General features: G+C 39.0%; 3 protein-coding genes across 9 annotated transcripts in view; 1 reads left to right on the top strand and 2 right to left on the bottom strand.

The window, feature by feature from the left end:
- GPD1 (glycerol-3-phosphate dehydrogenase 1) overlaps positions 1-2,059 on the top strand; it is a 16,283-nt gene extending 14,224 nt beyond the window's left edge. Inside the window, exons 7-8 of the mRNA XM_070937818.1 lie at positions 462-568; positions 1,030-2,059. Of these exons, the coding sequence (XP_070793919.1) occupies positions 462-568; positions 1,030-1,126 (204 nt within the window). The 3' untranslated portion in view covers positions 1,127-2,059. The remainder of the gene's footprint in view (positions 1-461; positions 569-1,029) is intronic.
- Positions 2,060-17,356: 15,297 nt separating this feature from the next.
- On the bottom strand, positions 17,357-51,014 carry CERS5 (ceramide synthase 5). Of its 4 annotated transcripts, XM_070937814.1 has the most exons (11): positions 50,762-50,928; positions 41,046-41,151; positions 39,618-39,748; positions 38,819-38,876; positions 37,823-37,873; positions 30,672-30,764; positions 28,177-28,305; positions 27,015-27,121; positions 24,113-24,269; positions 21,416-21,509; positions 18,368-18,448 (listed from the first exon to the last, which is right to left on the bottom strand). In XM_070937814.1, exons 1-10 carry the CDS (start codon positions 50,926-50,928, stop codon positions 21,438-21,440), a joined length of 1,071 nt encoding a protein of 356 aa, XP_070793915.1. In that variant the 3' UTR covers positions 18,368-18,448; positions 21,416-21,437. The 4 variants fall into 4 exon arrangements, with proteins under 4 accessions (XP_070793918.1, XP_070793917.1, XP_070793916.1 ...); XM_070937817.1 differs by lacking the exon at positions 21,416-21,509 and having other exon boundaries at positions 17,357-18,448; positions 50,762-51,014; XM_070937816.1 differs by lacking the exons at positions 21,416-21,509; positions 41,046-41,151 and having other exon boundaries at positions 17,357-18,448; positions 39,614-39,748; positions 50,762-50,820.
- Positions 51,015-62,856: 11,842 nt separating this feature from the next.
- LIMA1 (LIM domain and actin binding 1) overlaps positions 62,857-72,089 on the bottom strand; it is a 44,724-nt gene continuing 35,491 nt past the window's right edge. For all 4 annotated transcript variants that reach the window (XM_070937812.1, XM_070937813.1, XM_070937810.1 and 1 more), the window contains 3 exons: positions 70,545-70,660; positions 66,454-66,587; positions 62,857-64,716 (listed from right to left, as the gene is read on the bottom strand). In XM_070937812.1, the coding sequence (XP_070793913.1) occupies positions 63,708-64,716; positions 66,454-66,587; positions 70,545-70,660 (1,259 nt within the window). In that variant the 3' untranslated portion in view covers positions 62,857-63,707. The remainder of the gene's footprint in view (positions 64,717-66,453; positions 66,588-70,544; positions 70,661-72,089) is intronic.

Below are 72,089 nucleotides of genomic sequence, written 5' to 3'. Positions count from 1 at the left end.
GGTTGACCACTCTAAGAAAAGTTATCCATTAATGTTTGTCTTATGTTTTACTACTGCTACAACTTTTCACAACCAATCCTGGAAATCATGGTCACCAAGGATGCCAAAACCTGTACTCTAGTGTTCTCTAGATCAGGGGTCTTCAAATTTGACAATTTTTAAGACCTGTGGACTTCAACTCCCAGGAATTCTGGGTGTTGAAGTACACAAGTCTTAAAGTTGCCAAATTTGGAGACCCCTGATCCAGATCATATATGCAAGCATAGTTTTTTTATTACGAAACCATAGGCTGCGGGATGCACCTAAGGAGAAACGAAGACATGTGGAATTTAGGTTTGTCCAAAGCAAAGTAAGCAACTTTAAATTTTTCACTTAGGGAGTCACCAAAGAAGGCTCAATAAAAGCTACTTGGAATATCCAGTCCATCACTCACAAGTGGGGCTTTATCTTGTATTTCACAGTCTATCGAACAACTGGAAAATGAGATGCTCCATGGACAGAAACTGCAGGGTCCTCAGACATCAGCAGAGCTGCATCACATTCTGAAGCACAGGAATCTGACAGACAAGTGAGTTCAGCAGCCTTCCTTCCCATTTCGCTTGGCATCAGTAACTGGGCTATGCTGACACCCTGCAAATTTGTGTGATGCTTGGTAAGAGTGGCTGGCCAGTTTGTAGAATGGTTAGCCAGTTAAACAATATGTGATTAGCAACTACCAGCTCTTTAGTCGATTAGTCAATCATTTAGGACATTAGCATTAAATTATAGATACCCAGACTATCTTGATTAATAAACAAAAGTTGTTACTTCTATATAGAAGGAAATGTCATCCTGGTTTATTTACTATAACTGTATTTACCTGAAAGAAAATCTAGTATTTTCTCCCCAAAGAATAACTCTGTAATGAAAAATAATTTTGTTCATTCTGTCTAGCCTTTCTTGTGGGATGGAACATTTAAGAAAGGTTCTCTTTTGGTCTCTTTTTAATCATTTTTCATCCGTTTGTTACCTGTATCTTTTCCCTTGCAGATTCCCACTCTTCACCGCTGTCTATGAGATCTGCTACAAAAACAAACCTGTTTCTGAGTTTATTACATGTCTTCAGGCCCACCCTGAACACTTGTGACTGCCTTTAACTTCTCTCCAGCAAGAAGCAGAAAGATCTCTCTCCCCACCAGACTGCCACCCTAACAAGGGAAAGGAACCAAGAACAATCATGGCAGTCTAAAGCAAAGCATGCTTGCGTGGCATCCAATGCTCACCAGCCATAGAACTCTGGATCAAAGGAGGAGATTCCTATCCTTTTCCAGGCCTGACTTTGGTATCTGCTGAATTGTCTAGGCTGACAATCCTGCCTGTCTCATTAGCTCTCAGTTCTTGTTAGAGTAAATCTCCTCCTTCCTCTCGTAATATCCACAGCAGCTTTGGCCCTTACCTTCTCTCTTAAAGAAACGTTTCCTTGCCCTGCCTCATCTCTGCTCCATTTCTCTGACCTGAGTTTAACTGGCTTCAAACTGGATTCTTGATAGTTTTACTTGGCTAAAAAGTCTGTTAAAACCATGGAATAAATTCTTATTTTGCGCCTCAAATCAGAAGTACTGTACCAGCCATATTTAACACTAAAAGCTAATTCCAGGGTCCTTTTTTTCAAGACAAGGTGTAAAATCTTGATATCCATCAGTATGGGAAAGCTCATCGTGAATGGGAATCTTGTTATTTTGAAGAATAAATCTTGAAATGAGAAATGTTTGATTCCTGGCCTCTGGACTATACACAGGCCAAGATTGAGGGGATGATACTAAACTCTCAACAGTATGGATTTTGAAAGTGAAAGAGGAAGAATCAACATAGAAGGAATATTTCAACACTAGAATTGTAGTTCATCTTTATACAGGAGCTTAAACTGTCTTTTACATGAGAAGTTAAGAAAGTGAAGGAGAGGCATTTGTAATACAGATACAAGATTCTGGCAAGTAAATTGATGCCCTCTCCAGTCATGTGTAATTACCCATAACATGTATTCTTGGAGGCTGAGATCACATTTGAGAATGTCCTATTAAATACAGTTAAGTCTTAAGAATTTACTGTACTTGCTATTCTTACTGCATTTGGTAGCACCCAGTATCAGGGATCTTCCGAATTACTGTAGTTAATCAAAACGGTAATGCTGTCCCTTCAGAGATTTCCAGACCCTTTCCTTCTTTCTGCACTTGCTATAAAATGGAGATTCTCATGATTGCAAGATCAGAACAAAAGAGAACACGAAGTCCCTGGATTACCATACTTCCTGTTCCATTAGCTTTGTGCCAGAAAAGTTCTCAGGGCAGAAGCTTTTAGGCTCCAGACTTGGCACCGAGAGAATAGAAGGTGGATTTCCTAATGGCAGAAGGCTTTCCCACCATTTTTGCTAGATGTCTTTCCCCTTTCTGAAGTGACCTTTTCGGTCCTGCCTGTCTCCCAATAGCAATTTAATCTGCTGATGGGGCAGAAGTCATGCCTTTTATTGGACACTCAAGACACTCTTTGACCTTTTTAATCAGTCAGTTAAAATAATTAAAGGGGAGGGAGGAGAATATTTGTGGCCTCACAATTTCCGCCAGAGTGGATTCATACGATCCATGGAACTTCATGAATTCATACAAGTCATACGATTCTAGGAACTGCTCTAGAATGACTGTAATTGAAAGCACAATTATTATATATTTTGTAAAAAATAAATTCCACACACACACCCCAGGGAAAATCAGGGAAAACCCTGTACGTGAGGGTATGAAATAATATAACATCATGCTATGAAAACTTAGTTTGGATTATCAAATAAAACAAACAAAATGTTTAAAGGTTAGGATATTTATGTAGTTACTTACCAAGGACATCTAAATTATATTAAAATAACCAAAATATCTCTCCAAGGCATGTCACAACTTTTGAGCACCCTTCATGTTTGGAAATTGAAAGTTGAAAAATTTGACAGGCCCTAAATTCTTATAACACTGCCAAAGAGCCATAACCATGCTAGAGGGACTTCTTCCAAGTTATCCTCAGTGTTATCTCAAAATTTATTCCTCCCACTCCCCCAAAGAAAAAGACAACAGATAGTTACAGTCAAGTAATTAGTTTGAGGAGGACCTCCTGTCAAATGAATAATTTCAGCCATGCTTTTTCAGCAAGATGGTCTACAGAGGACTATCTTAGGGCATTTTGAATTTCAGCCTGTTTTCTATCGTTCTTCTGGTTTAGCAAAAGGACAAGGCACACTTCTGCATAGGAAATTTTTGTAGGGAACCACTAAGGGACTCTCCACATCAAGAACAAACACACAGCCCTGGTGAATTATTTTTCCAAATGGCATTTAAAAGCAAGTCTTGGCAACATATTCATTATGCAGCTCAGAAAACGTACATGGGATTTTCACAGAACCATAAAAACAGTCCTCGCCCCAAGAGTTTTTTATCAAAATTTCAAAAACACTAAATGGAAAACGTGTGCTTCTACTGACACATTTAACAAAATAGACATTTAAAAAAAAAATACCAAATTTCTCTGCATGCCAACTGTTCTTGGGTCTTCAGGTATGTACTGAAGAATATTGCAGCCAATTAGCTTTTGAAATGTGATCAACCAAATGTCCTTTTTATATGAAACTTGAACAACTTGATTATTATTCAAAGGAAGTAACCTTAAACATATCTTAGGTGAAAATACCATTTCTACACTGGCTTCAGTGTAGACATCAACCAGATTAGTAAACTTTAGCTACAGTATATATCCAGAATTTGACCTTCCTGAACATTATAGAATACAATGTGTGATTTTTTTTTTCCAAATGGCAAAATCATTTAGTTAGGTATCTCAGGCTTTGGACAATTTAGAAATATGTGACTGGCTATTAATGTCTGTAATATTTCCAGCCGTGCTCACAAATGACTTATATGATTGATGTTTGTTATAATTGTCTTGAACAAGGCACCAGGGATATCATGCAAGTATTTAGGGCTGTCAGTTGGAAAGGGATCTTTCTACTAAAATTATCCATATGGAGCAGGGATTTAAGATATAAGTATATATTTCTGAACCACTCAATGATAAATTCCCAAATTCTTTTGGGACTTACTGCTTATGAAAGCTATAGATTTGCTTTTTAATCTGACAATTCTAACTGGTTTTCAATTGTACCAGTAGTTGGGGAGAAATTATCTTAATGCTGACCACAGCTGAGAAATAACACTTATTTAAGAGAAATGATGAACTGCCCAAATGGAGAAAGCTGTGCTCTGAAATACTCCTAAGTCTAGATGGCAATTCTCCTGCCCTTTGCTGTTGCTATAAAAAGTTCCCTTTGCCATTTGGAGTTATGTTCTGCCAGCACAGCAGTCTGTTAAGGGCTGTTCTCAGTCTTGAGGGAGTGTAGGGGGTGGAAACAGACAGTGTAAGCTAGACAATCCAGTATTTGTTGAACTTGGGAGGATAAAGGCACCAGAGTTAGATCCCTTCTTTCTCAGAGAAGCAGACAGTTCTCAGAATCTGCAAATGATAATTTAATCAAGCAAAAAACTGCATCACAAGGCTACATATTTTTAGAAGGTGTGGATCTGTTTAATGAAAGACAGTGTTGAGAAGACAAAATTACCCTCTTTCACTGTTTCCAAGGTGAAGAATATGTAAAACTGTCTTTTTTTAAAAAAAAGCAAGCATCTTGCTAGAACAGATCCAGAGAGGCATGCATAAACAAGCATAAATAGATCTTGTTCTGTCAACACATAATTAAAAATATCCTTACACTTCCATGACAGTGCCTTGGTGACAGAAGTGAGATAATTAATACAAGGCACATGAGCAAAACTACATGCTCCGAATTATGAATGTAGGCCTCAAGTTTTTGAGATGTAGTGTCTCTCAGTATGCATGTAATTTCAAGACTTCTTCCATGGTATCTAGAAAGAGATGGGGCGGTCCAGAGACGGGTTGTTGCAGCAAAGTAATGTTACCAATCTTCTTTCCAAACCACCATGTCCCTTTCATATATGTCACTGAGCTGAAAGGCTATGCCTCTCAGCTGCTAGAGAAATATTGAATGGCTCTGGAATGGCAAAAAAAAACAAACCCCAAGCTTTTAGGGTAGCTATAGATAGTCCTTGCTTAACAGTGATAACTGGGACTAAAAATTCCATTGCTAAGCAATGTGATTGTAAAGAGTGAGGTCACATGATGACATTGCTTAGCAACAGCAGTCCTGGCACTCCCCTTTGTGGTGCTTGAGCAAGCCCATCCTCACAACTTCCACAAGCAAAATCAATGGGGAAGCCAGTGGGAAACTGCAAGTCCTAGGTGGCTTGCAAGCAGGCTAAAGGGCAGATAGGTGGCTGCTGCCGGGTGAGGGAGCATGTAGAAAGGAAAGATTCAAAGATTCAATAAAGAAAAAGAGTGCCAGGAATAGGATATTGTAAAAGAAATTAAAATAATTATGTACAAATGATGATCATGTGACTGTGAGACACTGTAGATATCATAGATGCACACTGGTTGCCAAATATCCGTAACCTGTGACTGCAGTGACACTTAGACAACTGCAACTTGAAGGATCGGTCATAAATCTTTTTCAGAGCTGTCATAACTTTGAATAATCACTGAACGAGCGGTTGGCAAGCAAGGACTACCTGTATTGACTTTGCAAATAAAATGAATTTGACTAATACATTTTTGGAATAGGAACTAGCACTAAGTACATTTTATTAAACTATTTCAACTCTTCCTTTTTAGTGAATGCAAAAGCACAAGTAAGCCCTTGTGGATACAATGAGGCTGGCTACTACATAATGGGAAATGAGTTGCTAGATGCAACATACTCTATTACTGTTAATTGCTGTCAAAACATGGTAGCCCTATGGCAGGGCTGTCAAATTCCTGGCCCATGGGCCAGATGCGTCATGGGCTGTCCACGCCCATGCCGTTTGCGAAGGGGGGGAGGGAGTCCCAATATGTCATGTGATGCCGTCGTGATGATGTGAGTTTGACACCCCTGCCCTATGGATAATTATTTCTAGAATGACATCTATCACTTTGCTGGTCTTTCCTTTTTCCATTTTCTAAGCACAATATCTTTCTCTAATCTTTCTTTTTGCATAAGGTGACCAGACGTCCCGCTTTTGGCGGGACAGTCCCGCTTTTGAGCAATTTGTCCCGCGTCCCGCGGCGTTTCAAAAAAGTCCCGATTTTTCTTGAGCCCCAGCTGATGGCTAGAAGAAAAAAAAACTGTTTAAACTCTTGCCCGGGGCTTCAAAGGGCCGCCCTACAGGCAATCAGTGTAAAGCAGTTTTTTTTTTCCCCTAGCTAAGCTTCAGAAACGAAACCGAAACCAGGGTCTTTGGTGCAGCGTGACAAAATGAGGCAGAGAGAGATTTATTTTTATTTTTCCTCCCCAAAAAAGGTAGGTGAAAAACTGCAAACAATGGGAAATTTAGGAGGAGAGTTCAAGATTTTAAAACACAAAGGAAAAAAAGCTGTATTTAACTAGGGAATTGTAATAATTGAGATACTATTAATTGTATATTGTGTTGAAAGCAGAAATGGTTAAGTTGTGGTTCGGAGGAATATATGGGAGAAATTATTTGGTTTATTATTATTGGTAAATATAATTAATTGATTTGTAAGAAATTGGATTGCATGGAAATAATTGGAATATTCATGTTCATATTGATTAATATACAAAAAAGATAGTTTTATAACTAATTGATTTATATTAAAATGTTGAATTTGTATTAAACAACTGTATTACATAATTACATAATTAAACAATGTGAGGATGGATATAAAAATAGATGACAATGGGAAGGGGTATAATATAGAATAGAAGGGAAAAATTGAATTTGATTAAGATTAGAGATGAGGATGAAGGGTAATATTGGTTTTTTTTAAAAATAGATGAGGAATAAATATGGCAAAAAGGAAATATAGAAATTGTAAATTTAATTGAAATGACTAAACGCTGTTTAAATTTGTGAACCAGCCAAATATTCTGTTCAAAGAAAATACATTGTATGTTTGTATGTGTGTTTCTAATTATTGCTATTTATTCATATTTGTTCTCTTTTATTCTTTAAAGTTTAACAATTCATTCTTTATCTTAATATCTTTATATTTGCTTGGGGTTGGCTTTCTTCCCTTTCATCTTTTTTATTGTACAGCAATCTTTCTCCTCAAACCTACCACCTCTCTCTTTTCTTTCCTTCTTACTTTCTCTTCCCCCCACCCTCTTTTTCTCCTCCCTACTTCCTCTTTCTTTCTCCTTCTCCTCCTCTCTTCCTCCCTCTCTTACCCTCACTCCTACTCTAATTTCCATTCCTTCATCCCTCTCTATTGCTGTAATCCTTTAATGCATATGGACTACTCAGAGGGCTGAAAAAGTTATTTTTGACTGGTCCTCACACTTTTGACCAGTCCTCGAACTTATGACTGTCCTCACATTTTACATTTTTGCCCTATCTTGTCATCATGGTGAAGAGAAGCAGTTGTGAAATGAGTGACATGGTTGTTAAGAATGCTGCATGGGCATAAATGTGAGGATGGTCATAAGTGTGAGGACCAATCAAAAGTGCGAGGACCTGTCAGAAATGACTTTTTTCAGCTCTCTGGTTAGTCCTTTTGTGCATATGGACTACTCAGAGGGCTGAAAAAGTTATTTTTGACTGGTCCTCACACTTTTGACCAGTCCTCGAACTTACGACTGTCCTCACATTTTACATTTTTGCCCTATCTTGTCACCATGTTGAAGAGAAGCAGTTGTGAAATGAGTGACATGGTTGTTAAGAATGCTGCACGGGCATAAATGTGAGGATGGTCATAAGTGTGAGGACCAGTCAAAAGTGCGAGGACCTGTCAGAAATGACTTTTTTCAGCCCTCTGGTTAGTCTTTTTGTGCATATGGACTACTCAGAGGGCTGAAAAAGTTATTTTTGACTGGTCCTCACACTTTTGACCAGTCCTCGAACTTACGACTGTCCTCACATTTTACATTTTTGCCCTATCTTGTCACCTTGTTGAAGAGAAGCAGTTGTGAAATGAGTGACATGGTTGTTAAGAATGCTGCACGGGCATAAATGTGAGGATGGTCATAAGTGTGAGGACCAGTCAAAAGTGTGAGGACCTGTCAGAAATGACTTTTCATCCCTCTGAGTAGTCCCTATACACATAGCCATGGCCACCCGGTCACATGACCAGGTAGCCACGCCCACCCAGTCACATGGCCTCCAAGCCATGCCCACACAATAAGCCACGCCCACAATGGTGTCCTTCTTACCAATGTTAAAATCTGTTCACCTTACCCTATAGACATAGCCATGGCCACCCGGTCACATGACCAGCTAGCCACGCCCACCCAGTCACATGACCAGCTAGCCACGCCCACAAAATAAGCCACGCCCACAATGTCCCTCTTTACCAATGTTAAAATCTGGTCACCTTATTTTTGCATCATGTGTCCAAAACAGGAAAATTATAATACAGTTATATGTTTAAGCCTGATTTCCTCCAATAATGATTGATTTGTTCACCAGCAGACAATGGTACCCATTGCACCCTTCACCAGCAAGTAATTCTGAAGAACTGATTTTATTCCCGACTTATTTCTTCATTGTCCAATTTAAGACAGTGGCATGTTATCATGTCTAATTTTGCCCTTATCAAGACTTCCTCAGTATAGTATTAATTTCTAGAGATGTGACAGTATTAGACTGTTGTAACAAAAAACATGTTCTTGGAATATTCAGCTTTCACTTTAAAAGCTCTTGTAACTTTTCTTCTTTTATATTATTCCTAGCGCTTTATTGCCGTGAAAGTTGCACTGATGTAAGTAGCATCAAATTTTTCCCAATCCCATTAAAGATATGTTACAATATTAATATTTGACACATTTTAAAGTAGTGCATTTTCCATGTATGTTAACCATATCCCATCATAAACAAAAGGACTTAAGGCATGGCTTAAAGGATGTCCTTTTGCTCACTGGAGGATAGCAGTCATGTTTATGCTAGTTTCAAGTAAATTTTAAATAAATATGAAATATCTGAGTATTAAAATTTAATCTCAGCGTTCGCCTCGAATTTAACACTTTCAGTAGGTTTTCCTTTTTCGTTTTGGACTTCCTAACTTGTAGTCCTAAAAGGGTAACTTCCCTGTGTTCCCTCCGTTTCTAATCGGGTGAAAAACTGTAGCTCACTCCAGCGGTATTGCGGCGTTTAACTAGGACTCTTTATATTGGGGGAAAAGCGGACCGCGAGATACCAATAAGGGACAAATATTGGTTATAGGAACAAATCTATTATCAACCCGTGATCGGTCTGTATTTTGCGCCTCAAGCACAGTATCCCAACTTTAACACATTTTCCCCCTCACATGAAATCAGGAGATCCTGAGGAAAGGGAAACTCATTAAAACTACAAGCCCCAGTATGCACCGCAGCATCGGTATACGCTAATGACAAGCCTCGTGAAAAGATACCGGCACACATAGAGTTATACTACTGAGACTCAACCATGGAATACAATATATAATCGCCTTTAGATGCTTTGGATTATGGATCTGGATCCCTGAGAAAGCTGACTAGTAAAACGCTTTTCATGCTGCAAGCCATCCAGAGTGGCTTCGAAACGAGATGAGAGGCAAACGAATCTAATAAATAAGAAGTATAAATAATGCATCGAGTAGCATCGTATCTTGCCTCCTGGCTAAAATTTATTAATCTGGGTTTAAATAAACTGCTACTTCACTGTAATCTGTAACTGCTACTGTAATCATGGAGAAAATCTATGCGGTCGTCAGGAAAAAGGACTCCGATGGCACGTAATTAATGTTGTAAAGAACAATTATTACAGAAGTGTCTTGTAGAATTTGTGTACAATTAAGTGTTGTACTTTATGATTCTTGATGAACGTATCTTTTCTTTTATGTACACTGAGACCATATGCACCAAAGACAAATTCCTTGTGTGTCCAATCACACTTGGCCAATAAAGAATTCTATTCTATTCTATTCTATTCTATTCTATTCTATTCTATTCTATTCTATTCTATTCTATTCTATTATTTGGTGGAAGACTGATTTTCACGTTCTGGGCGTGGAACACGAGGTTGGGCCGAGGAAGTCAAAAGGCTGCTTTCGCTTGCGGCCTTTCACATTGTAGAGGCTTCAGCGTTTAATTCGAGAAAAGCATTGCATAACAGGCCGTTTAAAAAGATTTTTTTTTAAAGCATTTCCTCCTCAAGTAAAATCTAAGCCGACCACCTCAGTAATCCCCTCTCGGTTGCTTATCTTTGAGTTTGCACGAGAGCAGGAAATCCAACCCAGGTCCGTTTAGACTCTAAATTTTAGAGGAATCGTTCATGCTCCTGTTCCGGAGGAAGGCTGGAGGTAAAGGAGAGCGAACGAAAGGAAATTCTCCGATGTGTTCCGTTGCTTGACAAGGGAGATCGGAAATCTCCGCTTTTTCCTACGTCTATGCAAACACGGCGGTCCTCCTGATCGGAAAAGCCCTTTTGCCGAGTTAGCCGAGCGAAAGTTACTCCGCAGCCGCGTTGAACTCGGAAGTGCAAGAAGTCTGCGTTGCTTGCAAGCAAAGCCAAACAGCGGGAGGAAAGAGTCGCGGGTACGTTTATGACTGGGGGGTATAACGAAGGCTGTTAGTGAAAGCGTTGTACAAATATCGCTCAGAGCCCCCGGCGAGAAGGTTGTAGATGCTCGCGATCGCAGCCTGGCCGTCACGAGACGTGGGGAGACCCCCTGCCCCGGGTTCGTCCTCGTGACCGTGTGGGAGCCTGGGGTTGGAGGCAAGAGGCGCTTCTGATCCGTCTGTGTAACATCAGAAAGCTTCGTTAGGCTTTTTTTTTTTGGGGTGGGTAGGTGGGGGGGGGCTGCGCCTTTGAGTCAGTCTTGGTGACCAAAAGTCCCTCAAGATCATTATTTTTTGTGTGTGGGGGGGTCAAGATCTTGGAAGCGATTTGCTCATGTCTCCTACCTAGGGGTCCCAAAGATGCTTTTTTAAAATTATTTTCCAAGAGGCAACTGGACTTTCTGGGTTTTTTTTTTTTTTAAAGATGTTTCGCTTCCCATTCGAGAAGCTTCTCCAGTTCTGACTGGATAGTGGTGGGGAGTGGAAAGATTTATATTCCTCGCAGACAGCTGGTCATTTGCATTCGTTGAAGCCACCTGGAGGTTTATCTGTGTCCTCAGGGTCACCTGAGTGGTGCAAATGGGAGTGGAGCCTTCTTGGGATTGTTGAAAGGACTGTGTGGTAGACTGGAGATAGATGATCTGGGGTTGAGAGAGTGTGACTGGCCCAAGGTCACCCTGTTGGCCCAGATCTCCAGAGCACCTCCCCAGCTGCCGGCCTCCTCCCCCTTTTTCCCCCTTCTTTACTTGGGATGGCAGCACAGACACACATCCCCAAAATGCTCCATCTGAAGCTTTCAGCCTTGCAAATGCTGGCAGGGGCGTCTGTGCTGCCATCCCAAAGAAAGAACTGTGTGTGTGTGTGTGTGTGTGTGTGTGTGTGAGAGAGAGAGAGAGAGAGAGAGAGAGAGATCCAGATCCAGATCCAGATCCAGATCCAGATCCAGACCCAGTGGTGGGATTCAAATAATTTAACAACCGGTTCTCTGCCCTAATGATTTCTTCCAACAACCAGTTCACCAAACTGCTCAAAAAGTTAACAACCGGTTCTCCCGAAGTGGTGCAAACTGGCTGAATCCCACCACTGGAGGGATCTGATCCAACCTCGGACAGTTATCCAGGGCTGGCAGCAATGTTCTTTCTGTCTATGCCCCCCCACATCACACACACACAGGTCCCTCATCCTCCCCCCCCCACAACCCTCCCAAGGCAGCCACATCCCTTCACTAACCTGCTTTCCAGCTCCGTTCTCCACTGTCATGTGCAGGGCAAGAAAAGTAGTCTGTGGGACTACTGGGATGGTAAAAAAAACCCCTTCTAACATGGCAAAAAACATTTTTCCCATGAGAAGTTGGGAGGTCTGAACTACCGGTATTTTTTTTTTTTTTTTACCGTAGTCCAAGGGACTACTTTTCTTGTCCTGAGCGCACAGCGGACAACGGACCTGGAAAGCAGGTTAGTGAAGGGATATGGCTGCCCTGGGGGTGGAGTGAGGGTTTGGCATGGGTGGCCTGGCTGAAAGGCCTTCAGGTAAGCCGGTGAGGGGCCTTAGGGCAGCTCCACAGCCCCTTCCTTGCTTCGTCCTCTACCCCCCCCCCCCACCGCCTTCCTTTGTTCTTCGCAACGTGCAACCTCTCACAGTAATGAGGTTACTGTGAGAGGCTGCACATTGCTTCTGGGCAGGGGCTTGGTCCTCTTACCTGGTTCCCCTCCACCGTTTCCCTTTTTCTCTTTCTCTCTGTCTCTCTCACACACAGAGAGAGATATTTCATCTCTTGAACTGCTGCACACTTTTTGGGGAGAAACATGACGGAACTGGAAGTCAGGTAAGATGTGGGTCTCGCTTCTCCCCTGCCCCACCCCTCCCTGCCTGCCACCCCCAAATTGCGCTCCCAAATAATAAGACCTTCCCGAAAATAAGGCCAAGCACTTATTTCAGGGTTCAAAAAAATATAAGACAAGGTCTTATTTTCAGGGAAACATGGTAGATAGATAGATTTTATATGTGTGTCTATGTACACACACACACACACATTTAATAATTTTGGTTTTAGAGGAAGAACACTTGTTGGTTCTAGCCTTCAAGGTGCCTTTAAGGTGTTTTGGTTTCTAGCCTTCAAGGTGCCTTTAAGGTCTTATAATCCTCAAATAGGAACAAGAAGAGAATATGTGGTAAGGGGTCTGAAGATGATGGTCACTGAATTCTAATGTATTTCCTTAACCAAGTTGAAAGAGGATGACAGAAGAAGGGAAGTTTAAAAGTAATGTTAGAAAGTATTACAGGTAATCCTTGACCTACTGACCATAATTGAGGCCAGAATTTATGTTGCTAACTGATAAATTTCTTAAGTGAGTTTTGTCCCATTTTATGACCTTTCTTGCTGCATTTGTTAAGTAAATCACTGCAGTTGTTAAATTAGTAACATGGTTGTTAAGTCAATCTGGCTTCCCCATTGAGTTTGCTTGTCAGGTCGCAAAAGATGGTCACATGACCCTGGGGCACTGTAACTGTCGTAAATAGAAGCCAGTTGTCAAGCATCTAAATTTTAATCACATGACCATGGGGATGCTGCAATCGTCATAAGTGTGAAAAATGGTCATAAATCGCTTTTTCAGTGCTGTTGTAACTTTTAACGATCAATAAATGAACTGTTTTATGTTGGGGATTACCTGTACTGCACAGAAAGAGTAGTAGAAACTTGGAACCAACTTTCGGCAGAGGTAATGGGTCAATCATCAGTAACTGAGTTTATGCTTGAGATAAACATATGTCCACTATCCCTCAAAAATTAAAAAAATTAAAAAATAAATTAAAAAGAAAAAAACTCAAAAAAGGGTTTTTAATGGACCACTAGGTCTTTTCTGTCATCAGTTTTCTGTGTTCATATAAACACTTTGTGCTATCTAGTAAGATAAGCTTTGATTAGAACAAAGTAGTAATAGAACAAAGGACTATTGAGCTGGCATCAGAAATGAATTTGTAAGAAAAAGTAGGGGGGACTCTGGGGAGAGAATTTGAACGGAAGTGTCCTAACTAGAAAATTAAATGTCACACTGCTGAAGATGTACTGCTGGCATTAGTAAAGAGCAGTAGTGGCTGGTATACAGTATCTAAAATGGACTGGGCAGGGCTACATAGCTGAAGTTTTGTTTCTGGGATAGTGGAAAATAAGCGTAGTGGAAAAGGGCAAAATCCAGAGAAGCGTGCCAAGAACAAAGTGCTATATGGCACTTTTTTCAGTGTAGACCTCAGAGCTTGAAGATGATAGAAAATAGAACAATCAGAACAAGAGGAAGAATTTTATATCTCTCTACCAAAAACTAGCTTTTTAAAAGAATTTTGCTTGTCTACTAAGTAGGATGTGATTATAGTAATCAGAAAAGGCCATGTGTAAATATATATTAGTTCAGTATTACACCTTGGAAAACCAAAGGTAGTTAAAGCAATTTTAGGTTACAGTCTTGGTGTGTGTGTATGTTTGCAATGTTTTTCTATTTTCTAATTGTGTACAGAAAAAGGAGAGTGTATGATCTTGCATTGGCTAGCAGTAAATAATTCTTGCTAAGAAAAGAAAAAAATAGTTTGCTTACTTTAATGTCTTTTCTTAACTGCAAAATGTTGGTTTTTGCAGTGTCTTTCATCAAATCCCAGGAAAACCCTTAAAAGATTCTGAAGCCATGTTGTCTACAATACAGCAGTGAGATAGTTGAAGGATACTCACAGGCAAGATTGTATTGTAACAGTACTATTAAATTGCTAGTTACCGGCTTGTGTTTTTGGGCAAAATTTGAAGTGGTATTGATAAATTTAAAGCCCTAAACCACTTAGATCAATAATACTTTATGCCTCCTCTAACTCCTGCTCCTCGTCCTCCTTTAGGCTGCTATCACAATTTAAATTTATATGAAATATGTAAATTGAACTGAAATATTTTCCAAAACATTATCAAAACATTTTTTTTATTACTGCTATCATTTATTGCAGGCTTGGGCATTAAGTGGGATGCCTGCAGTTCAAAATTCTACAGGCAATTCTACATTGCCGATTTATTATCAGTAGTTTGGAGACTATTTTTAAAGGTCCAGCAAGTGGAGTTATAAAGGAGAGAAACCTGTATCTGGCTTATATATTAATGGCTCCTGGATTTATTCATAAGAACTCATCTTTCTTACTACAAAACCCAAGAACCATAGCACTCTATCAGAATAAAAGAAATCTGAGCTTATGGCTTCTATCTTGAGAGGACTCTGGTTGGTTGCTGGACCTTCCAGAAAATCAACAGTTGCTTCAACATTGTTAAATCACAGTGGGATGGCTTTAACTTTTTCTCCCTACCTACCAACCTGCTGAGAGGGATCTTTAAGTACTCTTTGTGTATCTATTAGGCCTCCTGACAACAGCAGCCAATATCACATGTGGCCTTAAAGGCAAAAACGTTAGCTATCTTTTCTTAACTGTCTTTGCATGAGGAGTCTTTTGTCCTAGCATCTCTGTAATCCAGTGGGAGGCTTGTCTATTGAGATTCTCAATCATCCAAGTCACATGGTTGGATCCGTTTCCCACAGAAAAGAAAACACTGGGAACCACAAAACCCTTCCTGTGCCTGACTATTTCTTGAGTGGCCACAAAACTAGCATATGTAGTTGAATTAAACATTGTTTTCTTCTGAAACTTTTCTTGGATTTATTCATGGTTGGCCTACCAGGGGTTGAAAAGCTCAGTAAATCATGTGCCAGTGGGTGTCGCACATTGGCTGTTGTGATGCATATTTTGAGTGACAGGGAGCCGCAGCAGACTCCAGAGCCACATGCAGCTCCAGAGCCGCAGGTTGCTGACCCCTGTCTTAGTTCAAGAACTGAAGAAGGTATTTCATATATAAACAGGAATTACCAATACAGGGCTATCAGTCTATCATTTAAACAGCAAAATGTCTCAAAGGGAAGATTTCATTGCTCTTCACACAAAAAAACCACCCCTGGAATTTCTTTATCTAGACAAGCCTACAAGCCCCAACTGCTGTTTTACCATTGTACAGCCCGTGTCATTTCAATGTATTCATGCACAAAATTTAAATTGTTGAGGTTCATATCTCTTGCTTTTAGCACGTTGTATGACTTATCTACAAAAGCTGTCCTGAACCAGTCATGTTCTGAATAAGATGCTGCATTCAATCTAAGAAAAGACAGATTTTAAATGTTTTTTCAGAATTTAGAAATAGAAAACTGATGACCAAAAGACTGAGTGTTCCATTGAGTGCCCTTTGAATTATTTTTTATTTTTTTTGTCAGATAATGGTCATGTGTTTTTACCAAGCATGTTTAAGCTCAATTATTGATGATTGACCCACATCTGCTGGAAGTTGGTTCCAAGCTTCCACTGCTATTTCTGTGAAGTAATGTTATGAACTTTTATGTACCTATGCGGCTATTAAGAAGAGATACAATTTTAAGTATCATTTTTTATCAACTAGCATGGAGAAGGTCCACTTACTAAAGATTATGATAGTAATAAGAGAACTGCCTTTTCTGATCAAGGAGGTGATTCTATTTTTTTAGCCACATTAACTTGGTTTGCTGTATTCAGCTAATGTCCAAAACATCCATGTACCACTAGTCTTTTAACAAGTTCTATACAACGTATATATTTAAACAGCTTGTGTTTGTCCCCCCAAGGTGTCCTAATTATGATTTAAGCTCTTCGCTTTTTTTACAGTAAAAATGATTTCTGCAAAGCAGTTGGCTGACCTTGGCTACAAGACATTTTCGAGCTCCATGCTGCTTCTTACTCTATATGGTGGCTTCCTCCTGAGTAATGGTGTATATCAGGCATATCGGAGAAATAAGCGACTAAAGGAGCAAGGGATAAATGCTGATGATACTAAGCAATGAACACTCAACACTTCATAGCATGTGTAATAAATGGAAGACTGGTGTGCTTTTTCAGAAATTTCTGGGATTTTCTGCCGTGAAGAATGGGAATTTCAACTTGTGTTGAAAAAGTGAAAATATCTGTATGATTGTACACTCATTTGATTCTTCGCTCTCAAGTTTCTCTCAATCCTACAATAGAAACTGAAGCAACTATTAAAAGATTTATTTACAGATAAATTACAATGTTATTTCTTTCTGGCCTTAAAAAAAACCCCTCTCAAATAGAATCAACTCATTAGACCAGAGTAAGGTTTTCATTCTTACCAACTTCCTGTCCCAATTTTAAAACAATGTCTGTATCTCACATCTCAAACAAGTTGTTTCTTCTGGCATAGGAAATAGTTTAAGTAGCTCTTGAGAGATGTGAATTTCTTGGATGATTTATTCCCTAACCGTTCTTTAGCTGATTATAGCTAAATCCTTCTATTCCATCAGTCCTTTAAATCTACATGCTACCTAGCATGCAAATGGTTTTGCTATCCATTTCCATTGCACCAGAATAAAAATAAAAAGTAATGAATAAAATTATATTTAAAGAGTCTGAGAACCAATATAGGATCATCATCCACAGCAGCAAAAGACCATGGAGTTAGATCAGCAATCATATCTACTGAGACACTAACATGAGCTATTTGTTTTGCAAAGTCAAAATGATAGTTCTTTTTCATCACTGAATCTTAACAACAGCAAGCAATGTTATGTTAAAGCTACAGTGAAAATTACCTTTCTCAATAAAACAAAATCCATAGATCCTATTCATCAAGGATTTTTTAATCACAGAGTAAACAATAATATAAAATGATGATAATTCAGGGGATTTCCAAAGCCCAAGTCCTATCAACACTTCCCCATCTTCCATCTCCTTTGAAGTACCATTGAATAAAAGGCAAGTGAGGGCAGGAAACCCATCCAGTCCCTGTGAGACAGCCACTGCATCCCAGGTGTATCACATAAGATTGAGGTTCATCCAGGATATCACTTTTCTTCTGAAAACATGGGTATGTTCACAACTTTATGGGACAATCAGCAACAAACACTGGTCATATCCCTATCTATAATCCTATCACTGAAAACTACTCATCTCGTTTTGTAATTTTTAAATGAACTCAAATCCAGAATTGGTACGAAAAGCAGGATTGTGTAGGAAATCACAATGAAGACTTTGGAGATGCTGCACCACTCAAAGAAAATAAGAAATGCCAGCTTCATCTTTCTTATCACTCAGTAAGATGACACGAGGAAAAAAAAAATATTTGCCATTGATATGCCATGCACTAATAAGCAAACCCTTCACTCTGTACCACAACCCCTAGGTTGTTTAGATGTAGCCCAGTAGGTCCTAAAAGAAATATGGACTGATAGATTGTTGTCCAAAAATCCTGGAATGCCATAAAGCAGATAGAACCTGTTGGTGATCAAGCTTAACAAAAACAAAAAACTGAAGCCTACTCTCTTTCCTCTTCTCTTACATATTTCAACAAACATTAAATACAAAATGGCTTATTTTCTTTAAACGTTAAAGTCGAAAAAGGTTTTGCACTAGTAAACCGCTTCTTCATCCTGTGCAAAACTGCCTGTGCTGTCCTGTTTCAGATTTGCTGGAGGATTTGGGAGTGGTGAGGCAGTTGATTAAAAATTTCTTGTAACTGGGCATTTCTAGATATTTGAATCAAATCTCTGGATTGTGGGGCAGCTGTCCCTTTTTTTACTCTTCTGCCCATTGGTCAGTAGTTACATGGCCATTGATCCGATTGCGATCATTGTTTGAAGTGTTAATAATTCCTTTTTTGTTGTTTGAAGTCACATCATCATCTTCAGAGCTGCTCTCCACATCACTGCGCTCATCTTTTGATACCTGATAAAAAGAAGCAGAAGTATATCATAAATAAGAACTTAAAAAAATAATTAAAACAAGCACAAATACAGTAGATGTTTGTTCTTTAAATGGTATGGTTTAGACATTTAATTATGGAACTAAAGAATTTAAGAAAAAAACCAGCACCAGGAAACTGGACGGCCTCAGAAATAAGCTTTCTTTGAGAGCAAGGTTTGCTCAAAAAACAATGATTTTTTTTTGAGGGTGGCAGAATCATAGATATACATTCTAGTTTTAGATCATTCTATTATAGTAAACAGAGCAGATAGCATTAATTATATATTAAATTCTGTACAGGAATACATTTTAATAACTTTTTTTTGGCCTTTTCTCTTTCAAGGACAAAATAGATAACAATCAAAAACTTAATATACTACTAATAAATGTACTACTAATAAAAATAGCCTTAAAATCTAAATAGATTTAATGTTCTTAAGAATATTTAAAGTATCTTTAAAATAGCTGATGATAGTAAGATTAAAGAAGTCGGATTGATCTGCCTAAAATATGGTGTTCCATAACCTGCCTGACAAAACATCTCAGATGACAGAGAGGATCCTCCGTAATTTATCTTGAAAAAAAGCAGTATCATAAGAGAAGATAGGTAATTCCCAACCATTACTCTGATTTGAACTCCTCTTTCACCGTAAGGTATTCAAGCAAAGTATTGAAAAAAATAGCCCATCTCCTTACCCTTTTATCTTTTCCCATTTTTATATTAAGCAAAAATCAATGAAATAATCATGGGGACCCCAGACAATGTTGCTACAAAATAATCAGATACAAAGCAAATGAGAAAAGATTGGCCTGAAACAGAGAACACATCTCAGCTTGCAATACAAAAGAAGCAAGTAGTTGTAGAATAATTAACAGTTGAAGAATTTGTTAAAGACAGCCTAGAACTACAGAAAAATATCTGATAGTATTTCTATATTTATTATATTTATATTATCAGAATACCCTGGAGTACAATTTTTTATTAGGTATACATGATCAGTTCATTCTGAACTGAATGCATTAAATAGGGAAAGGAAAAAGAACTGAACATATCCACCAAATTTAATTTAAAGCTGAACAGAAATATTCTGCAATAAATTCACAGCTGTCAAATTCACAAATCTGAAAATAATTTACATGATAGGATACATTTAGCAAGATCAGCTCCTGTCTGATCTTGGTGATGAAGTTGTCTTTCCTTCTAATTCTCACTATAATATCACTTTAATAATTAGTTTATCTCAAAGAAATTGCAAAAATGTGAATAACTGAGAGAGTTAAGATAAACTATAATGCAACAATATTTTGACATAATAAAGATAATCACAATAAAGAGATCAAAGGAGACATCTAAACTGAAATGGAAACATCCTGAATAGAATACATACATAGGAACATTATGCATGCCATTTATTTTCCTGAATATCATCTTCTATGAATGAATTTTGATAGTCCCTATTGAGAATGGTACCATACGATGTAAGAAAATATAATCTGATAACAAAATTATGTCAGTTGTATCAAACATTGGAGGAAACAGGCTTTACATTCCAAATTACTCAAACTGATCCAAATATAGCAATGTTTCCCAGTATAGTAATTCAGAAGTGATTCTATTGCACTGCTACAGTTACATCACTTTAGTAAACAAAAAGTTGACTGAAAATGTTTTATTAGAAACTACAGTAACAGCAAAAGTAATTATTGCCATAACTTTGAATTTTGTAATTACTAATGTATGAATGGATGAGGAAGGTTTTGACATTAGCAGAAATGGACCAGCTGACTGAGTGATACTGGAATGCCTATCAAAATCTTATTTTGACTGAAAGAGGGAAAGAATCAGAATTCCATAAAGCTCAAAGGTTTAGCAGTTTGGCTTGCCACAAGGTGGCAATATATTACTACTGAAAGAAAAGGAAAAGCATTAATTGAGATTAATAAGCAAGGCTGAACTGCTAAAATCCTAAAGAGCAACAATGATTTTATATTATCATTTGAACACTTGCCAAGGGCAGGTATACCTCTGATTTAGCAAGGCTAAGAAGGGTAGGATGTGTTCAGACTAGCCTCACCCCTGATTACTCTCAGCCAGGTGTATGCACTTTGAACAGCCTAAGCAATGCACATAAAAATCAGAATAAGGCCATACTAGTGGCAAGTTAATGATTGCTAAGGCCAATTGGAGAGAACTACTTTTTAGAGCTGTAAATATCCTGCTCTTGCCTGACATTTCTTGCACAAAAGAAAACAGAAAAAGGTTGTGATCTATTCTTAATTTATGAATATTGTTTTCCTGAAGCAGCTGTAAGAAAACTACTGGGAAATGTTTTAAAAAGCACTTATATTCTGGATTTCTGTGCCAATTCCAATTATACGTTGTCCCAATTTTAACTTTTAAATACCATGTTCTCTTGTCCTATGTGCTTAGGGCATCGTGACAGGTTCCCTCACCTCCGTATATCATCAGGAGGAGACTTGGAATTGTGGGCCCTATACAACACCTATTTGCTAAAATATCATCTTAATTTTCCCAAGATGAGCAAAAGTATTATTTTGAGAAGCAATGAGATGACCAGGATTTTATATTTTGCACATTGTAATTTTTCATCATAAAGCTTATGTGATCTAAAATAAAATATTTTAACATGTTATTGTGTCTGGCCTTCCTAATTTACTTTAAAAAGAAAAGATTTATTAAATAAAAATAACTTTAAGATGAATAGTGGTTACAGAGATGAATAATACTGAAGATTATAACTTCCTACTCTAAGCTTTGATTTTCCTGCAAGCAGCTTTCAGAATATAAAAGAGATGTGTGAAGCAGTTTCCACTTGACATTAGGCAGATCTGAGATTTAAATTTGGGATGATAGCATTTAAAGCCCAGGAAGGGGGGGGAGACAGCCCTCCCCCTTTCCCTTACAACTGTAGCGGAGATGGCACTTACATAAAAAAGAAGAGATACAGCTTCAGTCTGGTACAGAGAAAAGGAATGAGAGAGGATGGAGATTACAGGGAAGAGTCCATTCCTGACTAGGAACCTGATCAGGAGAAAAAACCAAAGAGAAGAGACCCCCCCAACTTGGAAATTATTTGTAGCCATTCAGCAGAAATACATACATACGCTTTTAAATTAGTAACTATGAAATAAAATTAGAGAAAGCAAAATAGGAAGATACAAACAGAAAATGAGGATAATTTGAATACACAGTACAGGAAAAATCACCCATACATAAAAAAAATGTTCTTTTGAAAAATAAATGAATAATACTGGAATAGAATTATATGTATTTGTAAAATATTGGTTTCTGAGACTCCAGTTCAATACTCTAATCATAAATCATTTAGATTCCTGTATTTAATGATGAATTCAATGATTGTAAATTGTACAATCCCTTTCCTATATTACAAAAAATCCCTCTCCTACATTGTATCAGATGCTTAAAGCTTTTTTTACGGCATGTATAGCTAAACCACCTCTCTACTGTATCAGGAGACTTGATGTACAAAACCCCATTGTCCCTGTTCTCACTTATTGATCTCAGGAGAAAAGAAGTAAAACTACATTGTCTCAAGGAGCTATCTCCAAAGCAAGCAATTTTACAGGTTAAAGATTTCAAGAATCTCATTTTTAACAGCAACATTGCAGACACAGATCTGAAATAGTCACTATACAAAGGGAAAAAGGGTTCAGTAGCAAAATATTTTGGTTTGTTTATCAGAAACTTTATTTCCCTCTTGTATTCAGACGTAAACAAAGTGTGATTTAGATATTCTCAAGGCACATATTCCTGAGAGATTATCTTGAAATGTGAAATGTAATTTTTGCATGTGGTTCTTACATAATGCTTCAATAAACTGCACTGTGATTATTACTGAGATAATATTTCTCTCTTCTTGTGAAAGCTTTTGAAAAATATTTTCTTTTCCTTGTACACTAGCAGTTATGGTCCTAACCATGTCTCATCAGCAAGTAGATGAAGTTTTCAAATTAACTCTAAATCTCTTCATTTTTTAATAATTAGAAGCATGAAAGAGAATAATTAATCTGGAATAATTCTTTTCATATAAGAGCAAAAACTTCGCAAAAGATAAACATGCATTGTGACTTTTCAATGAGAGTCCCCTCCCCTCCCCCGACAATATAAAATCTGAATTTAGGACATTTTTGCTATGTAATCACCATTTTTAAAAAATTAGATCATGGCAGTCATCTGGCATGATAGCAATAGCACTTAGACTTATATACTGCTTCACAATGCTTTACAGCCCTCTCTATGCTGTTTACAGAGTCAGCATATCGGCTCCAACAATCTGGGTCTCCATTTTACCGACCTCGGAAGGATGGAAGTTTGAGTCAACCTTGAGCTGGTCAGGATCAAACTCCTGGAGTGAGCAGTAAGTTAGCCTGCAGTACTGCATTCTAACCATTTCGCCACCACGGCTCTACATGATGTCCCATGTATGATTTCACAATATTTGACACCTTGGGAGCTTGTTTTTCATAATTATTATTTTAAAAGCTTGGTTTGAAAATATGTAAGAATCCAAAAGGGAAGGGGAAATTGATAAGCATTGTTTCCAAACAAAAGACATAGCTTCAGTTACTCACATAACCCAGCATGGGTTTGTAACTCTCTTTCTATCAGTGCAACTTGTTCGAGCAGGTACTCCAATTACATAAGCTTGCCTTACATTAATTCAACTTTACACAGACCTCTAAGCACAAGCACAAGCAGAAGTGGCATCTTTCCCTGTCCAAGGAGTGACCACTAGGATTGCATTTCAAAAAATGGAACTGAGAGAATGTAGCAAGGAGTTCAGGGATAGCTGAAGGAGTCTCATCCCCCTTCATGTGAAGCTGGCCATAGCCTGTATCTGGTGGGCTTGGCCCAGAATAGGAATAAAAATATCACCAGTTATTCTTTTACACAATGTTTGGAGGGCAGCTCATTCAATTCCAGATTATTTTTTAAAAATGAATTACTCAATACTTCCAGAGTGAAATAGTTTAATAAGCAAGTGCCTATAAATTGTATATGTTATTCATATTTCATAATAAATTAATCCATGAGGAATCCTTCCCCACTGTCATACCCTTGACACCACTTATTTCTACCTTTCCTGCCCCCATTTCCTTTCCCAGTACAATAAAGAACTGTGAAAAACCAGGTATTTTTAATAAACTCAGCTTGAGTCCTACATACATGACTAAATGGCATGAAAAACTGATCTGATTTGCAAAGTAGTCTAGATGACAAAATCTATCTGACCTTGATGATCTCAAAAAACAAATAAACATACAAGCCCTAAGCAGGGTTGAACCTTGTTTACACTTGGATGAAAGACTATTAGGAAATCTCAATGCTAAAGGCTAATATGGGAAGTTGGAAAAAAAATGGAAGAAAGCTGTGGCAGACCATTTCCATTGTGTTGTCAAGGAAACAATATTAATGAGCCGAAGTATTTATTAGAGTCAAGTTTGTCTGAAATAATCTTTGATGAGTATTACAGTACAGTATGTAACTAATGTATGCATTACAGTATAATTTAGGATGGAAACCTTCAATGAGGTGGCAACCCTCTTTCTTCAGAGTGATTGACTCAAAAGACATTGTGAAGTAATGAAATTAGTCATGCATACCTTTCCTCGTGCCATAGCTTTGTAGGCAATGCGAATGATGAAGTAGGACCAGATAATATGTAATACTTGTATTGTTAAGAGAAGGCTATTGAATAACCACCAGGATGGGTAGGGGCCAATTAGTTCCCAGCTTTCAAACATTGTAGTATTCAGTATCCTAGAAATCAAACAAGAAGAGGTTTGCATTCATTGTCTTATTCTGAACTTTAAAAAGACCCAAATTTTAGACCGGAAACTGGTTATCTAAATCAGCGGAAACTTCTCTCCCATTACACTCCCCCCACCCCGCCACAAAGAGTGAAAATGCCTCAAATCTCTTGAGTGCTGAAATAACAGCAGGTAACTGTGAAGAGATAGAAGTTTTCTCTCCGTTTTGTTTTTCACAGTAATCTGGTGAATTGCTTACCAATTCCTTAGATGAGAACAGGGAAAATGGTCTGTTTTATTTCGTTAAATGATTTTCAGGATTTGGAAGATATAAGTCTCACAGAATTAGAAAAGTTGCTTACGATAGGTGACTATACAAATTTTTCAAATAAATAAATAAATAAAAATGCATGATCAACCTATAATAGACTTTCCGCTGCCCAGATAGCTTCAAAAAGAGCCACATAGAAAGTTGAAAAAAAAAAGCTAATGAAAAGCTTACTTTTGTAGAGGGAGCTCATGAGACTTGGCAGCTCCTCTCCTGCCAGTCTTCATTAGCTACGTTGTTTTTTTTTTTTTGAGGACAGACCTCTTTGCCAGAAGAGGGAAACATTAGCTCATTCTTTGCAATCTAAGAAGTACAATATGGTATTGCAAAATACATAGCAAAGGAACAGCAGAGCTACTTCCCAGTGTAAACTAAGAGAAATGGACTCCATTAGGAAATCAGGGGATTAAAATAAGGTTCCTGGGAGGCCTAGTGCAGGCCCAGGCCCAGAGTTCAGCACTGCCCCAGTTCATACATTGCTGTTCTTATATAATATGGAGGGCATGTAGCACCATCCCAGAGTGGGCACCATTTCAGTGTGGCCACAATTCATTCCCTAAATGGCGCCTGTTTCTAAGACAGTGCCATGCGGCCTCTGTACTGTATCCAGAGGCAGATCAACTGCTTCCCAAAGATCTATGGAAAAAATAAGTGGACTGAGCCATGATGGGGGTGGATGGGGAAGAGAGCATGGGACCCAGCAGGGTAGGAAACAAGCCCAAGGCCTATGGCTACCCAGCGGTGCAGGATTTGGGGGTGGGTGGGGGGTGTAGATGGGGAATTGCTAGATCATGCCTGTAGTCAGTTGTAAAAGTGGGCAGATTGCCAGAATTTTGTTCATATGACCTTCGGGCAGATGTCATAGGTCCTTTCATTTAGCACCTTCATAATTTTGAATGGTCGCTAAATGAATGGTCATAAGTTGAGAATTACCTGTAAAACTATTACTAAGAACAAGGACAAAAGTACACATTCATCTTCTAAAATCTGATAACTGGCTAACATTCCAGCTATAATCAACAATAGAAAATCCATCAGATTAGTAACTGAAACATCTGTCTCGTGGGGTCAGCTAAGGACATGGATTCTATATCTATTGATGAGCTCATAATCATTAAGGATTTAATTATTTGTTAAATTCACAGAAGGCACTAATTCTCTTTTTACCAGAAAATGTACTGGAGCTACTACCAAGTTCCAAAACTTACTGGCCCATTTTCCTGACTCTTTTTACTCAGAATGATATCCCAGCAACATAAGCATCACTGAACTTTAGGATAACCATGAAACTACAAAACCAATGAGACTGGACAAGTGATAAAAGAGGAAAAGTCTCATCAGGCCTTTTGGAGTGACTCTACAGCCTGAGGTGATTCATAGCAAGCCTCATAAGGAAAAATGTGTCTTTTTACCTTTGGCTCACAAATTATAGGGATTCCTGTAAGAATTAATCAAGGCCAAGTGGGATTCTTGAAAACAATACAGTAAAAAATCAGGAAGAAATCAACAAACCATATTCAATTAATTCAGGAATTAGTAACCTTCACCGATCCCACATGACCCTGGGTAATAGTATAAAGCTATTATAATTTTCTGTAAATGATGAAAAGATAATATTAGTAATGTTTATGATATGTGGAATAAGGAATTGGAATATTTAGTTCCAAAATCAATGGGTGTCAGTTTTAAAAAATGTAAAATAGGACTTCTTGTGACTAAGACTTAAAATCAATTTCTCAAAAAACTTTCTGTTTATTGGACTCCTCAAATATGTTTTTTTAAAGTGAGTTTCTGTTTTGGCTCTGTAAGATATTTGACAACTTTTGACCCACATGATTTGGCCATGTTCTTCCATGACTCTCTTCTGATCCTAAATCAATATATGTTTGCCTGTATGTATGTACAATAAACCCCCGGGGAGGGGGGGGATATAGTAGTTATATATGTGATGCTGAATTATGCTCCAAAATTCAACGTTTGGATTTATCAAGCCTAGGGTTCAATAAAGAGAATTATCATATTTAGACGGAAAAAATTTTACACTGATGTTAAAGACTGAAGTTAAGAGATATATTCTTGATTAATGTTTGAAATGTTTTTATATTTGAAAACTGAGAAGACAACTTTCTATACAGCTTTGATTTAGTATTATTAATTTTATTAATATTTTATTAATATTTTATGGATTTTTATATATTTTCCCTTAAAATTTAGTTTATTTTCAGAATCATTAAGTATAATTTTAATTGAACCATTATTGACATATTTTTCTGTTTGTTACATTTCACAAATAAAAATGATATAGTTAAATTACCTGTATACTATTTCTACCTCTGAGAACACTGCACTATTAAGTCTCCACCAAACCACTTCCTGGATCTTTCCAATGTATATAATTTACAGCTGGGCGTCCCTCATCATACTTACCAAATAGGAAAAATCCCCAAGCGGGTAATAAGAAACACCACACCAAATAATACAAAGGTGGCATCACAGAGTCGCTGATACTTCGCATAGTTGAACAATTTTGCAAGCTTGGAAAAACAGAAAGCATTAAAACAACTCTAGCTGCCCATCTAACAAAATTATCATCTAGAAAAACAGATTCTACTGACTCGGTATCTTTTTTTTTAAAGAGAAAAAGTAACTGTGAATCTGATTTTCTTCAGAAAAAAATACAAAATAGCCCAATATTCTTTATTTTCAAAATACAAGTTCAGAATAGAAAACAACTATGGCAAAGATCAAGATCCCTCAAATAACACCCTCTCAAATTGAGAAGTTTCAGGCCTGGTGTTATCCAGCAATATCAGTCAGCATTAGTTACTAGTACAGGCAAGCCTTGTTTAGCAACTGTAATTGGGACTGGCAACTTGGTCATTAAGTGAAAGCATGACTGTGCTTATCATTTAACTCAGCTTTCTTTTGCTTTACAGACCTGCAAAGGCCATAAATGTGAGGACTGGTTGTCAAATTGCCTTTTCATCACTGCAAACAGCTGTTAAATGAAGCAGTGGCTAAATGAGGACTACCTGTAGTGACAGTATATATTCCAAACAAATGCTCCTTACGTATTAAAGTGTTTGCCGTTAATAGACCTTTGGATGAAGGGTCATCCAAGCATGTTTAGATGATTATCTATTTGCATCCCACCTTTATTCTTTTTAAAACAACCCAAAGCGATGAACATATCCAACACATCTTCCTCCTATTTTCCCCATAACAACCACCCTGGTGAGATGGGTTGGACTGAGAGAGAGTGACTAGCCCAAGGTCACCCAGCTGGCCTTCATGGCTAAAGTAGCACTTGAACTCATGATCTCCGGTTTTGTAGCCCTAGTGGTGTCTTAACTACTAGGCCATTCACAAATGATTTCTAAAGGGCGCTGGTTTTAAGAAACAGCTGTTGCCTTCAATGGACTACTTACAAATCACCATGCTATGTATACATAGTATAACACATTGTTTTAATCTCTTTTTTTTTTTTTTTTTTTGGTGAGGGGAAAAAAATCCCACAAAAATTAATGGTAAGGAAATCAATACTGTAGACTGAATTATAGTATTAAATAATAAAACCTAGAGTACTCACTTCTAATAATATATCCGCTGAATCATGGAGACATAGGACCAAAGTACCTATTCGCACCATGTGGTTTATGTAGGAGAAGATAATGAGTCCACTAGTAACAACATGATGGACAAACATCATGAAGAAATCCTGAATTTAGAGGAAACAAGATAGAAATAGCTATAACGATCAAGGAATTAATGTACTCTGACAAAAAGAAGCATTCAGAATAACCCAAGTTTGAAAAAGGTTTATGGCCTGCTAACTGCTGGATAGCACAAAAATATACTTTCAAGTTAAGACTAATTACCGAAAGCTGGTTTTCAAATCTTCATTTACTCCATTATGCTCTTAAGAAACTATACTGTTTCCTTCTCAGTGAGGTCTCAACCAGTGGTGAAATGTAAAATTTGTTACTATCGGTTTTGTGGGCGTGGCTTGGGGGGGTGTTAATGTGACTAGGTGGGCATGGCCAACTTTTTTTTTTTAACTTTTAAAAGCATTTTTTCTACAACCTTAAGAGGTTGCAGGAAAAAATGCTTTTAAAAGCCTCTGACGATCAGGCAACTCAGCTAGGATCGTCAGAGGCTTTTAAAAGCATTTTTTTCTACAACTTCTTTGGCCAAGACGATTATGGTGGGATTAACAGCAAAATAAAAATGATTATGCTGGGTTTAACAATAAAAACAAAGATGATTATGCTGGGATTAACAGTAAAAATAAAATGATTATGCTGGGTTTAACAGTAAAATTAAGATGATTATGCTGGGATTAACTGGGTATGACAGCAAAAACAAGGAGGATTATGCTGGGATTAATAATAAAAATGGAATGATTATGCTGGGTTCAACAGTTAAAATAAAGGTGATTGTGCTGGGATTAGCGGTAAAAATAAAATGATTATATTGGGATTTAATAATTAAAATTAGGATGATTATGTTGGAATAAACAGCAATGAAGATGAGTATATTGGGAGTAATAGTTAAAATATTGTTTAAATGCTTATAATAAGTGTAATGATCTATATTTTTAAAATACATTCATCTAAGCAAAAAGGAAAAAAGAAAAACGAAATGTTGTTTGATTAGGATTTAAAGATTTAAGATTTAAATGGGAAAACGGCATTGTCAAATAGACAGAATTTAGGGAAATAATTGAGTAAAATATTAAGTTGAAAATTAAGATTTGTTAGTAATTGTACCAATTTATGACCGGATCAATGCTTCGTTTTGAAAAGATGTATTTTATGTTTTTGTTTTAAAAAAATAAAAAAAAATTCAAAAAAATAATAATTGTTTAATTTTAATTATAAAATTGACCTCATAGGATTTTGCTCCATCCACCTGAAATAGACACAATGAATACATATATTCTTTAAGGTGCCTGAGGCAGGTTCTACAGAAAGGATAAATGACTGATCTGTGGGGGGGAGGGGATGAAGGTATGGGACCTCATAGAGTAGAAAGCAGCCCAAGGCCTGCAGAGACCCACTGGGATGGAGGGCTTCTTATTGCTTATTATATTATGATCCCTGCAGATTGACAAATGCAGTTAATATAACTTCATCACTAATCTTTTTTTTTTTTTAATTTGATTTATATGCCGCCCTTCTCCGGAGACTCAGGGCAGCTTACAATGCATTAAGCAATAGCCTTCATACTTTTGTATATTTATACAAAGTCAGCTTATTGCCCCCACAAACTGGGTCCTCATTTAACTTACCTTAGAAAGGATGGAAGGCTGAGTCAACCTTGAGCCAATTGATGTATATGCTCACACAAAAGCATATACAACGCATAAAATCTAAATGAAACTTAAGATTCAAGACTATCAATACTACCCAAATTATCTATGCATCTCACTGAAAACAAAAATAGTTTCTCTGCTGTAAGGAGTCAGAAAACAATCCTAATCCTAGAATATAATTATTTTCTCTTTATCAAGGCAGTTAGTTTGAAGAGGGTAGCATTTCATTTTATGGGAGAAACTCTCCGGTGGAAGAGCAGTTCTATTGTTCTTCCTTTAAGAGCCCACCAATCTTGCTTGTGGAATTTGTATGAATGTTGGATAGCCTTCCATAAGTTTGTCCTGAAATAAGCATTCAACATTAGAAATTCCTTCTGAAGAAGGAAAGCTGCTCACAACCCTTGCAATTTTAGTAATGCTAAAGAATGAGAAACGCCAATCCTACAACACTCATCTTAAATCAACCTCACTGATTTAAACTTATTGAATATTTCTTTTTTAAAAAATTAAAACATCTACGGTAGCAGACATTTTTCTGAAAAACAATTAAGCAATTTATTTAGTGCTACAGCCAAATACTCCAGATATAACTTTTAGAATTATTGCTTTAGCCAAATTGAGATATTTTAACCGTCTGAATTGTGGTGTAATCTGCTATAGCATTTAATCAAGGACAAACAGTTGTATTTCTATTATTATGGTCAGATTTTTTCAACCCAACTAACTAAAAGGGATTCCTATAGGTGCTTAGAAAAAAACTTGTTTCTTACCTTTCGCTTAATATCAGTAAACTGTGAATACATAAGAGACGAGTAATAAGCCAGTTCGATGACATAATAGTAATAAATGTCAGATGTTATGGGCTGAAAAACAGAAAAATAATCTTGTTTACATGGCTCATCCAACATAGATTGGTCCAGTAGTTAAGCCATTTTTTGCAAAAACAGACCTGTTTTTGGCCTCCCAAACCTCTCATGCGCTGTGTTTTTGCCCTCCCCAGCCCCCAGGAGCACTCTGTAGGCCTCCCAAAACCTCTGCAGGCCCCGTTTTTGTGAAAAATGGGACGCGAAGAGGGGCTGAGAGGCCTGCAGAGTGCTCCTGGGGGCTGGAGAAGGCAAAAATGCGACATGTAGGGGGTTTGGGAGGCCAAAAACGAGCTTGTTTTTGGCCTCCCAAACACCTAATGTGTCACGTTTTTGCCCTCCCCAGCCCCCAGGAGCACTCTGCAGGCCCCGTTTTTGCAAAAAATGGGACGTGAAGAGGGGTTGGGAGGCCTGCAGAGTACTCCTGGGGGCTGGGGAGGGCAAAAACTTTTTTCTCGTTTACCTCTTTGAAATCTTGGTGTGTCTTATACTCCAGTGCGCCTTATAGTCCAAAAAATATGATAATTCAGTATCACATTTACATCTTTAACTACTGCATTTTTCCAGCAGCATGTTAACACACTATGTGCGCAATTATTAGCCAAGCTGTATTTTGGAGGATTACCATAATTTTATTATTGAACAACTACAGTTCTCTCCGTCAATCCAAAATGTTAATAAACCTCAAACCTGAATATTTAAGAAAGTAAAAGTGATGTTATGGCTTTCTTAGGAGAATATCTATGTGTGCACTATTATTGGGCTACTATTAGTGTGCAGAATTATTATGCAACTAAATGAAAAATGAAAATTTTCCCCTATCACTCATTTATTTTCATCTGTTAAAGTGAGAATAATAAACAAACAACTCAAAATTTACAAATAAACACTTCTGACAGTTCAAAAAAATAATAATCAGTGACCAATATAGCCACCCTTCTTTTCAATAACAGTCATAAGCCTTCCATTCATGGAGTCTGTCAGTTTCTTGATCTGTTGATGATCAACTTTTTGTGTAGCAGCAACCACAGCCTTCCAGACACTGTTCAGAGAGGTGTACTGTTTTCCTTCACCTCCCGTTTAAGAAGGGCTCACAAATTCTCAATAGGGTTCAGGTCAGGTAAGGAAGGGGGGCATGTCATTATTCTTTCATCTTTAAGGCCTTTACCGGCTAGCCACGCATTGATGCATACAATGGAGCATTGTCCTGCATAAAAATCATGGTCTTCTTGAAAGATGCAGCCTTTTTCCTGTATCACTGCTTGAAGCAAGTGTCTTCTAAAAACTGGCAGGTTTGGGAGTTGATTTTGAGTCCATCTCCAACCCAAAAAGGTCCATCTTTCATAATACCAGCCCATACCAGTACCCCACTTCCACCTTGCTGGCATCTGAATCAAAGTAGAGCTCTGTGCCCATTACTGATCCATTTGGTCTGTCAAGAGTCAACCTCATCAAATCAGTCCATAAAACCTTTGAAAAATCTGTCTTCAGATATTTTTTGGCCCAGTCTTGCCGTTTCAACTTATGTGTCTTGTTCAGTGGTAGTTGGATTCCAGCCTTCCTTACCTTGGCCATGTCTCTGAGCACTGAACACCTTGTACTTCTGGGCACTTCAGGTAGGTTGCAGTTCTGAAATATGACAGCACTGGAGGATAATGGGTTCCTGGTTGCTTCACGTTTGATTCTTCTCAAATCTTTGGCAGTTAAGGTGCGTCTTTTTTTCTCAACACATTTCTTGCAACCCCGATGACTATTTGCAACAAAATGTTTGATAGTTCTGTGATCACGCCCAAATATCTTAGCAATTTCAAAAGTGTTGCATCTCTCTGAAAGACATTTTACAATTTTTGACTTTTCAGAGTCCGTTAAATCTCTTCTTTAGCCCATTTCGCCTGAGGAAAAAAAGCTGCCTAATGATTATACACACCTTGATATAGGATGTTGATCTCCTTAGGACACACTCTCCCTTATTACACAAATACACATCTCCTGATCTACTTATATCCACTAAAACGGCCTCCCACCCACCCATCCCAGAGGCCAGAAATGGCCCATTTGCCAACTTCCGGTGGGACCGGAAGGCCTGTTTTTTGCTGTCCCTAGCCTCCAGAGCCTCTCTTCGAGTCCAGAAGTTGGCAACCGGGCCGTTTCTGGCCTCCGGAAAGGTGGGGAAGGCCATTTTTGCCCTCCCCCCTCCTGGCACGCGATGGCAAAAAGGTTAGCCATCACTGCACTAAGCATTTAAGTTTATACAGCTTGGAAGTGGAAAATATGCATACAAAGATGATATGGTCAAAATACTCACTTGCCAAATAATTGTGCAAAAGGTGTATAACATAACATAAAACCAAAAAGAAGCTGTGGCTGGACAACAATGAATCGTGTTAAGTTAAAGAGGTCTCAAATTTCTTACAGTGACAATACAATCCTCCCCTCAAAATAATAATAATCTGCATTTGTTGCCACTTTTAAATTTTTTCTAAAATTAGAAGACAGAGCAATTAATTTCAACATGGTCTAGATTTAAAGATATATTTCAGGGTTGAATTAATCTTCTGTTGAGACGACATGGATCTCCTTCCCCTCCTTTCATTATAGATGGTCCTTGGCAACTCCATTACAAAGAAATGCAGTCATAAAGTGCCAAATTACAGCAGCATTTGCAGCAGTTGCAGTTATTAAGCAAATCACAGAAAGCTATTAAACTTTGCAATGTCAAAGTTAATTTGCGATTATTTGCGATTGCGTGCTGTCTTTCTCTTGACTTTGCTTGTCGAAAATCAGCAGTGAAGATTGCAAATGGCATACGTGTGTCCATAAGACACTGTTACCCATCACAATTGCCACCCTATTGCCAAGCTCTCCAATTGTGATCACATCATCGTGAAGATGCGGCAATGGCTGTTAGTCTCCTTGTTCAACAGGATCATATTGTCGGTCACTGAACAAATGGTTGTTAGCTGAGGACTACCATACATGGAGTTACTTTTTCTTCATTTATGCTCTGTTTAACCACCATAATGTATGTCACTTTTTCACTATAGAATCATTGATGTACCTTTATTTTTTGTGTTGTTACAGTTCATTAATTAAAAAATGAAGTAATTAAAAAGATATATTGAGCCAAGGATTTACTGTCATGATTAATATAATAAGCCATATGTATTTTAAAATCAAATATGTCCAAATTAATGTGTCCAAGTTATTGTATGTATTGTATGGTGTATTGTAATTACTTCATGACATCCTACTTAATGGAGTAGCAGCAACCACAGGTCTTACAAAGGAATATACAGTGGGGCAAAAAAGTATTTAGTCAGCCACCAATTATGCAAGCTCTCCCACTTAAAAAGATGAGAGAGGCCTGTAATTGTCATCATAGGTAGACCTCAACTATGAGAGACAAAATGAGAAAACAAATCCAGACAATCACATTGTCTGATTTGGAAAGAATTTATTTGCAAATTATGGTGGAAAATAAATATTTGGTCACCTACAAACAAGCAAGATTTCTGGCTCTCACAGACCTGTAACTTCTTCTTTAAGAGGCTCCTCTGTACTCCACTCATTACCTGTATTAATGGCACCTGTTTGAACTTGTTATCAGTATAAAAGACACCTGTCCACAACCTCAAACAGTCACACTCCAAACTCCACTATGGTGAAGACCAAAGAGCTGTCGAAGGACACCAGAAACAAAATTGTAGACCTGCACCAGGCTGGGAAGACTGAATCTGCAATAGGCAAGCAGCTTGGTGTGAAGAAATCAACTGTGGGAGCAATAATTAGAAAATTGAAGACATTACAAGACTACTGATAATCTCCCTCGATCTGGGGCTCCACGCAAGTTCTCACCCCGTGGGGTCAAAATGATCACAAGAACGGTGAGCAAAAATCCCAGAACCACACAGGGGGACCTAGTGAATGACCTGCAGAGAGCTGGGACCAAGGTAACAAAGGCTACCATCAGTAACACACTACGCCGCCAGGGACTCAGATCCTGCAATGCCAGACGTGTCTGCTTAAACCAGTACATGTCTGGGCCCGTCTGAAGTTTGCTAGAGAGTATTTGGATGATCCAGAAGAGGATTGGGAGAATGTCATATGGTCAGATGAAGCCAAAGTAGAACTGTTTGGTAGAAACACAACTCGTCGTGTTTGGAGGAGAGAGAATGCTGAGTTGCATCCAAAGAACACCATACCTACTGTGAAGCATGGGGATGGCAACATCATGCTTTGGGGCTGTTTCTCTGCAAAGGGACCAGGACGACTGATCTGTGTACAGGAAAGAATGAATGGGGCCATGTATCATCAGATTTTGAGTGCAAACCTCCTTCCATCAGCAAGGGCATTGAAGATGAAATGTGGCTGGGTCTTTCAGCATGACAATGATCCCAAACACACTGCCCGGGCAACGAAGGAGTGGCTTCGTAAGAAGCATTTCAAGGTCCTGGAGTAGCCTAGCCAGTCTCCAGATCTCAACCCCATAGAAAACCTTTGGAAGGAGTTGAAAGTCCGTGTTGCCCAGCGACAGCCCCAAAACATCACTGCTCTAGAGGAGATCTACATGGATGAATGGGCCAACATACCAGCAACAGTGTGTGCCAACCTTGTGAAGACTTACAGAAAACGTTTGACCTCTGTCATTGCCAACAAAGGATATATAACAAAGTATTGAGATGAACTTTTGATATTGACCAAATACTTATTTTCCACCATAATTTGCAAATAAATTCATTCCAAATCAGACAATGTGATTGTCTGGATTTGTTTTCTCATTTTGTCTCTCATAGTTGAGGTCTACCTATGATGACAATTACAGGCCTCTCTCATCTTTTTAAATGGGAGAACTTGCACAATTGGTGACTAAATACTTTTTTGCCCCACTGTAGGTGGTTTGTTAAACCTTTTCAATCATAAAGTTCAGTATCTCTACCAATGCTGCAGTTACACAGTGCTAGCTCAGAATTTTATTAGGAAAAAAAAATGTTGGAAATGACATTTATAGTCAGCACAAACTCCACAGCACCTAAACTAAATTATCCTATAACAGCATTTATGTATTAATTTAATTTATATGCCACCCATCTCATGATCAAGTGAGTACAGCAGTTTACAACATCATAAAAATATAAAAACATTAAATTAGCATTAATTAGCAGAGTCGTGCTGAGGATTTTGTGCAATTCCTGCATGATAAAGTTGCTCGGATTCAGGAAGGCTTGGACTCCGACTGGGTGAGTCCAGGGGGGTAGACGGGGGGAGGTCTTGAGAATATTATCTGGGAGGAGTTTGATCCTGTGGCTCCAGTGGATGTGGACAGGGTTCTGGGTAAGATTAGTGCTGCCACATGTTTATTGGACCCGTGTCCCTCCTGGTTGGTACTGGCCTCCCGGGAGGTTACACAAGGCTGGCTCCAGGGGATTATAAATGCTTCTCTGAATGAGGGTGCCTTTCCCGCCGCCTTGAAAGAGGTGGTGGTGAGGCCCCTCAGCAAGAAGCCATCCCTGGACCCGGCTGAATTAGCCAACTACCGTCCAGTCTCCAACCTTTGTTTTGTGGCGAAGATTGTTGAGAGTACGGTGGTATGACAGCTTCCCCAGTACCTGGATGAAGCATCTATCTGGACCCGTACCAGTCGGGCTTCAGGCGGGGGTACAGCACAGAAACGGCATTGGTCGCATTGGTGGATGATCTCTGGAGGGCTCAGGACAGGGGTTGTTCCTCTGTCCTGGTTCTATTAGATCTCTCACCATGGTATCATGCTGCAGCTGTTGAGAGGGTTAGGAATAGGGGGCACCGTGCTGCAGAGGTTCTCCTCCTTCCTCTCTGACCGCTCGCAGTTTGTGTTGGCAGGGGGGCAGAGGTCGACCTCGCGGCGCCTCGCTTGGGGAGTGCCGCAAGGGTCTGTCCTCTCACCCCTTCTGTTCAACATTTATGTGAAGCCGCTGGGCGAGATCATCCGTGGTTTTGGGCTGAGAGTTCATCAGTACGCTGATGATACTCAGCTATACGTCTCCACCCCAGACCACCCCAATGATGCCCTTGATGTGATGTCCCGCTGCGTGGAGGCCATGCGGGTCTGGATGGGGAGAAATAGGCTCAGACTCAACCCTGCCAAGACCGAGTGGCTGTGGCTCCCAGCGTCCCGATATAGTCAGCTGGTGCCATCGCTGACTATTGGGGGTGAATCTTTGCCCCCCACAGAGAGGGCTCGTAATCTGGGTGTCCTCCTAGACGCACGGCTGTCTTTAGAAGAGCATATGACGGCCATGGCCAGGGGGGCTTTTTATCAGGTTTGCCTGATTCGCCAGTTGCGGCCCTTTCTGGACCGGGACGCCTTGCGCACAGTCATTCACACCCTGGTCACCTCCTATGGGGCTCACCCACCTACATGGGGCTCCCCTTGAAGAGCACTGGTCCAGAATGTGCCCGCGCGGATGGTTAGGGGCGCGACTCGTTGTGCCCACATGACACCCCTCCTGCGCAAGCTGCACTGGTTCCCAGTGGTCTTCCGGGTACGATTCAAGGTGTTGGTCACCACCTTTAAAGCGCTCCATGGCTTAGGACCTGGGTACCTTCGAGACCGACTTCTGCCACCAGTAGCCTCCCACCGGCCAGTCCGCTCCCACAGAGAGGGGCTCCTCAGGGTGCGATCGGCCAAGGTATGTCGGCTGGCGACACCCAGGGGGAGGGCCTTCTCTGTGGGAGCTCCTGCCCTGTGGAATGTACTGTCCCCTGAATTGCGCAAGATCTCCGACTTCCGTGTATTTCGCTGTGCTCTCAAGACCCTGCTGTTCCGGCAGGCCGGGCTATCAATGTAAAGGATTTTAAATTGGGTGTTTTAAATTTTTGGGTTTTAATTTGGCCGAAATTATTTAATAATTTTAATTATTTTTTAAGTGATGTCTGTATATTTTTGTGTTTTTAATAGGCTGTACACCGCCCTGAGTCCTTCAGGAGAAGGGCGGTATAGAAATAAAATTATCATCATCACATCATCACCACCATCACCATCACCATCATCATTATTAAATATTATTAAAGAAAATGGATACCTGATAAGGATAGTTATACCAGCATTGTCGTGTATCCCAAAACCAGGGTGACTACAATAAAAAGAAAAATAGAGTAATACAGAGCGCACTTATCAGCAGGATTTTAACATCTAAATGGTTGCTTCAGAAAGATATTTTGGTTTCTTAGTTTAACTAATTAACTAAGTGTTTTCTTATACTTAAATATCAAGTTACTTATTTCCTTTAAATTATTCATACAGCCCTATCAACAAACATTAGATTTTAAAGGTATGACATCTCCCATAATCGGACAGCAATGACAGTTTCACCAAATTTTAATGTATTTATAGGATTTGTTGTTAGTTATGAAGTCGTGTCCGACCCATCGCAACCCCATGGACAACATTCCTCCAGGCCTTCCTGTCCTCTACCATCCTGAGTTCATTTAAGCTCACACCTACTGCCACCATCCAACCACCTCATTCTCTGTCATCTCCTTCTTCTTTTGCCCTCAATCTTTCCCAACATTAGACTCTTATCCAGTGAGTCCTTCCTTCTTAGGTGGCCAAAGTATTTGAATTTCATCTTCAGGATCTGGCCTTCTAAAGAACAGTCAGGGTTGAGCTCCTCTAGGACTGATCAGTTTGATCGCCTTGCAGTCCAAGGGATATGATAAATTATATCTAATCTCAGCATTTTCTTTAATCCACCAAAAAGCAATATGTAAGTATAATGCTTTAATAAATGAATTACATGCAGATACATTCATATAAGACACTGGGAAATTTATATCTTTGAGTGCTAAAGATCTGTAAGGAATAATATATTGCAAATCTCAAACAAGTCCTTCTGGTTCTATAATAAAAAATATAAATGCATTTCTATGACAAAGCATAACTGAAAGCTACTTTTCCAGTTCTATTAAGATAATTAAATAAAAACTGAGCATCCAAATAAAAACACCAAGCATCAACTCTTGCTATTAAATTATTATCATTTCATTTAGCATAATTTAAAGATGTCAAACATACTCACCGACCAAAGAAATCTGAGTCCATATATAAAAATAGATAAATAAAATGTAAGCCTCCACCTAGAATTAAAAAACAAGAATATATGGCATACAAATATTGATCTAGTAAGAGCCAAAAACACGTTATAAGAAAGTAAATCTATCTTCATGCTAAGAGAAAATGTTTGCCCAATCAAAATTTCAGATTCAAAATGTCTTCAATTTTTGAAAACTCTTATTATTTATCAAATAGATTTGGAGGTCAAATAAGAGTCTCACTCACCTATGGTATATATCTTGGGGAAGTAGTCATTGAGGAAGAGAGGCAGAAACCATAGAGGTAGCAGGCAGGAAGGCAAAATGCTCAGATACTATAGTGATACAAGCCATGCATTAAAAAAGTGAGAAAATAAATTTAAGTAGGACAGAAAAGAACAGAGACAAGAGTCTATAAAAAAGTCAAGTGAATGCTTAGGAAAATAACCCCAGACAGTAAAAGACAACTTGATAAAGACACAAATTCTGCAAAGAAATAGATAGATGCTTTTATAGCTATTCTACTGAATAACTCAGAAGAGATAGCATTAACTAAGATGTACACAGTTTGGATAATGTGAAAGAGATCCAGATATAGGATTGTGTCTTCAACAGTTCTTTCTGTTGAGTGGGTCTTTATCACTCTAAGTATCCCTATTGGTATAAATATTTTAAAGATACTATTTTTATATTATACATTACTAATTTTAAAGTCTGAAATTCTATTTGATATTTACTTTTAAAATAAAGAATTGAAAGTCTAAGATTTGAATTACACAAACCTACATGCTCTCACAGAACTTTGTAAGGATGCTTGGTTTATCCTGGTTCCTCCGGTGACGAAACCATCGCTGGATTTTTCGGACATCCCAATCTAGTTGTTTTGACAAACCTTCTAATTGTCTTGCATCTGGACACTAGGAGATGATCAAACAGATATAAAAAAAGCTTTTTTTTTGCTTCTTATCAAATTTCTAAAATAGGTTCTTCCCATTTCTGCCCAATTGTCCTTCAGTCTGCAACCTGCTGGATATTATCTGGAACTATATGTTTTGCTCAGAAAGGCAAACAGAGGAAATACTCAGTCTGAGAAACAAAGTCCTTGCACAATTGTACCAGAAAAAGTTCCAATTATGTTCAAGTACAGGCAGTCCTCAACTTATGACAATTGAGCCCAAAATTTCTGTTGCTAACCGAGACAGTTTAGTGAATTTTACTCCATTTAATAATCTTTCTTGCCACAATAAGTGAATCACTGCAATAGTTAAGTTAGTAACACAATTGTAAAGTGAATATATAGCTTTCTCATTGACTTTGTGTGTCAGAAGGTCACAAAAGGTGATTACATGACCCAGGACATGGCAACCTTCATAAATATGAGCCAGTTGCCAAGCACCCAAATTTTGATCACATGATCATGGGAATGCTGCAATGGTTGTAAGTATGAAAAATGGTAATAAGTCACTTTTTTCAGTGCTGTTGTAACTTTGAACAGGCACCAAACTAATGGTTGTAAGTTGAGGGCTACCTATATATTCAGTACTGCTGAAGTCTTTTCTCCACAATTACAGACACTTCTCCAAGGAAAACATTGTGATTACTCTATCTGCAATTTTCTCAGCAAAATTTGGATGTAAAGCTCAGGCAGAGGTATGGGGTTTTGTTTTTTGGCTGTCTGTGGAGGTGGGTTTCAAGTCCCTTGTTGCAGTAGGTAAAAATCTTATTTCTCTACTAAGCAAAAATGATATAGGGCAGCACCAGCTATGATATATAGCATAAACAGTATAAAGACTATAGATGCGCAAAAGAAGCACTGACTGTATTTGCAGGTTCCGCATAAGCAGAAAGAAGCCTACACAAAAAACTTCCTTTCCCCCTCAATCTAATGCAGCTAGAAATCCTTGGTTTAAGAATAATTAGTTATTAAATATTTATTGGTCTCTTACAACATACAGATACAATATGAGTCTGAGGTTGAGAGAGGGCAGGGAATAGACAGTAACAAAAACAAAAGAATGAATTAAAGGAATGAATTAAAAGATAAAAGTATTATTTAGACCAACTTAAATTAAATAATTAAAAGCTTACATACTTCTTCCATACTACAACAATTCAGCAATAAGAAAAGAATACCGAACCATTTTATACCATAGCATTGCCCCAAGGAACTAGTATGCAAAATAATAATGCAGAACAATTTGACTTCTCACTTACTTTAGTGATGGATGTAAACACTTTTTCTAAAATTGCATTGGGTTGAGCTCTGTGAGGTCCACTGTCTTGAATGTCAAAATGCACAGCACAGGGTTTGGCAAGAAACCTGGGGACCCAATTCCAGAGAAACAATCATACACAAAATACTACCAATATCATGAAAAGGTAATGTGAACATTTAAACATTCTCATTTACATGTTGGACATCGCAACAATAGTTAAGAGCTCACCCACATGAAATTTAAAATGTTAAAATTTCAGGACGTTTTATTTCTAAGGATTTTAAAACATGAAACCCAACTTTTCTAAAGTCTAAATTATTTGGTTAAAATGTTATGAACCACCACTTACACTTAATCATTAATAATCTTTTAATTCATCACACTGTCTACTTGAAGACTATAATTTTTTATTTTTTATTTTACTTCAAATTTATATACCGCCCGTCTCCCTAGGGACTCAGGGCAGTGTACAGCCAAATAAAAACACATAATAAATACATTAAGAACAGATTAAAAGGAAATATCTCAATTTGGCCCAAAATTTAAAAAGACAAACAAATTTAAAATCATTTAAAAAATTTGTTAGGCCAGCCCGGCTTGTTGGAAAAGGTAGGTTTTAAGGGCACGGTGGAAGGCACGGAGGTCTTGGATTCTCCTTATCTCTGGGGGCAGCTGATTCCAGAGGGTGGGAGCCCCCACAGAGAAGGCCCTCCCCCTGGGGGTCCCCAGCCTGCATTGCTTGGCTGATGGCACCCCGAGGAGGCCCTCTCTGTGGGAGCACATGGGTCGATGGGAGGTCGTCGGTGGCAGAAGGCGGTCTCAAAGATAACTAGGTCCTATGCCATGGAGCGCTTTAAAAGTGGTAACCAACACCTTGAAGCGCACCCGGAAGACCACTGGGAGCCAGTGCAGCTCGCGCAGGAGCGGTGTTATGCGGGAGCGCCATGCAGCTCCCATAATTACCCGCGCGGCCGCATTCTGGACCAGTTGGAGCCTCCGGGTGCTCCTCAAGGGGAGCCCCATGTAGAGAGCGTTGCAGTAGTCCAGGCGAGAGGTGACAAGGGCATGAGTGACTGTGCACACGGAATCCCGATCAAGAAAGGGGCGCAACTGGCGGATCAGGCGAACCTGACAAAAGGTCCCCTTGGCAACAGCCGTCAGATGTTCCTCCAAGGACAGCTGCGTATCCAGGACACCCAGATTGCGCATATACAATGTAACTATTTTAAAATTTCTGTCTATAACAAGAGTTTTAAAGACAATTTACTTCATCTTCATGGGCAACAGAGGGGAGAAATCCCATAAACAGCCTTTCCAAGAAATGTGCTCTATAATAATGCCATTGGTAGTGGGAAGATCCAAGTGAAGCAGTTCTATCCAAAACTATGTAGGACATTTAAACTACAAAATTGTGTCTGGAATATAAAGGAGACCCTATAATAGTCTGCAGAGCGCTCAAGTCTAGCTGTAATATTTAGCTACTGCAGTTTCCAAACACATTCCAGAGAGCCTTTCCCTAAGATATACCCAATGTCATCTTACTTTCTGCTTTTAGTTTCTGCTGCTTTAAGATGGGAACTGGTGTAATTCTTACTGCTGCTCTTATGTTTTTGATTGGCTTTAACCTAATTGTGGATGTTTTAGTTTTTGAACATGTAGGTTTCAAGCTAGTGAGAATCGTTTTGATTGCAGTTAACAGATGCGCTGTTCTTTCATATATGCCTATTCCTCTCTTTTTGTCCTATCTATTCTTCTTGAATAAAATATATTCTAAGTTCTTATAGTTCACTCATGAAATTCATCCCACCTGCTTTCAATAATACCTGCTAAAACATGTTTGTCTCTCTGCACTAAGACATATGCACATTGTAAGCCGCCCTGAGTCTCCGGAGAAGGGTGGCATATAAATCAAATTATAAAAAATAAATAAAAAAAAAATAGATCTTGTTTGTTTTCCATGCCGTCAATTTGTATAAGAACAAGGGAATCTTTGGATCATATAACTGGACTAGTCCTTCTTTTGTTTACAAGCTCTTTTTTCAATGCCTCCATATGTTGCCTATTCTTCCAAGTCCCAATTCTTGACACTAATGTTTTCCAGCATTTCCCGTTTCCCCACAGGGTTGTTTTAAAGGCCCCCCCCCTCCAAAAATAAGATTTACAGGGCACCTTCCAAAATATATTCTTTCTAGTTTTCTTGCTTGGAATTTCGCATTTCAGAAATGCATTTCATCAAAGAACCCAAACTATTTATACGGGCATCATCTCCACAGTCAGTTGTTTATTTCCAATTCTTCTTCCTGAATCCTATTATTTGGCAGGGTGGAATAAATAAGATACACCTTGTGCCTCTGTTTCCTTTATCTTCCTGCCCAATATATCAGTGCCTTAAAGTGTCTTCAAGGCTGTCATTTGTTTCCACATGGATCTACAGGAAGAAATATTTGTCAAGAGCCTTTGCAGAATCTTCAGAGAAGATTTCCTTAATCACTAAATGTTGTTCTTCATTCAGCAGTCTAAAAACATCAACGGTGAAGCCCTGGAATTTATTCAGTAACTGCAGAGTATAATAACCCTCCTAAGAGGATTGGACATTTATGTTACATTCTTCTGCTTCTTTGCCCCATTGCTTGGTTTTCTCCTTTCTTTTTGGAGGATTCTTGGTGTCGTTATCCCCTTCACAAGCCATGCCTATGACTGATTTATTAATTCTCCATCTTCCCTGATAAACTGAATGCAGTGGATAATAGGGTATTTAAGCAGTGTGTGAGTTAAAACAAGAATATGAATGGGCAATGAATGAAAATGGATTATATAAAAAGTGACGAAATATGAAGAAATATATTGATTAAATGGAGACAATGGACTGAATTCCAAACAAATATACGTGGGAAAGGAGAAGGGAGGGCCAAGAAAATTGTGGCTGGTTGCGGCTGATGAAATCCTCAAAAAAAGAGCAGTGAAAAGCTTAAAGAATAAAAGCCAATCTATGAAGGAGAACATCTTTTTAATAGCAATATTATTAAAAATTGCAATTGAAAAGATAAAATTACAAAATAAAAAAATAGAAAAATAATGAAACGTCTATTTTTAACTTTGATCAAATAAGCCAAATTTATATTCCTTTTTACTTTTTAAATTTTTGACCCTTAAAGCTTTCAAATAGTGTTCTAGAACTTTTTTTTCATGTTTTGTTCCTTCTCATAAAATTCTTCAATCCTTTAATAAGTTTCTTTTGTAATCCCAATATAGGAAAGTTATCCAAGTCACTTTTTTGGTTTGTTATTTTAATTATTAAGATATCAACTGGTTTCATTTGTCTATCCAATGTAGCATCCTTTTCCATATCATTCTTGTTACCTGTCATTTTTAAATCCGCTTTCAGATTAGTCTCAGTCTTGCCCAGTAAAAGTTGTTCCTCTTCTAAACATACTGTATTTTTCGGTGTATAAGGCACACCTTTTTACCCCCAAAAAGGGGATGAAAATCTGGGTGCGTCTTATACACCGAATGTAGCCCTGCCAACCCATCGGCCCCCACCCTTTGGCCATTTTTGAGCAGTTCCAGGCGGCGGGGATCTGGGTCGGGGCACAGCCTGAGGAACAAACCTCTTCGGGACGGTCTGGGGGGGGGGAAATCTGCCTGGCAGCTTCGGGGAACAAGGCAGGTGCCACGATTTGCGGCTGGTCACCCCTCTGGCCGCCCAGCGGGTAGCTCAGAGCAGACAATGTTCGCGATGACTTCACTCCCCAGCAATGTGAGGAGCCGCCGCTGCCGCTGCCTAAACCTTCTCCGCACCCAGGAGCCAAGCCGAGACGAACAGGAGCTCCTAAAGTAAAATGCCCCTCCTTTCCAGCCACCGCTGCCTGGATTCCCCAATCCAATTTTCAGAGCCGCGTTTCAGGCGGTGGGCGGCCAGTTCCCCTGCAATGTGCAGCGGGGGAACTGGGAACCATTTTGGATTTGGGGTGGGGATTGCAGTGCTGCCGCCTAAAAGTGCTTTTCTTCCCATTGCACATTCCTATTGCCACGTGGCTCTGCAATGTGAAAGAAAACAGACATTTTATGCCTCACAAGTTACAAAAAAGAACAAAACCTGTTGTCTAATATCTCCTAGTGGTCAGTAGTGATAATCACTGTATAGTATTAAAAGTTATACAACCCTAGATCTGAAGCTTCTAGTAGAAAGTCCAGACAAATTTAGCTCTTTAGCTCTTCTTTGAGAATGGAAACAAATAAGTTATATCACTCACCGCCTATAAATTAACATTTGTACACAGTGTATGTATAGTACCTAGCCTCATAAAGCCTTCTGCAATCAGTCAAGAGAAAATAGTAACTGTTCTTTTTCAGAATCCTTATCAAGACAGAGTAACTTTCACAAGCTGAGTTTAACAACATCAGTTATTGCTAACTACAATAACACATACAGCAGAAATATGTCACAGAGACCACTGCAGCAGGTTTGTTCATAAGGTTCTCTCTCTTTGACAATTATCTGGCAACTGGGAATTGCACTGAATATGTCATGATATTTAAAACATCTATTATTATGGGGTTCCGAGCAGTTTGCAGTACATTTCTGAGATTTATTCATTTATTCTATGTGCATACCTACAAATCAATAAAGTTTAAAATGCTGGTTCTGATATGTAAAGGCCTAAGAACATGTTCTACAAATGAGAGTCCACTCTGAGGAGCTGCTTCAAATGCATCTTATTCTGAGACGATATGTTATCAAAAAGACTAAATGAATATTCAGTGTAATTTCCAAGGCAGGGATTCTCTCAAGGGCATCTTTCCCTTTGTGTGAATGTGTGGGAGGTGAGGATAAAATAGAGAAAAACAGACACCATTCAGAGAGAGGAATCAGGACCTTTTTAATAATGTTCTGTCTTCAGAATTTTTTTCCTTGAAGAGGTTTTCATGGCATTTGCTTTCTTTTTTTTTTTTTTTGCACCTAGTATACATCTTGGCATGCCTTGCAGTTTGGGACTTTTAAAAATCTATTTCAGGTAATCCTCGATTTACGACCATAATCGAACCCCAAATTTCTGTTGCTAAGTGAGACATTTGCTAAGTGAGTTTTCCCCATTTTAGAACCCTTCTTGCCACAGTTATTAAATGAATCATTGCAGCTGTTAAGTTAGTAACACGGTTGTTAAGTGAATCTGGCTTTCCCAAATATTGACTGCTTGCCCGAAGGTTGCAATAGGTGATCACATGATCCTGGGACACTGCAACTGTCAAGCATCTGAATTTTGATCACGTGACCAAGGGATGCCACAATAGTCATAAGTGTAAAAAACAGTCATAAGTCACTTTTTCAACACTGTTGTAACTTTGAATGATCATTAAACAAACCATTGTAAGTCAAGGACTACCTGTAATTAGTGCATTAAATTAGCCTGTGTGTTTGTGTGTTTTGTTTTGATCTTTATTATTCGACAACAAACATTACAAATTCAAATGAGCAAAATGAAAAATATACAATGTGACAGGGACAATAGGCACTTTAGTGCACTTAGGCAGATCCTCTTAAGAATCTCTTTAAATTTTTAAATTAAATGCGAGGTCCACACAAGTTAAGAGAATTAAAACTGTGAAAGGCAGTAGCTGAGACAACTGAATCGGGTAAGATATTCCAGACTTTGACAACTCTGTTATAAAAATTTATTTTTTTACAATCAAAATTAAACTTTTAACATTATAGGCTAAACTGAAGGCTGATCAATAATTGAATATCCTAACTGAACTTTTTTTAAAAAAACCCATACTATAATAGCAATAAAATTCATGGCACCAATAGTGAATCATCTGTATTAACCGCGCAGAAATGGAGGTTTTCTAATTTCCTAAGGAAGTTAAGGTCAACATGCAGATTTAGTGTTTTGCTCCCAGTTGGGCAACGTGTTACCTCCCTGTTCTCCATAATAAGTTAAGAACAATTAACATTTTGTATTCTTCCTTAGTGTACAAGTTCTAATTTAATGAGGAATTTGATAGCATGTAATATATTTGCTATTTTTTCTTCTATTTAAACAAAATGGAAATAGAAAACTAATCTTAACACTTTCCACCAAACAGATTTTAATATAGACATAATATTCTATCTCAGTAGAGAACTGCCAATTAGCTCTAAATAAAATCAAGAAGCAGTTTGATGCTCTCTGTCTCTCGTCTCTCTCTCTCTCTCTCTTTGTCTCTGTCCCCCCCCCTCCATCTCACAGAGTTGTCAGGAAAATAGGAAGCAAGGAGGACATGAGACATGAAGATTAAAAAAATTGCACCTTTTGTAGCATTCCCCTACATTTATAATTATGTTTTTTTTTTAATTTGATTTATATGCCGCCCTTCTCCGGAGACTCAGGGCGGCTTACAATGTGCTCAGCAATAGCCTTCATCCTTTTGTATATTTATATAAAGTCAGCTTATTGCCCCCACAACTGGGTCCTCAATTTAACCTACCTTAGAAAGGATGGAAGGCTGAGTCAACCTTGAGCCTTGGCGAGATTCGAACCTGCAGTAATTGCAGGCAGCTGGTCTTAATAACCAGCTTAATAACAGGGTGCCTTAGACCACTGTACTACCAAGGCTCTTTTGTTTGTGCATTAAGGGATCTTCCTGAAGCTTTAGAAAATATTGCGGTGAAAATTTTTTCTTACATCAAAAATACTGAGTATGTGTCATAATAAAATAACAAATCTCCATTGTCCTAAGAGGGGGGAAATATCTTTTGTCACTCTGAGTTAATTTACCAGTAGATTGGTAAAACCTCAAAAAATGAAGTTTCATAACAGCAAAACATTTTCCCATCACAGAAAATGTAATTGCCTTTCTAAAAACTGTGAAACAAATTGCCAGTGCCACTACATGCATTACCTATCATATTATTCCCTTTCAATATAAGCAACACTACGTAAATGCAGAAAAGATATAATAAGAAATAGTGAGAAAAAAATTCAAATCATAAGCTAAAAACAATGAAAGAAAATACTAAATCTACTGTACACCAACACCATTCACTACATGTTTCCACACCCTTCTATTCCAACCAAAATGCTGAAGTTGCTTTCCCAAGATTTCAGTTTGATGACTGAAAACAATGGAAGGAAACAATACAGCTCAGCAAAGTTGTTAGGTATTAGTTGATTTAAGTATAGTATCTCCGTTTTACATTGTTACCTGATAAAAGCCTTTCCTAAAATGTACTGAAATCAGTTTCAGGATAAATATAAGTTCATATTTGAAAAATTCAGCTGGATACAAATAACTATAAAATTTTAGTAATAAATGTACTTTTCAAAAGAAAACTGGCTTCAAAATTTTCAGTACTCCTCACAGTGTGTGTATCAGAGAGGAATCTCTATAGCCCTTTGGCTGTTGCTAAACTACGACTCCCAGGACTCATTATTTGCCAGGATGTGGCTAGGATTGCTGGAAGTTGCCATTCATGCCATAGATCTTTCTTGTGAGTGGGAAAAAAATAACTGGAAACAGAAAACTACAAAATAGAATTCTAAGCTTTCTCTTGGCATGCCAATTTTCTATATATACATATTAAATGTTTGATATGAATAAAAATAAGACGTAAAATTTTCTACCTATAATTTGCTGTAAAAGCTGAAACAGCTGTATTATTAAAGTGTTATTACAATACAGGTAGTCCTTGACTTATGACCACAATTGAGCCCAACATTTCTGTTGCTAAGTGAAACATTTGTAAAATGAGTTTTGCCCCATTTTATGACCTTTCTTGCTGCGTTTGTTAAATGAATTACTGCAGTAGTAACTGCAGTAGTAACAGCCATGTTAGTAACATGGTTCTTAAGTGAATCTGGCTTCCCTATTGACTTTCCTTGTCAGAAAGACATGGGATACTGCAACCATCATAAAAACAAGTCAGGTGCCAAGTGTCTGAATTTTGATCACATGACCACGGGGATGCTGCAACAGTAGGTTGAAAAAAGGTCATGTTATTTTTTTCAGTGCCATTGCAACTTTGAAGGGTCACTAAACAAATTTTAAGTCAAGGACTGCCTGTATGTTTATTACTCTATTTCTAAAAGTACAGCTTGATTTACACTAATAAAAATAACATAAAACAGAAATACTTTACATGAGAAAAATGCATGTTCAGTCCCAAACCAGAAAATGAAGGGATTGCCAATCCAGTTTAAACTACAGTTAACAGTCCAATTTATAGCTGTTGTTTATTAACCATTATACCAGATCACTATTTGAACAATAAATGTTCTCATGTAAATCACAATTTCAAATAGTTATAAACACATTTTATTCCATGCGTATTTTGGGAACAGGGCATTTTCAACAAAAATTAATTCCTAAAATTAATTAATTCCTACATCAGAAAATGTAACACAAGAAAGAACATAAAAGTACGGCAGTGTCTCAGATCTCATAAACCAAACATTCAGACATAGAAGAAAAGAGAATGAGTCCAATTGTGAGCTCTGCATTGCTTCCTAGCAGCCACAAAGTGGGTCATCAAGGCCCATGACAGTCTTGGCCCAGATATGTATCATATCTTGAGACCAACATGCACTGCCTTCTCTTGAGGAATTAATTACAAGAACACTTAACCAAAAACAGCGCATCAACGCCCTCACAAAAATGTATCTATGGCCTGCACAGTTTTAATTAAACTTGGGCTTTAACAAATCATTTCATAAATTAGAGGGCTCTCTCTCTCTCCTCCCCACCATCTTTACATTCCTGTTTTCTGTATCTATCCTGTTTAATCCTTTCCTTTCCACCCTGATTTTTCAGCACATATCTAATCTTAAAACACTGAAAAACTCAATGAAGAAAGAAAAAAAAAGCGCACATCTTCTGGTCTGCAAAGTATCTAAAACTTTTTTTTTTTTAAAAAAAACCTGACTTCACCTTCATCAATAATGAATGTTGAGACAAACAGCAAGAAGTCTAGAGACAGATTCAGTTGCAAAGTTCGACTGGGTGGGGGGGCACTCGAGTTCAAATTCCCACCCCACCCCACCCCCCAATGAAGGTCTAAGGTCATCTCCAAGCCCTCTTTCTCTCAGCCCAACTTCACCTTTCAGGATAGGTGCAGTGTAAGATTTTTTTTTAAAAAAAAACCGCCAGCTAGATGCGAACCTTCCCCCTTTTGCTTTCCTTTTGGGGGGTATCGAAACTAAATAAACGAAGCCAGGTTCGTCTTTGCAGGGCGGGCTGAGCAACTCGGCCGACACTACCAGAAGGGAATCCGGCAGCACGTTTCCGACGATCGCGTGTTTACGACCATTCATCGAAATTTATTAGGGGAAGGTTGTCATTCGGAGGACTCGCCCGGATGCTTTGCCACCGCAGACCCAGGCACAGGCTGCGACCGTGGCCGACTCGAGCGAATCCACTGAACAAGCCAGGAGGAGGGACGAGTGCTCGCTCCGCAGTCCCGGGAAGGAAGGAAGGAAGGAAGGGAAAAAAAAAAAACCAGCCTCGCCCCGAACCTCTCCGACAAGTCAAGAGAAGGAAGTCAAGAGTCAGACACCGCTACCGCCCACCACCCACTTAACCGGAACCGTGAGGGGCGGTCTGTCAGGCGGAAGCTTGTCCCCCCCCCCCGACCCAAACCTTCAGCCCCGCGTGGGGCGGGGTCGGTCGGCCACGGCCACCCCAGCTCCTCATCCCACACCCGGCCTTGCGCCGGCCACCTCCCCCGCCTATCGTTACCTCTCGAAGAAGTGCCTTAAAACCAAAAGGCCGGCGGCTAGCGGGAGCGCCGCCACAAGGTGACCGGCGCGGTATCCCTCGGGGTTCTGTCGCTCCAAATCGGCCCAAGTCACGTTGACCGGAAGCCAGAAGCGCTCGTTCCACAGCCAGGCTGCCGCGACCGCCATTTTCCCACCCACCCCCCCAACACTCGGCGCCCGCCCGGGCTCTGGCTCTTTCCAGCAGCGGCCGCCGCCACCACCAGAATGTCTCGACTGCCGCCGCCGGCGCGAGGAAAAAAAAAAAAAGAGATCGCGAGCGAGGGGGTGGGGCCTGGGCAGTCCCCGCCCATCTAGCTTCCCCGAGAGAAGAGGTCAAAGCCGACGCCCCTTTCTTCACCCCTTCGGTACCGTTAGGAAGAGCAGGGCGCATGCGCCTCGTTGACGCTAAGACGGCGGGCGGGAGGAATTTTGAGGCTGAGATATGGGGGGGGAGTGGGGGGGAAGGGAAGCCGGGGTGAGGAGCTAAGGGATGGGGCTCCGCTGAGCATCTGAGGCGGCTGTGTGTGTGTGTGTGTGTGTGTGTGTGTGTGTGTGTTGGCGCGTAGCCCGCGGTGGGCGGTGGGGTTGGCCGACCTCGACTGAATTCCGAAGTTGCAACTCGGGGGGAAAAAAGAAAAAAAAAAAAACATCTCGCAGGAAGACAGCGGGGAAACTGTCCGTGGGAGTTGCATGACTTAGTTTCTGACTTTTACAGCTTTAGCTGTTCCACCCAATTTGATAAGCGGTTCCCTCACTTCTTCATTCATGAAAACTCTTGGAAAGGAGAATGACCGGGACTGAATTGCATGACACACACCGGTTTATCCTCTTCGATGCGAAGAAACGTCTATGGGCACGACTTGAGCCAACCGCGTGGCTGCTTCAGCGTGTCATCCGGTCCACGCTGAGATCCTTTAGGAGTTTAGGAGCAACATCCAAGAGCACCAAGGACCCCACAGTTCAACTCCCGGCTACAAATATTCTCTTCTATCGGAATCCACACTGCCCATAGATTGTAGAACAAAAAGCCTGATGAGTTACTTCTCTATGAATAGGCACACACCTTTTTTAAAATATTTAGTTTGTCCTTCCCTATCGAACAGAAATGTTCAGATGGGATACTCACATCTGCCTTTATTAAAAGTTCTACACTACTCCTCTCACTTTATTAAGAGTTGTGTGAGTCATCTCTTTTTCCTTTTTCTTACAATGTGTGGTTTAATTCAAATTTTAGGACAAATATTTGTAAGTTGGAAGTAAGTTTCTTCTGTTTTTTTTGTTTATAATGCCAGTCTTTTAAGACAGAAATGTTTCAGAAGTTTTGCAGATGCCTTTGGTATATCCAATTGAATAGTTTGTCTTTTTGTTTGCCACTAATACTTGAAATCCTTCAAAACCTTACCCAAACTCCTTTGTGTAGTTTATTTATTTATTTATTTGTTTCCATTTCTATACCGCCCTTCTCCAAATAGGACTCAGGGCGGTGAACAGCCAAAGTAAAAAACAGGACATACAAAATTTAAAAACAGTTTAAAATAATTAGATATTTTGGCCGTAAATTAAAACAACCCAATTTAAAATCAATTTAAAATTTAACTCAAGCCAGCCCAGCTAGTTGAAATAAATAGGTTTTCAGGGCCCGACGAAAAATCCGGAGGTCTGTTATTGTACGTATCTCTGGGGGGAGGTTGTTCCAGAGGGTGGGCGCCGCCACAGAGAAGGCTCTCCCCCTGGGGGTCACCAGCCGACATTGTCTGGCGGACGGCACCCTGAGGAGGCCCACTCTGTGTGAGCGTACTGGCCGGTGGGAGGCTATTGGTGGCAGAAGGCGGTCTCGTAGGTACCCCGGCCCTAAGCCATGGAGCGCTTTAAAGGTGGTCACCAACACCTTGAAGCACACCCGGAAGACCACCGGGAGCCAGTGCAGCTCGCGCAGGAGAGATGTCACATGGGAGCACCTCGTCGCCCCCATAATCCCCCGTGCGGCCGCGTTCTGGACCAGCTGGAGCCTCCGGGTGCACCCCAGTGGGAGCCCCATGTAGAGAGCGTTGCAGTAGTCCAGGCGGGAAGGGACGAGTGCCTGAGTGACTGTGCGTAGGGAGCCCTGATCTAGAAAGGGGCGCAACTGGCGTATCAGGCGAACCTGATAAAAAGCTCCCCTGGCCACGGCCATCATATGATCTTCTAAAGACAGCCGTGTGTCCAGGAGGACGCCCAAGTTACGAGCCGTCCCCGTGGGGGCGAGTGATTCGCCCCCAATAGCCAGTGATGGCGTCAGCTGGCTATATCGGGACGCCGGAAGCCACAGCCACTCGGTCTTGGAGGGGTTGAGTCAGAGCCTGTTTCTCCCCATCCAGGCCCGCACGGCCTCCAGGCACTGGGACATCACTTCAAGGGCATCGTTGGGGTGGCCTGGGGTGGAGATATACAGCTGGGTGTCATCAGCGTACTGATGGAACTCTACCCCGAAGCCACGGATGATCTCACCCAGCGGCTTTACATAAATGTTGAACAGAAGGGGCGAGAGGACCGACCCTTGTGGCACCCCACAAGCAAGGTGCCTTGGGGTCGACCGCTGCCCCCCTGTCAACACAGATTGCGACCGGTCAGAGAGGTAGGAGGAGAACCACCGCAGAACGGTGCCCCCCCCAAACCCCTGATTTCCTGTTATAATAGTTTTATAATTCCTTTAGGGAATAAGATATCCATCAGTGCCATTTGTAATGTCCCTATCCTTCTCATTAAGTTTAATATTCAAAATAATTTATCTATTACAACTTGGTGTTCCGTAACTTCATTACATGTGTTGTCCATCTTATCAAGAAATGTATCTAGTTAACCATGTTGGCAGTCCAATGTTCAAAAACTTATTACAGATTTCCATTTAATTCTTTATCTTCTAGCTCCCTCTGGTGTCAATCTGCCTCTGGTGTCAATTTTCCTTATTATAAAAATACTGCAAACAATCACCATGTGATTCCCATGGGGGGGGGGAAATTCTTCTAATTAATTCAAAGCTATAATTTCAAATCCATCTGGACTCTTCCAGATTCTGCTGTTAACTTTCCAAAATTCATATTCTAGGCACCCTTATGTTACATATCCAAAAATATATTTCCAAAACTTTTAAATTCAAATTTGCATCATCTTCCTCTTCAGACTCACCTGATGAATGCAACAAAACCTTGCCAGTCTGAAGGGTCTTAATTTTTCCAGTACAATAAAAAAAATAATAATACAAAAATTGATCAAGAAATGAAGAGTCAATCAAACTTAAATGTCAATAAAAGGCTGCTTTATCAGTGTGAACAATAGAATTCAAACTTCTAGCCTCTCAATTCAGAAGACAACTGCAAAACAGACAGATGCTGTGGTCTTACCCACAAGGAGCAGCTGTCCAGATTGTCACAATCATAGATAAACTCAGTGATCTCCTACCTCTGGAGAGATTATGCAGGCCTGGATTCAGCATCCAACTACAATTCTTGCAAATGCAGTCTCACACTAACATGATGCCAGGCGTGCACAAGAACTCTCCAAATTTGTTTTTGTCTTTCAGTAGCATGACCCTAACATATCAATGTTAGGAAAAAAGACTGGCAATTTCAAGATTTCCCCCTTGAACACAGTACAGACCAGATCTCATTCCCAGTCCTTGATTTAAACAAATATGTGCTTTACATACTTAACTACTGTAGTAATTTTTGTTTTTCTTTAAGTTGACACAAATCAATGGTGAATAAACTTCCTTGCATCCACCCTTCTTTTGGGGAAAGTCTGCTCATGTGGCCACACAAACCTTATTCAGTCCTTGAGGGATTCCTGGGGGAGACCTTGTAACACAGGTTCACAATCATCTCTCAAAAACATTCCATGTTATCAGTTAAGTTAATATATTTTGTTATCCAGGATAACAAGGAATCTGGGTAAGCATCGGACAAGATGTTGGTATCAGTACAGCAAAGAATGAAATATGTTAAGATCACTAGTGAGGAAATGCTAAGCTGAAAAATATGGTTTTCATCTTAGACCTCATCTTACTCAAGCTGCATTAAGTTTTGTTAGACTTCAGTTTGTGGTCTGCTGACTTTGCAGTAATCCATTTTTTAAAATGCCTTTATAAGGTTTTGCAGGATTTTGTTTGAGACTAGTAAATTTAAAGAACTTCTTAGTGTACTAGTAACAGAAAAACAAAGATGGTGTGTTCCAGCAGTCCTTACCAAGTTGAAATGAAATTGTGCTTAGGCAGGAAATTGTATGTATGCAGAATCACATGATTTGATTTGACATTTAAAAATAAAAATAGCTTTCCCTTTTGCAGCACCATCAGTGTAAATGTTAAAAGCTAATATAATTTAAGTCATACTCCAGTCTGTTAGTTTCTTCTGCTATCTTTAGCTGCTTTGTCTTGGCCAGGCTGCTGTACATTTATTATATCCATTATTTTACCACTTAGTACATACGTACAATTACTGAAATTATTAAGAATGAAAACATAGAAAACCATGTAAGAAATGTGAAGAGGGCAAAGAGGTGAAAGGCAGAAATTGAGAAAGAGAGAAATATAATTTAATACACCAGTTACAGGAAGTTGAATAATTTAGAAACAAAATACTGAGTCAGCCAAATCTAACATACTCATACATCTGCATTTCTCAGGGATGAGTTGATGACTTATAGAAAGTCAAACACTGCACCCTAGAGGTGTTACGAAAAAATGCAGGCATCAACTTTAAAGTCAATATGGAAAAAAAGTGGTTCAGCAATGCAAACAATTAAATATTCAGAAATAAAAGGCAGACTGTAAATACTGCACAAAGAAAATACTGTCTGAGATGGCAACACACAAGAACCAAAACAAATTATGCCCAATTCTAGAGGACAATTAATTTCAATAGTCACAACATCTTATGTTTTGTCACACTATCTTGACCCCCAAGAATAGGGGGAGGGGGAGAATAGGAATGGAGTACACAGCTATTTTGATCTGGGGGGGGGAAGCTTCCCTCTGAGCACCAGTCTTATTCTACTAAACTATTTTGCATTCAAAAGGTTACAAGGACTGTGGGTATTTCTGCAATTTTGCTACAGAATAAATCCTAAAGGCAAGATATCCTTGTAGTTCATAATTCTAGAGTATTGCAGAAACAAAAGTAGTTTTAGAGCTTTATACTTTCAAAATGTATATAGGGGATGCCCCAATAATTTTAGACACTTCACATATACCATTAATGTAGGGGTAAAATCCAGCAGGTTCTGACAGGTTCTGGAGAACCGGTAGCAGAAATTTTGAGCAGTTCGGAAAACTGGCAAATACCACCTCTGGCTGGCCCCAGAGTGGGGAGGGAATGGGGACTTTGCAGTATCCTTCCCCTGGAGTGGGGTGGGAATGGAGATTTTGCAGTATCCTTTCCCTGCCACGCCCACCAAGCCGCACCGCACCATACCCACCAAGCCACACCCACAGAACCGGTAGTAAAAAAATTTGGATTTCACCCCTGCATTAATGTATTTTATTGGGAACAAAAATGATGTCAACAAAATTAGATGAATATAGCTGCCATTTGCTCAGAAGTGTTGCCAAATCGAGAGTTATTCTCTGCAGCTCTGGCGGAACAAGGGAACAATTACTGCAATTTATTTGCCATGAGCAAAGAGACTTCATGGAAGAAACAATAAAAGAAGAGATTCCAGAGTAGATCAAACAAAGTCAGAACATTTATTTCATGGATAGAAAGGTCAAAAGATCACAAAAGGGCTGTCTCTAAAACCAGACAGGAGGAACTATAGGATTTAGCAACAGAATCAGGACAGAATGCCTATGATTGCTTAGTAGAGAAGGAGAATAGATATAGATCTGGTTTGGGCTATAGATATAGAACTGGTTTGGGCTATATAATTACTGGTTTTGTATGAAGAAATAAGATGGCGCATATTTAATTCAACCAAGGATGGGTAGACTACAGCAGGTGAGAAATTCTTGAAATGTAAGGTGGAATTAAAAGTTCAGGTAATGAAATGCATTCTCATTTCTTTCCTAGGTTAAAGTCCTTGCTCCCACCCCCACCCCCATGGAGACTTGCTTGCTAAGACTGCTTAGATTGCTAAAGTTTTGACACCACCTGTTTTAAGTCAACAGAAGTAATGTTACAAATGTATTAATGGGCACATTTAATACAAATGTATGAAGGTCTACATAGACAGACTTTCTCCAGGATGATCTCCACTTCTAAAATTCTTTAATTCACGGTATTAAATGAAAACAAAGATTTTATTGGTAAATAACAAAGGAAAAGCTAGATGTGTTTGCCTTGTAACCAATCTGCCTTGGTTAAAATTTATTCTTTATGTACTATGGATGGATGGGTAATAACTGAGCTATTGAGGAATCTAAAAATAAATGATAACTATTTGTTTAGAAGAAAGTCTGTTTCAAATAGATTTATGCTTAACACATGCACAAGGCAAAAAATTTTGAACCAAAAAACACAACTCATTTTATCATAAAAGCCTGGAAAAAAATAGTGAAGGATACATAGCTAATGAGAGCTACAGAAATAGCACTGGCCATTTATACAGTAGTACTCTAAATAGTTGACCCTAGGAAATAGATATAAAAGATAGATGCAGAAACAGAACTGAAGGAAGGGAAAATATAAATACTGCGTGAAAAGTACTAAAAGATAAAACTGGTAACAGAATAAATGGAAAGTTGACAAGATAAGAGGAACAGGATAAAAAGAATTATATAATGAAATGTCATAGATGTGTAAAGCAGTGTTTCTCAGCTTTGGCAAGTTTAAGATGTGTGGACTTCAACAGCAGTGCTGGCTGGGGAATTCTGGGAGTTAAATCCCACACATCTTAAACTTGCCAAGCTTGAAAAACACTGGTGTAAGGAATTATATCAACAGAAAAAGATAAAGAGGGTAGGGAAAGCATGCTGAACTGCTTCTAGATTTCTTTCCAACCTACTAGTAGCATAGGAGGAACATTTTCTTCTGTACACCAGTGACTGTTCTGACCCAGCCTTAGCAAAGCAAGAAACTGACTCCTTGTCATGAAAAATCCCTCTTTATTTACCACTTATGAATTAATTGCATTCACTCACCGAAAAGTCCAGGCAATAATCCTTTAAAGAATTAACTGCAGTAACAAACCTTATCAGTTCCTTGCTATAATTGCAAGGCCATAAGCTCCCAGCCAAAAGGCTGCAAATTAAGTTCTGACAAGCACTCTCTGTGGCACGAAACACAATGAGCAAAATCTTCAGAAATCTGAACTGTTGTCTCCTACGACAATCACTTCCCTTTCCTTCTATTTATTCCCCAGCCAGGGAGGGACCATTCAGCGTCCACTTGTGCTTTGCTTCCCGAGTCGACTCCTTGTCCTCCATTGTTCTCTCCTAACAGCTCTGCACATATGTGCATCTGGAACAGGCCCCAGCTGTTCCTCCTCACTCTTATCACCCTCCAAAGGCAACTGCCTCTCCGGTGGCTGGGAAATGTCTGACGGCCCTGGCTCTATCTCTGCGTCCGACACAGAGCATCCATCAGAGCCTTCCCCAGACTCCAGAATTGGCCCAGGTTCCTGCTGCCAGCTCTGCTGGTAGCTGGTGGGCCACAACAGTAACATGTTACATCTGTGCTTATGTGCTTCTACTGTACTTCATGTGGCATTTGTGTGTGTGCTCTAGAAAGTACGGGATGGACTGCATAAGGGCTACTCTGGGCCATCTGGTTGGGAGGGGAGAAGGAGGGAGCTTAGAATGGAGGTATTGGCAACATTCTCCCATAGGAATGTTTTGGGGAAATATTTTTCTCCAGAGTCCAGTTTCATCAAGCGTTATTTGAAAATTCATCTTTCTTTTGCTAGCTTCTCTCCCACGTAACCTTATCCCATTCTGTTCAATTTTCTGATTATTATTATTATATTGATAAGACATCATCTTAGCTCCCTTTACAAAAATTATTTTCAACACTCTGTTGAAAGTGGTGCAGATCCCGAACTGCTTTCAACAAACCAAATATTTCCCTCAGGGATGCCAGCTGCTTCTGCTGCTGGATATCACAGGTCCAGGGTAATCAAGGAGCCTAAAGGCAGCAGAATAGCAGAGTGGATAGCAGATTCAAGGGTGTTGTGGCTCTGTTACCTGAGCCTGTGTCATCGGCAGGAGAGGACTCTGAGAGTGAAGGAGAGGAGTTGGCAAGGCCTCCCTCTCCAGGACCCTCCTCTTTGGCAATGCCTTTGGTGTCCGCCGAAGGGCAAGAGATAGGGCCGGGGCCAAGCACGTCCACGCAACCATAGGTGGACAGTGATGAGAGTAATGAGTCTTGGCTGGATCCATGCCAGCGTCGCAGAGATAAGCGCGCGCAACAGAAGAAAAGGCGTGCCCGAGATTAGGCTGAGTCACTGGACCAGACCCCACAGGGTATAAAAGGGAGCGTGGTGGCCAGTCAAGCCTTGTGACGAACAAAGCTGAAAGCTTCCACGCCATTCTGCATTGCCGGACTTTTGCTATAGACTTTGCTGGATTATATTTGGACTTGATTTACTCTGTAATTATTGAGCATTTTACTTTGATGTACCAGAAGCGGAGAGAAGTTATCTCTTCCCTTCGTAAGTAATAAACTCTTGGCAGGCAGCCACTAGGTTGCTGCCAAGTTCCGTTATCATAAGGAAAATGATTTTGTCGGCTGGTTTGGTTTTTAACTCTTGGACGTCTGTTGGTGTGTGTGCATGTGGGACGGGGACAGAACAAAGGGGCTGGTGTGAGGCTGAAATTAACTGGGCCTCCAGCAGTGGAGGACAAATATTAAGTCAGGGAACGAAGAGATATAATGAGGAGATAAACGCCCACTTTCTAATTCTGACAAATATCTGACATTAATAAACCACACTTAGAACCATGGGAAGAACTATAACCCAGGGGAAAGGAATGAATAAGAAGATACCAGATATACAACTTTACCTTCTTAAAATGGCTGCTCTGAGCCTGGTAAAATCTTTTTCCCTCCCATAATCCCAGCTTCTAACGCAGGGATGTCAAACTCACGTCGTCACGGCAGCGTCATGTGACATATCGGGACTTTCCCCTTTGCTAAACTGGGCGGGGCCAGCACATCACACATCCAGCCTGTGGGCCGCGAGTTTGATACCCCTGCTCTAGCAGATACCATAGCTTGTTTTTGAAAAAGCTTTTGACCAAAGTTTTTTCCCGTACAAGGGACATCGTTTCTCATATTGTCTCCTGCAACTACCTCCAGGGTCTCTTCTCAGTACTGACACTTGGAAACATCAACTGTTAAAAATTGGGAATCACTACTATTACATGGTAGCTGTTTGTTATTTAAAAAAAGATACCTTGGATTATTGAAGAAAAGCACCTTTAGGGAAAATATAAGAATGTTGACTTGAAACTAGCATTGCTTTAAACTGTAATACAGTTACTTCTCAACTTATGGTCAAATTGAGCCCAAAAGTTTTGTTACTAAGCAAGACAGTTGTTGAGTTTTGCCCTATTTTATAATCTCCACAGTTAAGTGAATGTCTGCGAATAAGATGGTTATTAAGTGAATCAGTCTTCCCCATTGACTTTGCTTCTCAGATCACAAAAGGTGATCACATGCAGCAACCGTCAAATACATGCCAGTCGCCAAGAAACTGAATTCTGATCATGTGATCATAGGAATGCTGCAATGGTAATATGAAAAACAGTGATAAGTCACTTTTTTCAGTACCATTGTATCTTCGGTCATTAAATGAATGGTTATAAGTTGAGGACTACCTGTGGTCCTTGGAAAAGCTTAATTACTTAATGAGTTAGGAGCATATAATGCTCAAGACTGAATTGCTCATGAAAGGTCTAACTGAAATCTCTACTCAGACCATGAATTCTACAAGTGGTTTTAGGTGAGGTGCTTTGTGAGTACTTTGACATTATTATTACCATCTTCATTCCCAACTGCTTTGCAAAACTGGAGGAAGCCCAATTGCAATCATTCTCATTTTTATCTATTTTGCTAGCATACCCGTAGCATTTTCAGTTCTTGCTGATATATTTCTGTCTCTGAGCAACATCCATGACAGGTTTCTTAACTGCAAAGTTGTTGTCCTCTATTTACTCATTGGCAGATTCCCCAAGGTGTTCTGATTATGGCTGTGTGTTGTTACGATAGGAAAGCAGAAGTTACTGACAATGCTCCAAGACACTTAACTTCTACAAATAAAATAATGGCTCCAGCCCAGAATTTGGGAGTCCATTAGCACTCTTGTCAATTTGAAAAATGGACCAGCACTAAGCCGCTGCCATGTTAGAAAATGAAAGCCAGATTTTACTCTGGTTTCAAGTGAACTGTGCAGAGCCAGAAGCCATGTACTTTCAGAAAACTGTAGAGGTTTACAACCAATCTTTGCCTGGTGCAAAATTCTTATGCAGAGATGCTGAAAGTCTTGTGTCGAGATGGTGCCCTCCATTATGCTAATAAATGCATTACTGCCTGTCTGAAGGATTCTGGAGGTCAAATATCTGAAGCATTCTGAAAGAGACTTACAAATGCTAAATAGCTTTATCAGGGTATTTTTAGAGTGGTGTGACAAAGGTTTAAGAATTTATGTTGCATTCCCAAAGTAATTTGGCAGGACTAGGAAGAAATCCTGTATAAGAGGTTAGACTCTGACTTCTGACCCAGTAAGGTCTCTGTATCTACTGTACTGTACACAGTTGGAATGATTAAAAAAAGAAGCCAAATCACAGCTTGTTCGCTTAAGCCAAGGACTAGATACGGGTAAGCAAGTGTGTCCATGATGGTATTAATGGCATATTAAATGTCAGAGCTGAGCTATTTACTGGTATTATAGTTCCCAAACCTCTACTTACATTTATCTTCTAGTTATGTGTATCATCAAAAACCTTCAAGGAGTTCATAAAATGTGCTGTAATCAGCTAAACTTGCACACTTTTAACCAAGTGTATTCTGGGCTTTCAAGTATGCTTAAACTGATGTTTCATTGTTTTCTATTTGTCATGCATGATGGAAGCCAAACCCTTTACACTATTAAAAAGAAGAATTAAACTAGGTATCTACTAATATTCCCACAGGGGCTAGTTCAAGACCTATTTAGAATAAACCTTTAAGAAAATAGTTACCATACAAAACGCCAAATAGTGTCACCTCCTGGTGTAAAATAGGATTCTATAAAAAAGAGTCTGGATTAAAAGTTTTCCACAAAAAAAATGACAGAGCATTTATTTAAGTAAAAATGTTTCAAACTATATAATAATGGTAAGAAAAGCAAGATATTTCACAATTGTAAGATTATAGCTAGAATTTAAGTAAACAAATAATATAGATTAAAAATAAGGGTTTATACAATGCATCAGAGCCAGTTCCCAAAAGGTGCTTCAGAACATGGAAATGTGTAAACTAAGCATTGGTCTGCAACTTTTTAAAGTAGCCACATCTTTTCCCAGGATTGCTCATAAGTCCTCTGTGGTTGCCATCTGATCTGGAAAAAGACAAGGATGCTTTAAAAAGCTGCCCAAAGGTACTATGTTTTATGCTCCACAGACTTTCAAGTTCCATTTTGGAATTGAATCCAAAGCACTGCATAACACTATTAAAATTATTGCAACAAAGCATTTAACCAATTCAAAACACTATGTTTTATATAACACATGCAGCCAAGCTGAAAAGCTCTAAACGCATAAGGCTATCAGTCTCAAAAAAAAAAAAAAAGTTTACCACTATATAGATTCTTTTTCTTGCAACTTTTTTTTCACACTGAGTCAAATCTGGCAGTTTGGTTCATAGAGAACTCTGATTGCTTGCCAAAAGAGAGAATCAAGTTTTCAAGAGGAAAATGTTATTCGGGACAAGAAGTATAGAAGGTAAATATACTGCTCAAAAAAATAAAGGGAACACAAGCAGAAGACATCCGAGATCTGAATGAATGAAATAGCCTTATTAAATACTTTGTTCATTACATACAGTAGTTTTGTGTTCCCTTTAATTGTTTGAGCAGTGTATGAACTACTGTATGTAAAGACCAAAGTATTTAATAAGGCTATTTCATTCATTCAGATCTCGGATGTCTTCTGCTTGTGTTCCCTTTATTTTTTTGAGCAGTGTATAATATCTGAAAGACAGAAACTATGCCATCCTTAAGCTGATTCTTGGGAACAAAGATGCTCCTAAGACCAGCTTGGAGAAAGCCAATTGATTCAGAGGAACCTGGATGCCAATTTACAACTAGAGTTGTATGGACAAAATAAAATAAAATAAAAGACAAAATGGACAGATTCTCTCCTAATCCTGATCAAGCAAAGTCAGCTTTCCTCTTTTATAAAATTGCAGACTGCATATCATACTGTAGGTACTGAACAATACCTCTCTTGAAAACAGTGTTACCACCATTTTAAAAAAGTATTACTCTGTTTTTATATATACATTAAAGTGCAGTCTCTTTTAAAGTAGTCCCCATCTCTTGGAAACTGATCTGGAAGCTCTGCAGTAGTATTGTTAGTAGTGATAATGACATAATTAAGTATATCAAAGCCCTATCTTTTTCGCTTAACTGTGAAATGGCTGAAACTGTGGTAAGCAGAAGAGAATACAATGCCTTTTAAGTGACTAAGTTACAAAATGGAATGTGAAACACATTTTTGCTCAACTGAGGCAGCAGCTATCTCCACAATTTTAAGCATTTAAACTTTATCACAAAATTGGTAACATTCTTGCATGTTCCAAAATATATTCCTATAAAACAAATCTGAAGAGTTATGTGATTTTTCACACTAATTTGCAACACAAAGTCACTTTCGTAAAGACGCCTGCTTTAGGAAATAACAAAACATTAAACTCCAATTTAAGGCCCTGCACTTTTCAGTAAGTCCTCTATTTAAAGAAAAAAAAAGAGAATAAAATCTATTCTTCATCATTATCTTCATCATAGTATCTGTTCCTCTTGATCTGTTCTTCCACACTTAAACCATCTTGGTCTTCTCCTTCAAAAAGCCCTGCATCTTTGGATCTATAATTTGGACTAGTGGAGAATTCTTTTTCACTTGAGAGAATCAAGGATGAATATTCTGGAGAGATACAAATCATTGGTTCTTTCTCAAGAAATGCTGGTTGTCCTGCACCACCTTCTTCTTCTTCTTCCTCTTCCTCTTCCTCCTCCTCAGGCTCAGCATTATTCTGCCCATTCTTAAATAGGAACGCTCCATTTTGTGCTTCTTCCTTTTCCTGATCTAGTTCTCTATCCTTCTCGGCAGTATTTGGGGTACCGACATACTCAATTGTACTGTTTTCTTCCTTCGGTTTGTTCTTGACTGCCATTTCCTTCACAAGCTCGTCACTTTGCCGTGCTGTACTTGTTTCATGCTTGGGAGGAGATGAGTTTTCCATTCGATAGTTCCTCACAGATACTGTTCTAAATGAGGCAGCTACCGTAAATGGTCGACATCTTTCTTTTAATGATGATGTTCTGCGTAGCTTCTTAAGATCTTGGTCTACTTCTTCCTGAGGATCTGGTTTCTGAACCTCATCCTCTGGGGGCCACTTTGGTTTGAATACTTTAATGCCTTCTTCCAAGACACTCCCTTGACTGCCTTGTTCAGGAGGAGGTGGCCAGGAAATCTTCAACTTTTTTGTTTCTGTAGTTTTTTCCTCCTTCTCAGACATTCCAGCAGCTTTTGCTTCCATGCTGGCAGCTAAAACCCCAACTTTTGCAATTGGGGCATCTTCTACTCCTGGACTATGAGGGGCTTCCACGGCATTTCCAATACAGTCATCAGTCTCAGTTTTGCTTGTCCATAGTTCTTTGTGAGGCTTATGTCCAAAACCTTCATCATAATTACCTTTGGACTTGAACAGCTGGTTAAAGTGAGGCTTGCAGTAAACATGTCCTTGAAGAGAGGCATATGTTCCAAGTCTGTATAAGGAAGACACAATAAAAATGCCCATTAGTAACTCACACAATTAAAGAAGCTTACCATGCCTTTAAAAAAAAAGCCAGCTGTTTTATCACTGACTACATAAAATAACCTAAGCTAACATATGAGATTGGGCAGTTGCATGCATCTACTGTTAAATATTATACCAATCTAATTACACTAGTTGTTCTGTTTAGAATCACTTTCCTTATACAGCAACTTTAAAAGGGAAAAATTTCTCAGATACAAAAGATAGTCATAGTTTAAAAGAAATCATGGTTATTAAAAGCAACACCTGCTGTTGTCTTACAAAGGGCCATATATAAAGAGAAAACTGCAGAACCCAATCTGCAGATGGAAATTATCATAATGAACACTGTACAACCATTTCAGGACAAACCACTTATTATTTTTAAAGCTTAACAGGACATGTGGATTTTGACTAGAAAATTGTCATGGGATTGCGTAGCCAGTGTCCAAATGGAGTCAGAGACGCTGACATGAAACAGTTTTATATAAATAAATATATTTACAGTAAATAAGATAGGCAAACGGGAGCATCATTAGGTAAATCAACACAGCAGGAACATCATGAGATAAAACACAGACAGCACACATATCATATAGAGCAGGGGTCTCAAACTCAAGGCCCAGGGGCCAGATCTGACCCACGGGGTGCTTAGATCTGGCCCGCTGGGCTGCCCTGGAATCAGCAAAGGACTGGCCCGTGGTGCCTCTGCCAGCAAAAACAGAGCTGTGTGTGACCCTCCTGAGCTCAGTTTTTGCTGGCAGAGAGTTGCAGGAGGCCATTGCAGCTGAAAATGGAGCTTGCGAGGGCCATGGGTGGCATTCCCAAGCTCCATTTTCACTGGCAGAGGGTTGCAGGAGGCCATCGCAGCTGAAAACTGAACTCAGGAGCCTATTTTTGCTGGCAGAGGATGCTGGCCACCATAGGTGCTCCCAACACAAGGGACGTCAAGCTGACCGTGCCCACCCTGGCAATGCCCACCACGGCCCCCCAAGGTCAAACACAACCCTGATGTGGCCCTCAATGAAATTGAGTTTGACACCCCTGATATAGAGGAAAAAGGCGGGAAACAAGGAATCTCCCCCTTTACTCTTACAGCAACCAATTACAACTCTGATTCCCTCATGCAGTGGTCAACTCTCTTTAACCAATTAGCTGTGTGTTCTTACTCATTGTCCAATCCTTCCCTGCTCCAGCTATTACATTTTAAATATCTTAACAAGTGGATCTGAAATATAGGTAGACCTTGCTTAATGATGGTAATTGAGACCAGAATTTCCATTGTTAAGGAATACGGTTGCAACATCATGAGACTATGTTGCTTAGCAATGGTAATCCCAGCAAATCCCCATTAGTCATGATAGTTATCTGATCTTATTTTTGGAAAAAAAAATCCAGATTAATAGCCTTCTCTATCTCTAATGCTGTTACTTTTTTTAAAATTTAGATCATATGGATTTTAATTTTCTTTTTGCTACCTCAGTTAGAAACTCCACAGTAAGCTTTATTATCTATGACTACTTCATTGTGAGCATGTATAACTGCCCCCAAATTATTATAGCTCTTGAACTTCTTGTGACCATCCAAAGACTATACTCAGTTCACATTTTGGTATAGCTCTACTATACTAAAATCATTTATCTACCTTAAAGCACATTAGAACATTAAATGTATATAGTAAACTACTTTTATTTTGTTTGAGGCTTACGTGAGTTTGCTACTGCAGTAAGAACAGCGGAAACAGCTAATGTGATAGACTTGCTGGTTGGCAAAGAGACGCTCCATTGGATATACAGTCTTCTTGCAAGCAATACATATTTCCTTTGCTGGCACCTGAAATTTCTGTTGAAAGAAAAGTGGATGAATGGTGTAAATATGAACAATTTTTTGATATTTTTCATTCAAGAGTCCTGAAGTTAGCCTCTACAGAACCTTCCTCTAAAGTTAATACAGATTAAATTATGTAATTTAAAAAGAACATTCTCTCCTATGTGTACCTAGTCCTAGATCTCATCACATTAGAAGGGTTAGCATTTTTGAAAACGTTTGCAAAATCCCAAAATAATTTAGCAGACTATCTTTTGTTGATATTTCTAACGGGCTCCAGAATTTATCAAACAACCAGATGGAATGGACAAAATTCTAAACTTCTGTCAATTTAATGTTACAATTGTATCATCTTCTTCAGCATCTCTAGAGGGACAACAGATTCAAAAGAGAGGTAATTGAAGAGGGAGACCAAGAGCAAAAGCAGCAAAGGCACTCAAGAGTCTAAAACACGGGTGTCAAACTCGTTGTGTCACGTTGCCGTCGTGTAATGTTTCACGTTTTTTCCCTTTGTGGAGTTGGGGTGGATGTGGCCTGCGTGTGACACATCTGGCCCGTGGACTGCCAGTTTGACACCCCTGGTCTAAAACAATGAAGACAGAGTTAAAGGCTCTAACCAAATACTTAAAATGTTAGTAGTGATTAGTTTCACTACAAAAAACAGTATCATCCTGAGCATTATCAAGGCTGCTCTCTGAGAGGGAGGGAGAGGAATGGAAGAAAGGGAAAAGGAGAGGAAGGGAGGGTAGGGGACAGGAGTAGGAGAGAAGATGAGAAGGGGGAAAAGAAGAGAGGAGTGGGGGAAAGGAAAGGGAAGTAGGATGAGGTAGGAGAGGAGGAAGGAGAAACTAGGAGAGGAGAGGAGGGAGGGAGGGAAGAGAAAGAGGAGAAAAAGAAGGTGGTTTGTTGCGAAATGAGGGAAGAAAGGGTAGAAGAGCAACTCCGAATGTAATTAAAATGCCTTATTAAAATGCTTTCTTTAAGGAAAACATGTATATGTATGATTAATTATGTATAAGAAAATTTACATTTTATATTGTGTGTATAAGAAATAAAACTGAAAAACTTTTCAAAAAAAAAAAGAAAAAGGCTACTCTCGGTTTAAAATGCCACTCACGTTTCTTTTTTTTTTTTTAAAGGTGGCAAATTAATGTCCAGAACAGCTCTGCTAAAGCATGCTAGAACTAGTCAGTCAGCACCACTCAGAGCTGGCTTATGGTTGACGCATGTAGGATTGTTCCTCTTCTCTCTTTTCCAGTGCTCAAGCCTGGGGGCTCTGCCTTCACCCAAGTAGAAAATGCATGAGAAAGCATACACAAAGTTGAAGAAGTGCAAGAAGTTAGGGAAGCTCAAGGGTATCTACAGGCTATGGTCAAAAAGTCACGATGATAGCCATAACACAGGTAGTCTCCGACTTACAACCACAATTGGGATCAAAACTTTCATTACTAAGCAAGGCGGTTGTTAAGTAAGTCATGCAATTTTATGGCATTTTTTTGGTCACGAGTATTAAGTAAATCACTGTGATGGTTACATGAATCATGCAATTGTTAAGCAAACCAGCTTCTCCCATTTACTCTGTCAGAAGATGGCTGGGAAGCTTGCAAATGATGACCACATGACCCTAGGATACTGCAACTGTTGTAAATGTTGGTTGCCAAGTGCTAGAATTTTGACTGTGACCACCAAAAAGGGTAACAGTCATAAGTGCAAAAATGGGTTGTAAGTGACTTTTTCAGCACCACAGTAACTTCGAACTGTCGTTAAATGAATAGTCGTAAGTTGATGACTACCTGTAGTGCGATCAAAGCTCTGCTTCCTTTTTATGACTGATTGTAACTTCAGTGAATTTACCTGAGCAATTAGGTGAACTTTTTATCACATGCTCTGCTGCCTTCAAAATCAACTGTCAAACAATTGATTCTTATAGTAAGCTATCTAACTGAAATAATTTCATAATTTCTGGAATTAGTGCTTCAACAGGCAGAAATGATGAATGTATTCTAATGTATGAAAACTCTTCCTGTACCTTATAATTGCTATAAGAATGTGTCATTTAAATAAAAGTGAAAACAGACTGGGCGGCACAAATTAAACAAAGAGATAGGACACAGCTGGGCGGAAAGAGATGTGCTGCTAGATAGACCATTCAAGCAACGTTGATAATTAATAATATTGTACCTAAAGCCTATCAAGATTTCAGTAGGTTTAAATGCCCGATGTTGCTTTATATATGGATTAGCTACCCACAGCTTTTGGAAATGGGTAGCAAACAAAGCATAAGGCTGGTTTTGTGTTCTATAGAAAAACTTTTCTGGAAAGAAAGAAATGTTGCACACAATGAAACGTTTTTATTATAATGATTAGGGAAGCTATAGTGTCATGGAATTCCCCTAATAGTGCAGACTACAGATCCTTCTAAAGAATCCAGGAAATAAATCTGAATATTAAAACTCCACCTTTTCCAGCTTGCTCTGGGAACAGGCACACTTTGCAATAAATGACATCAGTTGCAGCAATGTGTATTCCCCTTTCCAACTTACATGGGAGAAACTTTTGGGGGTGTGCAGAAGTATATTCCTTTTCAAGCATGTTATGAAGAGCAACTACAGTAGAACCATGAAGTCCAGTTAATAAAAAGAGGAGAGGACGCAGGAAAGCTGAGAGATGAGCTCACGTTAAAAAGGAAGCAGAAGACAGGAATAGAGATTAGAAACCAGGAGCAGGAAACAGAAGCTGAAAAAGACAAATGACTATTTATAAACGTATATGGACTTGCTGGAAAGTATACTAAGTAGTTCCTCCAGTGAAAAATATTTTATTATAAAGCTATTAAAGTAGGCTCAGGCGCTAAGAAATTCCTTTATGAACAGGCAAAAAATTTCAAAACAAACGGTAACAGCATATATACGACAGTATAACATATTTCATACAGAACTGTTCAGGAAAAATTACATGGACATATTAATGAAATCATCAGCAATACTGCACAGTTTCCTATTTCAGTCAAAAAGCTGACATACCCCTTCCCCCAAATTAGTGGTAAACAGAAATCAAGTGTCAAATGTTCTGGTTTCCATAAACATTTCTATGACTCAAAAACCATACCATGTACCTTCTTTCTATCCCTTTAACAGATGCAGTTGAAAATAGAATTTAGTCTATTGTAATTAAAAGGTAGAGGGAAATATAGATTGACATTGTCTTCATTATTTCACAAATATCACCAATAGTCACAGAAAACCTTACGATATGTCAGCGACTGGACTTCCTCATGGCTAAAGAAAGTTTGAAGCACTTTGTATTTTTAGAAAACATATATTCATGCAGGTGTGTTAAATACAGAAACATAACAAGCTTAGGGACTCCAAAGCAGAATTATACCGATAAGCCAGTCCTAAAATGAGTTTCTAAATAACTAGACCTTTTTAGGCCTATGTATGTTTTCTTTTTTCATTTATGTATACATGTATGTACATGTAGTCATGTCATTGTTCATTTGTATATCAACATATTTGTGTTGCTTATTTTTGAATGCATTCTGTATGTTGAATATAAAATTAAATCATGTTATACAGAAACCATTGTACCAAAGATACAATTTTTCAAAATAGCTTTTGTTGAGATGTCGTGAGAGTCAATGTAAAATCACAGTTCAGGTGCTGGAGTAGTGTTAAGAGACATCCACTTGGTCACTTTTTCTCAACTCACTCTGTCTCCCAGAATTGTTAGAGGAAAAACTGGGTTAATGGAAAAAGGCAAGACATAAATCTAACAAAGGAATAAGTAAATATATTTTGCAATTTCACAGAACTATAATGTAATATTCTTTCATGACCTAAAATGTGGAAAAAGATAACTTAATAACATTTGGAAGTAAAAAAGCAGCATGATGTACAATTCTCACCAACTAATTTACATTTTTGATTTTTTTCCTACATTGCCCATGAATGAAAAAAATATTCATTGTACCTTCACTGCTTTGGGAGGAGAGCTGTCAGACTGAGAAGATGCTCTAGAATTAGGACTTTGCTGTTTGGCATAGACAGGTCTTGCAATTTCAATCTCTTTCTGGAAGTTACACCCAGCTAAAACAAAAGGAGTCATATTAGGTTCTTTTCCTCAAAACTCATGAATACAAGGCTCTGCCACACAGTCCCAGTTCCACCAAATCCGCCAAACAATCAACACTGCTGCAGTTGAAGAGCGATGAGCACCTGTCTGATCATATGGCCCCCCACCCTGAATGAAAAAGAAAAAAGAAAGAAAGAAAGAAAGAAAACCCTGAATGCTTGCTGTGAAAGGAGACTTTTGAAGCTGTTAGGCCACATTCCATTTCAAGGACTTATGAGCAGAATGTTATATGACACTTAGGATCCAGTGAGGCAAGAATTTCTGGCAAGAGGAAAAATGACTACCCATAACTTTTGCAAAGCAAAAATAAATAACGTTTCTATGTGATACTGGATATACTGCAGCTGAGTTAGAAATTAGTCAATGTGACAGCTGAACCTAGTTTGATGGTCTGGTTTTGCAGTGGTGCTAAGAGCCTATGTTGAAGTGTCCACAGACAAATCCTAGTATTAAAAAGTTAACTTATTAAATGCAGTGCACAAAAACATTGTGTTTCACAAGCTGCAAGGTGCATAAATGTTTTGTCCATAAATGAAGCTAATTAAGTAAATCAGAGCATAGGTTTTAAATGACTGGTGAGTTATTGGTTTGACCCAACCATGTTTTCCTACTACATAAAATAAACTGCTAACTATTTTTCTGAGGAGAGGAAATTGAAAACAACAAAACAAAAACAAAAAACATAGAGGTATGATTCAAACTTAAATTAAGTGAGACATTTGGTAGTGAAGGTAAGTGGAACCCACTACTGAGTGACATTAAAGAAAGTTAGCCCAGGGTCTCTTATGATAAATCTTGATTTTTGCCTTGATAATTCCACCAAACAAGCTATTTCTAACTTCTTATCTGCACATCCATTCACATTCCCTTCAGGAGACAACACAAAAAGTACACTATTTCTAATACACACTAACTTGAAGGAAGCGCTTGGCACCTACATGAGATCACACTATCTGATAAACAATAGTGCCAAGCAGATTTATATTCCAAATCTATTATTCTGCAATAATTCAGAGGTTTCATTAGCATAGAGTTGTACCAATATTTTTGTTTGTTTTTTGCACTTATAGTAGTCTCTTATCCCTGTTTTTATAGGCAAGTCCTCAAATTACAACCACAATTGGGATTGGAACGTCCATTGCTAAGTAATGCAGGCATTAAGTGTGTTATGCCCAATTTCATAATTTTTTTGCCACCAGTTGTTAAACAAATCTGGCTTCCCCTGTTGGCTTTACTTGTCAGAAGCCCCCTGGGAAGTTTTTTTTAAAAAATGACCATGTGATCCTGGGATGCTGCAACTTTCATTAATAAGTACTGGTTGCCAATTTTGATCTTGTGTGAGTTATTAAGTGTGAAGACCGGTCATAAGTTACTTTTTTCAGC

The sequence above is a fragment of the Pituophis catenifer genome, unplaced genomic scaffold, assembly GCF_029215685.1.
Source record: "Pituophis catenifer annectens isolate HBS135680 unplaced genomic scaffold, rPitCat1.0.hap2 SCAF_2, whole genome shotgun sequence".
NCBI classification, from domain to species: domain Eukaryota; kingdom Metazoa; phylum Chordata; class Lepidosauria; order Squamata; family Colubridae; genus Pituophis; species Pituophis catenifer.
Note: the sequence above shows the minus strand (reverse complement) of the source record. Positions and strands in the feature narration are given on the sequence as shown.

Bases quoted from the DNA above. Each gene is read 5' to 3' on its own strand.
- CERS5 (XM_070937817.1), bottom strand. From the start codon at position 50,928: ATGGCGGTCGCGGCAGCCTGGCTGTGGAACGAGCGCTTCTGGCTTCCG. The intron at 39,749-41,045 runs GTAAGTGAGAAG...ATCATCTCCTAG, and splicing joins TGTTTACATCCATCACTAAA to TGTCCAGATGCAAGACAATT. The intron at 37,874-38,818 runs GTGAGTATGTTT...TTTTTATTGTAG, and splicing joins GACTCAGATTTCTTTGGTCG to TCACCCTGGTTTTGGGATAC.